Source organism: Somniosus microcephalus, chromosome 6 (assembly GCF_052327205.1).
Source record: "Somniosus microcephalus isolate GS21.2 chromosome 6, FLI_Smic_1.0, whole genome shotgun sequence".
NCBI classification, from domain to species: Eukaryota; Metazoa; Chordata; class Chondrichthyes; order Squaliformes; family Somniosidae; genus Somniosus; species Somniosus microcephalus.
Genome location: NC_140992.1, coordinates 259,794,826 through 259,866,914, shown reverse-complemented (window position 1 = coordinate 259,866,914; position 72,089 = coordinate 259,794,826). Strand labels below are relative to the sequence as shown.

General features: G+C 45.5%; 1 protein-coding gene across 1 annotated transcript; it reads left to right on the top strand.

The window, feature by feature from the left end:
• Positions 1-28,942: 28,942 nt before the first annotated feature.
• Positions 28,943-52,697, top strand: irf8 (interferon regulatory factor 8). The gene is made up of 9 exons (XM_085991801.1): positions 28,943-29,232; positions 29,446-29,632; positions 31,455-31,638; positions 33,246-33,331; positions 37,668-37,773; positions 40,193-40,246; positions 41,855-42,241; positions 47,310-47,428; positions 47,575-52,697. Exons 1-9 carry the CDS (start codon positions 29,225-29,227, stop codon positions 47,764-47,766), a joined length of 1,323 nt encoding a protein of 440 aa, XP_085847927.1. The 5' UTR covers positions 28,943-29,224; the 3' UTR covers positions 47,767-52,697.
• The last annotated feature ends 19,392 nt before the right edge of the window (positions 52,698-72,089 follow it).

Below are 72,089 nucleotides of genomic sequence, written 5' to 3'. Positions count from 1 at the left end.
AGTTCCAGGCTTTGAAACTTGCCTGGACCCTTAAAGAATTTAAAAAAATATATTTATACAGTGGTTCATTTACAAAAGTGGTCGATTTAATTCCCCACTCCCAGCCATTTACACCATTTCTCTGGTATTTCTGCCGTCCTCCTGCCAAAGTTACACCTGGATTCTGGGAAAACCCTGTGGAATTTCAGGGCCAGATATTCCTATTTTTGTCACAGTAACCCAATTAAGAAATAATTCAATTGAGCCTACTCCTAGTGCCCTCATGACTTGCATAATTTTATTTTGCAAAATTTTGAAATGATTTGTATATTACAAATAACTTTATATTGAAGAAAGAGAGCCAATTTTAAAAGATAATGTTGTATACTGTATCATGATTAGTGGTACCTCTGGCTTGTAATCTCTCTGTCCTTCACAACTTGCCTTACCTCTTTCTATTTTCACCAAACTACAACGACCAGTGTTCCTCTGAACCTCCTTCTCTTCTCTTAAGCTCAAACACCCTTCCCTACATGTCTTCCACCTCCCTTCTTCCTCATTGTGTTGAAACACTCACTGCACTGTCATCTCATTCTTTTCTAAAGCCTCCAAACTGTGGAACTTCTTACCTCCCTCAGTCGTCCTTTTCTGCTACAGTCTGCAGTCTCTTGAACTCCAAGCTTGCCATCATTAAACCATGGCACTTTACAGCCTTCCGGACTCAACATTGAGTTCAATAATTTCAGGTCACAACCTCTGCATACATTTTTTCAGATGTCAGCTGTTGATGATTCTGCTATTCCCAGTTACACCTCCTCCAGACCCATCTTTTGTTCCTTTATTTGTACCTTTACCATCTCCTTTTGCCTCGCACCAGCACTCTTTTAATCTCAAAAGCAAAATACTGCAGCTGCTGGAAATCTGAAATAAAAACAAAGGGTCATCGACCTGAAACGTTAACTCTGTTTCTCTCTCCACAGATGCTGCCTGACCTGCTGAGTATTTCCAGCATCCTTTTAATCTCTCCTGCCTTCCACCCTATCACCAACCTTCCCTTTCATTCTTTCCTCCCCTCCCTCCTTTCCCTGCCCCTGCACTTCCTTAAAACCTGTTATATCTATAACTTATTCCAGTTCTGACGAAAGGTCATCGACTTGAAACGTTAACTCGTTTTTCTCTCCCCACAGATGCTGCCTGGCCTGCTGAGTATTTCCAGCATTTTCTGCTTTTATTTCAGATTTCCAGCATCCACTGTTCTTTGCTTTTGTATTAAACCACGGCTTCTTGTTTCATCTCATCTTCTCCTATCATTTTAGACCTTAGTGTTTTCCTACACCACAGACCTTAGCTGTTCACTTAGGTTTCTCAATAAGAAAACTCCTAACACATAGCACAGTCCCACACAGTGACAACACAATGAGGAGAACCCTACAATGCAGTGCCAATAATTAAAGAAGTTTATGTAAAAACCATGAACAGGAAGGAAAACTCCTAAACATCACTTGCAGGAAGTAATTACTGTCATGTGATGGCAGGAGATTACTTTTATTATATACTGTTGCAGAATTCCTAAGATAAGAAAGTAGTCATGTAAACCACTAACCCAAGTTGACTAGAAGCAGTTTCACTTGCATGTCAAGGATGGACCCGAGCCAGAGATGCTGCAACAGATGAACTTCTTGAATATATTTACTCTCTCCATTTTTATACCAGTTATATTCGGCAATAAGTTGTCCATTATGTATAATTTATTGTTGTCAGAATCATATTTTTTTTTTTGCTGTGCGCATTTTTGCACCCAAGGTGAGTGAAAGTCAATAATTGAAGAATAGGAAATTCTATGGGTCTGAAATTTCAGGATCCTGATCAGCCACCAGACTTCTGTTGGCCACTATGCCCTGGAGTTGACCCCATCCAATTAACGGGGATAAGGTCATTTAACTGGTTGGGGCAGGTACGGGCGCAACAGAGGTGCGTGACCACCCTGACAGCCCTGTGGAATTTTGGAGCAGCAGTGCATTGGGGAAGTCAGAGGCCTTTATCGACTGAAATGGGCAGTGAAAAGTCTTAGTTCTTCGTCCAAAAATAAAACAAAGGCCTGCCTTCTAATGCTAATCAATCTTCAGGAACGTAGGAACAGGAGTAGGCCATTCAGCCCCTCGAACCTGTTCTGCCATTAAATGAGATCATGGCTCATCTGTGACCTAATTCCATATACCCTCCTTTGACCCATATCCCTCAATACCTTTTGGTTAACAAAAATCTATCAATCTCAGATTTAAAGTTATCAATTGATCCAGCATCAATTGCAGTTTGCGGAAGAGAGTTTCAAACTTCTACCACTCTTTGTGTGTAGAAGTGTTTCCTAACTTCACGCCTGAAAGGTCTGGCTCTAAGTTTTAGAATATGCCCACCTAGTCCTAGACTCCCCAACCAGTGGAAATAGTTTCTCTCTATCTACCCTATCTGTTCCCCTTAATATCTTGAAAACTTCGATCAGATCACCCCTTAACCTTCTAAATTCTAGGGAATACAACCCTAATTTGTGTAATCAAAGAATTGTTCAGAATTCCACCCACTATGCCTTCCTTAGACCCAAGGAAGCCATACCAGTTGAGTCTTATACTGTAATCAATATATTTGCTGGGAAGTATTTTGGGGGCCTTTGGATGGCCCAGAATGGAATCCCTGCCAGGTTTCTGCTGGCATGCCTCCCACTGTGCCCAAGGAGGTTATAATGTGCGGAATTCCCTGGAAACATGCTTAGCTGTCTGACCACAAAGCTGCCTGTAGACTTGGGGTGGGGGTATGGAGGTGGGGGGCTAGGCAGAAGACTCGCCTGTGTCCCCCCAACGGAATTTGGGATGCAATTTTCATGGGGCGGAGACCTGGCGGATTCGAGTTCCATACCAAGTTCCTGGCACCCCAGAAACAATCTTTCTGAGTTCTGCTTTCCTCACCCCAGGAGTTTGGCCCCTATGATTTTTACATACATTGTCAGCATGAAGTGATCCCAAGTCAGATATGAATGCTTTAGATGCAAAATAAAGGTCTCTATGGTGCTCCAGAGAGGGCAGCTGTCAACCTAGTGGTTCAGCCTGATTTGGGAACTAGGTCAAAAGACATTGTGAACACTCTTTCCTGCAGTCTCCACTTATGCGTTATTTGATATAATAGTGTGCAACCCAAAGGCCACAATTTAGTTCTCCTTTCCTAGATGAAGACTTCAAGGCCGTGATTTTGCCATCGGAGGCGGGTTCGCGTCGGGTTCGCTGCTCGGCGGGTTCCGGTCCTGGTCCTGGTCCCGCTGCCGGTTTCAGCTGCACTGCGATAAGGATTTTGACTTAACTGGGCTTAGTAAGCCCATCATGCGCGTTACCCGGCCCGATCAGTGGGTTCGGGTCCGCTGCTCGCCTCTGCTGACGTCTTCAATTCAGCTGCATCCTTTGTGTTTTATTCGCTTTCTGACACTTCTCAGTGTTACTGATAGCGAGATGACTGCTTCAAGAGTCAAGGCTTCTCCCAGATTTGATGAAGGCTCCCTCCATGCTCTTGTGGAGGGAGTGAGAGGGCACAAGGAGGTTCCGTTCCCCTCCAATGGACGGAGGAAGCCTCCTCCACAAACCAAGGCAGCCTGGCTGCAAATTGCTGAGGAGGTGAGCACCAGGTCTTTGTGCTCACACACCTGGGTTCAGTGCAGGAAAAGGTTCAATGATCTTCTCCGCTCAGCAAAAGTGAGTATAACATCAAACTTACCTTCAATCTGCTTCCCATCTCCTCTCATCACCAGCACTCTGCATTGTCAACCTACTCCTGCACATCCCAACTTACCTTTACATCTCTTGCACCCTTAACCATCCCTCTCTCTCTATGTACAGACTCACTCCACCACTCTACTATGCACCCCTCACACTCCCTATTACTGTTATGCAATGACAACAACTAACAACGCACAGGGAGGGCCCTTGGTATTGGCACCTCACTCCATCTTTGTCTCCCTCTAAGCATCAATGTTATGGATTCTCTACACTCACTCCAACATTCTCGCTCAAACTCCACTTGTCTCCCTCATTGCAGGAAAAGAGAGCCCACAATAAGAGGGAGAGGGGGAGGACAGGAGGAGGGCCACCTTCCATGGCGCATTTAACCAATGCTGAGGAGGCTGCTATCGAGATCGTCGGAGGTGCAGAGGAGCTGGAAGTGGGGGACGGAGAGACAGGTAGAGTAGAGCAAGCTGGTGACAGAATAGATTTGCAACCTTCTCATTTAGATTTCATGAGCGACTGATATGGCAGCTGATGTTCATACAGATTGAGTTCTGATCAGCTGCACAATGGGATGTGTCTGCTACATAAATATCACATGTCTGACTCATGCCTTTACTCCCCCACAGGACCATCGTGAGCCTCCCTTCCCACTGTCCAGGTGGAAGAGCCGGAAGCCTCCTCAGAGGAAGCTGCAACCTCTGAGGGCGCAGTGTCGGCAGAATTGAGAGCACGCAGCACCAGAGCAGAGACACACACCTTGGTGGGTCATTCATGAGATAGATTAGTGTTGTCACCTGGTGTATCACAGCTCACAAGTGAGCATCAGCAGATGGTGGAGACAGGGACAGCAGAGGAGAGTCCTTGTCGGAGGGCGCTGGATGCTCCTAGCTCTGCTCAGCTGCATGTGGACGCTGTGCCTCGGGGGCCATCCAGAAAGAGAGCGGTGCTGGAGCTTCAGGAACAAGTGCAGGAGTCTCTGACAACTTTTGCAGCCACTGTAACTGCGAGTGTGCAGAGAATGGAGGAGTCCATCTCAAACATGAGCAATACCGTGGTGCACGCAATGGTGAATGTAGGTGCCGCCATGGAAAGGATGGCAACCTCCATGGAGGACATAAATCACCAGGTGCAAATGAACGTGGTGACTCTTCTAAATAGATGGTCTGCTATGGAGGATAGATGGGCATCTACTGAGGAGAGGAACCAGAGGTACATGGACGTCCCCATTCTGAGGACTGGTCAGTACAGAGACAGGTCCTCATGGCGCCACTGATGTGCAGCAGGTTGCTCTCCAGCTACTTGCTAGCAGTGAAGTGCAGGTGACAACAAGGAAGTGTGGGCTCCTCTCCAAGCGCTCACACTCCCATGCCACTGTGGAGTCCTCGGTCAGAGCCCCAGATTCCTCACCCAACTAAGATGGCCGTCTCAGCCCCTGCACAGCCGCAGGAGGAGCAGACTGTTGCCGAGCCCTCCCAGGCTCCCAAACCCAGAGGACGCCCGCCAATGGCGTCTAAGCAGGCGCAGCATAGAAGTGAGCAAGGTGCCTCTACATCTGCTGAAACCACAGGGGAAGCACCACGTAGAAGCACGTGTAAGAGAAGGTTAACACACTAATAGTCACAAGGGTAGTTACTTGGGTGTTTGGATCTAATACAAAGTTACGATTCTCATCGTTATTTCAATTGTATTAAAGAAATGCCATGTCAAAGATTCAAAGAGTTGGCCTATGTGTGCTCAGACATAGAAGTTGCACAGTGAGGGGTCAGGACGTCTTTCATCTGTAATGATGATGGGGAGATTGATAGGAAAGCACAGTTTATTGTACAGATGCTGTATGGTGTGTTAAGAAGGTCAGGCAGACACACATTTCCATATGCCAGCCTCATGTGTTTGATGTGTAAACTTACGTGAATCTGGCATGGATTAGTGTATCCCGTGCCTCACGGCCAATTATGCGCTCGTGTGCTGGTGGAACTGGTGCATCCGCCTCCGCAATGTCTTCCTCATCTACCGCCTCCTCCTCTTCTGAGGAGGTTGTGTGCTGAGCCATTTGTTCCTTAGGCATGGGCAAGCCACATTGCTGTGCGATGTTGTGCAGGGCACAGCAGACCACGATGATTCTGGACTCCCTGGCTGATGCGTACTGAAGGGCTCCACCAGATCTGTCGAGGCATCTGAATCACATTTTGAGCAAGCCGATGGTTTGCTCTATGATGCTTCTGGTGGAAATGTGATTCACATTATAGCGCTCCTCAGCTTCGTTAGATGGCCTCCTCATCGGTGTCATTAGCCACTTTTTCAGGGGATAGTCCTTGTCTCCAAATAGCCATCCGGAAAATTGGGTTGGCGGATTGAACAGCTGAGGCACATTGGACTACCGCAGGATAAACGAGTCATGGCAACTGCCAGGGAACTTGGCGCAAACATGCATAATGTTCTTCCTGTGGTTACACACCAGCTGGACGTTAAGGGAGTGGAAGCCCTTGCGGTTCACAAATACAGCTGGGTTGTGATGGGGTGCCCTAATGGACAGATGTGTGCAGTCTACGATGCCCTGCACCCTTAGGAAGCCTGCCATATTTGCAAAGCCAACCGCACACACAGTAACACTTACAAGTGGATGTAATTGTATGGCTTGGCAAAGAGGGCATTGGTAACCTGCATGATGCACCTGTGTGCGGCCGACTGGGAGATGCCGCTTATGTCTGTTGATGATCCCTAGAAGGACTCTGAAGCAAAGAAATTGAATGCGGTGGTGACTTTGACAGCCACTGGTAAGGAGTGTCCACCTGCTCCTCTGGGCTGCAGGTGTTGGTGCAGCATTGTGCAGATGTCAACGAGTACCTCTCGCGAAAGTCTCAGCCTCCTTTGGCACTGCTGCTCACTCATGTTGAGGAAGCTCATCCTCTGCCTGTAAAACATAGAAACATAGAAGATAGGAGCAGGAGTAGGCCATTCGGCCCCTCGAGCCTGCTCCGCCATTCAATGAGATCATGGCTCATCATCCAAATTCAGTACCCTGTCCCTGCCTTCTCCCCATATCCCTTGATCCCTTTAGCCTTAAGAAATATATCCAACTCCTTCTTGAATATATTTAATGAATTGGCCTCTACTGCCTTCTGTGGTAGAGAATTCCACAGGTTCACCACTCTCTGGGTGAAGAAATTCCTCCTCATCTCTGTCCTAAATGGTTTACCCCCTATCCTTAGACTGTGACCCTTGGTTCTGGACTCCCTGACCATCGGGAACATCCTTCCTGCATCTAGTCTGTCCAGTCCTGTCAGAATTTTATAAGTTTCAATGAGATCACATCTCATTCTTCTAAACTCCAGCGAGTATAAGCCAAATCGACCCAATCTCTCCTCATATGTCATTCCTGCCATCCCAGGTATCAGCCTGGTGAATCTTCGCTGCACTCCCTCCATGGCAAGAACATCCTTCCTCAGATAAGGCAACTAAAACTGCACACAATACTCAAGATGTGGTCTCACCAAGGCCCTGTACAACTGCAGCAAGACATCCTTGTTCCTGTACTCAAACCCTCTCGCTACGAAGGCCAACATACCATTTGCCTTCTTAACCGCCTGCTGCACCTGCATGGTTACCTTCAGCGACTGGTGCACAAGGACACCCAGGTCTCGTTGCACTTCCCCTTCTCCCAATCTACTGCCATTCAGATAATAATCTGCCTTCCTGTTTTTGACACCAAAGTGGATAACCTCGCATTTATCCACGTTATATTGCATCTGCCATGCTTCTGCCCAATCACCCAACCTGTCCAAATCATACTGGAGTTTCTCGGCATCCTCCTCACAGCACACACGCCCACCCAGTTTTGTGTCATCTGCAAACTTGGAGATATTACATCTAGTTCCCTCGCCTAGATCATTAATATATATTGTGAATAGCTGGGGTCCAAGGACCGATCCCTGCGGTACCCCACTAGTCACTGCCTGCCACTCGGAAAAAGACCCGTTTATTCCAACTCTTTGCTTTCTGTCTGCCAACCAGTTCTCTATCCAAGTCAATACCTTGCCCTCAATCTCATGTGCCTTAACTTTACATGCTAATCTCTTATGCGGGACCTTATCAAAAGCCTTTTGAAAGTCCAAATACACCACATCCACTGGTTCTCCCTTATCTATTTTACCAGTTACATCCTCAAAAAATTCCAGTAGATTAGTCAAGCACGATTTACCTTTTGTAAATCCATGTTGACTTTGTCCGATCCTGTCACTGTTTTCCAAGTGCTCTGCTATTACATCTTTTATAATGGACTCTAGCATTTTCCCCACTACCGATGTCAGGCTTACTGGTCTGTAATTCCCCGTTTTCTCTCTACCACCTTTTTTTAATAGTGGGGTAACATTAGCTACCCTCCAATCCATGGTTACTGTTCCAGATTCCATCGAATGTTGGAAGATGATCAGCAATGCATCTACTATTTCTAGGGCCACTTCCTTAAGTACCCTAGGATGTAGATTATCAGGCCCTGGGGATTTATCGGCCTTCATCCCGTCAATTTCTCTAACACCATTTCCCTACAAATACTGATTTCTATCAGTTCCTCCCTTTCATTAGACCCTATGGCCTAGAAATTCACTAGCCTTAGCGCTGCTTTTGAGGCGCTAGAGGGACTTGCGCCAGAGTTATGGCCAGTTGAAAAATTCCCTGGGGCCCTAAAGCGGCGTTGCACCGGTAGCGCTGCGCCGGCACCGATGACGTCATCGGTGTGCGCAGCGTCCCGGTTGCCATGCCGACGGGCCCCAGCGCCGAAATTCAGTTGCGGCCGCCTCGCCCGTGGCAGCCGCAACTAAGACTCTGGCAACCGAGTCTTACACAAGTTAGCGCCGGCGCATTAAGGTCGCGCGGCGGCCGGCCGCTTTCCCGCCGGCCGCCTGCCCGCACCTCCCTCCCCGGACTCCTCCACCCCCCCCCCCCGCGGAACAGATGCGTCTGGCCTGCAAGCCCGGCACTTGTCCGAGGTGCCGGGCTCATTTTTGAAAAAATCAAACGGCCAGCGATCGGGTGAAGGCAGCGCCTCCTTAACGGGAGGAGGAGGCCTGCACTTCCCCAGCCTGCCGCACCGCATCGGGTGCCGCAGCACCGGATTAGCGCCGCAATTCGGCACTCAGCGCCCATTGGGAGGCACTCACGCCCGCCAGTAGCGCCGGCAGCCGTCTGGGCGCGGCGCTACTGAATTTTTGGCGCGTGCAATGGAATTAGCGCCGGCGCTAAATTTCCGGCGCTAAAGCCCTGGCGCGGCGTCAACTCAATTTCTAGGCCTATGTTCCCTGACATCTCTGGGAGGTTATTTGTGTCCTCCTTTGTGAAGACAGAACCAAAGTATGTCCACCTGAGCAGTCTCATCCAAAAGACGGCACTCTCCGACAGTGCAGCACTCCCTCAGCACTGCACTGGAGTGTCAGCCTAGCTTTATGTGCTACAAGTTCCTAGAGTGGGACTTGAACCCACAACCTTCTGACTCAGAGGCTACCAACTGAGCCACAGCTGACAATATTCATTGCTAACCTATGGAAATCAGAGTTCCAGATATGTGGCGCAGCCTCGAGGGGCCATATCGCCTACTCCTACTCCTAATTCTTATGCTCATGTTTAAACACATGACTAGGGAGCTGTGCTCACTGGCTTTAGACTGCTGTTGAAATTTCAAATGTTAAAGATAGCTTATTGGACAGTCAGCTCTTATCTGTTAATATACGATAGTATTTTATTCTTTTGTCCAGGTATGCAAAAAAGAAAGACTTGCATTTCTATAGTGTCTTTCGCGACCACCGGACATCTCAAAGCGCTTTACAACCAATGAAGTACTTTTGGAGTGTAGTCACTGTTGTAATATGGGAAACGCAGCAGCCAATTTGCGCACAGCAAGCTCCCACAAACAGCAATGTGATAATGACCAGATAATCTGTTTTTGTTCTGTGGATTGAGGGATAAATATTGGCCAGGACACTGGGGATAACTCCCCTGCTCTTCTTCGAAATAGTGCTTTGGGATCTTTTACGTCCACCTGAGAGGGCAGACGGGGCCCCGGTTTAAGGTCTCATCCGAAAAACGGCACCTCCGACAGTGCAGTGCTCCCTCAGCACTGCACTGGAGTGTCAGCCTAGCTTTGCAGGAAGTTACTTAAGAATTCATTGACTTGATTACAATAAATCCAACTGTTTTATAATGTGAGTTACTTATATATCTTACAAAAATTAACGCAAAGTTTTGGGTGCAAATTTCACTCCAAGACTTGAGCAAATAATTTAAACTGACACTCTGGTGCTGTACTGAGGGAATGCTGCATTGTTGGAGGTGCCAGCCTTTGGAGAAGACAACGATGACCACAACATAGAAATATAGAAAAATAGAAGCAGGATTAGGCCATTCGGCCCCTCGAGCCTCCTCCGCCATTCAATATGATCATGGCTGATCCTCTATCTCAATACCATATTCCCGCTCTCTCCCCATACCCCTTGATGCCTTTTGTGTCTAGAAATCTATCTATCTCCTTCTTAAATATATTCAGTGACTTGGCCTCCACAGCCTTCTGTGGTGGAGAATTCCACAGGTTCACCACCCTCTGAGTGAAGACATTTCTCCTCATCTCAGTCCTAAATGTCCTACCCCGTATCCTGAGACTGTGACCCCTTGTTCTAGACCCCCTCAGCCAGGGGAAACATCCTCCCTGCATCCAGTCTATTCTAGCCCTGTCAGAATTGTACACGTTTCAACGAGATTCCCCCTCATTCTTCTAAACTCTGATGAATACAGGCCCAGTCGGCCCAAATCTCTCCTCGCACGACAGACAAGTTGTGATGAAATATATGCCTTCATCAGCCCCTGTGTTTTACCTGCTTTGTATTGTGTGTATTGGCTACGCCCCTGTCTTTTGTCATATAAAGGTCTCAAGAGCTGTATGAGTCATTCTATCAGACGAACCCGATGTGGAAAGACCTGCAATGTTCTTAGTGATTAAAAGCCTTCAGTTGAATCCTTTAAACTCCTTGTCTTTGAGTTATTGATGGCACATCACAAGTACAACAACCTGCATTTATATAGAGCCATCAAAGTAGAAAAATGTTCCACGGTGCTTCACAAAGACATAATCAAAAAATGGACTTTAAACCAAGGTCCTACCTGCCCGTTCTGTTGGCTCAAGCGATTTAAGATCCTATGAAGCTATTTGAAGAAGAGCAGGAAGTTCTACCTGTGTTCTGACCAGCACCAAACTAACTGGTCATTCATCCCATTGCTGTTTGTGGAATCGTGCTGCACAACAAAATCACTGCTGCACAGTCACTTCACTTCAAAGTAATTCATTGTATGTGAAATACTTTTGAGAAGCGATAAAGTGCTGATCCGTTGGGCAAAGGTGGAATGGCTCATAACTCCTTCACTGGAGATTCCTTCAAGAAACTTGACAGCATTTTCATCTTCAGCTCCTGAGGGAGCCATAAGTGCTGTAAATAAAGGCAATCAATCCTCTTTGGCATCAATTCACTTTGGCTGGGCGGAGTGCAATTACTTCACCCCAACCAAAATTGAAAGCAGCACTTGGTACAGGGTGGAATCCTGGGAGATCTAGGTTCAGCCCCAAATTCTGGTCCCTGTCGGATGATCTGCCCGCTCTTTGTCCTGGCCCCGGATCAGAATCTCAGAGCTTCTGTCCCTCTCTCTCACCAAGTTTCTGTTTAATTTTTTTTTTACAGACTATAATATTCTTCAATTTTCCTCAGATAATGATTACACTCACTAGCCTAGAATTTTCTCAAAATGAGGGGCTGTTGCTCTTTTCAAAAAAAAAATTCCCATGAGTTAGGATACGAACAGCAGAGGTTTGGATGAACTCAAGTTTACGGGGGGTGGTAGGTGGGCCAGGAGCGTGTTGGAATAGTCGAGTCTGGAGGTTACAAAGACACGGAAGAGGGTTTCAGCAGCAGGTGGGCTGAAGCAGTGGGTGCATTCCCGCTAATGTGATTTGCACGCGATGTGAGGTGGACGGAACACCCAGCTGATTGAAGATTCCTGTAGTCTCCACTTTCCAAATCCCTCCCGTAGTTGGTAACAGTGCAAACAGCTGAGTGATGCTGCCCGTTGTCTCCATCAGGTGTTCGCACTATTAACTGTTAACAACTGCAGGAGGCAGTCAGAGAGTGGAGACGTCGGGCAGCTTTAATCAGCTGTTCATAAGAACATATGAACTAGGAGCAGGAGTCGGCCATTCGGCCCCTCGAGCCTGCTCCGCCATTCAATAAGATCATGGCTTCTACCTCAACTCCACTTTCCTGCACTATCCCCATATCCCTTGAGTCCCTCAATATCCCAAAATCTATCGATCTCTGTCTTGAATATACTCAACGACTGAGCCTCCACAGCCCCCTGGGGTAGAGAATTCCAAAGATTCACCACCCACTGAGTGAAGAAATTTCTCCTCATCTCAGTCCTAAATGGCCGACCTCTTATTCTGAGACTGTGGCCCCTGGTTCTAGACTCCCCAGCCAGGGGAAACATCCTCTCTTGTTTTCCTAATTGCTTGCTGTACCTTCATGTTAACTTTCAGTGATTCGTGTACAAGGACGCCCAGGTTCCTCTGAACACCAACATTTTCCAATCTCTCACCATTTAAAAAATACTCTGCTTTTCCATTTTTCCTACCAAAGTGGATAACTTCACAATTCTCCACATTACATTCCATTTGCCATGTTGTTGCCCACTCATTTAGCCTGTTTATATCCCCCTGAAGCCTCTTTGCATCCTCCTCACAACTTACATTCCCACCCAGCTTTGTATCATCAGCAAACTTGGATATATTACATTCTGTCCCCTCATTCAAATCATTGATATAGATTGTGAATAGCTGAGGCCCAAGCACTGATCCTTGCGGTACCCCACTAGTTACAGCCTGCCAACCTGAAAATGACCCGTTTATTCTTACTCTCTGTTTTCTGTCCGCACCGCGTGCATTGAGAGAAGCTTCCTGCCAGTTCTCGCTGTGACGACTGACAGCTCCAGGCTTCATGTAGTTACTTAAATGAAGGAAGTCCCTTGGCAGTTCCGTGAATCGTGATTAGGGATTCATAAATGGACATCTTCAATCAGCTACAGGAGGCAGTCGGAAAGTGGAGACTTTGGGCGGCTTCTATCAGGTAAGTACTGAACTGCACAAAATGGCCGATGCACTTAATATGGTTTAAGCGGAGCCTTTGTAATTGATGCCTATGGTGATGACAAATGGTTAGTGCTATTTGCCCGATATAGGCGACTGACCAGGCTAAGGGCAGATGGTATAAGTGGTGGGGACTGTATCACCTTTACCACTGCTTCTTGATTTACCTCCTATTGTCTTTTAATCGTGGCACAATAGATCTTGACCTTTCTCAGAGAATAAAAAGAAAGCAATCCATCTGCTGAGAGATAGCTGAATGAAAAGTAATTCACAGAAGTGAACTGCGAAGGGAAGTCCTGAGAGAAGAGATAAGGCCCTATATAAACGCAAGTTCATTCTCCCTTTCTTTCAGACAGTGTGCAATACGACATTTTACTTGACGTTTCCTTCCTGCGTATTACAACCCCCCGCTATTGTTTTTTATTTGCAGGAAATATAGACTTGCATGTTTTATGTGGCTACTGAACCAAATCAACACCCTAACTGATACCCATAGCAGAAACTGGATAACCCCACGTATCAAGGTGACACATAACTAGAGTGTTTTATCTTCAGTTTTTATTCTTTAAAAATTTAAGGGAATTTTCCTGTTTGCATTAAAAAAAAAATTGAAATGCAGGAGAAAATCACTTATAAAAAAAATCACATTTTCAGGCAAGAACAGGGAGAAGAGGTTCAATACTAAATAATTTAGGGGCATATTTTACTCTATTCATTAATTTTAGTAAAGCTGTAGATGTGAACATTAAGTGTTGTCCCCACTTATTGCTCATGTCTACTTTAATATATAGCCTTTATTCTCTTTTACTGGTCATATATCTTGTGTCAGTGATGTTACACACAAACATATAAAAAGGATCAGCAAAAACAATCAGCCCATTCATGCTTACTTTATCCTTCAGACAGTGCAACATTATACACCACCGTCACCAATCACTAGTAATGCTGAAGGTTAAAAAACACAGAGTAAAATCGGTTTCCAATTTTTGGAATAAGGAAATTCCTCCTCAACTCCCTAAAGCAGTCAAGTGAGCTCCAGGAGACCATGGATACTCATGATTCATTATTAGACATACTTAATTAACTTCTCACCCTCCAAACCTCTGATATGCGCCAATATCCTTAGGAACATATGGCAGGAATTTTCTCAAGGGTTCTCCCAATCGGCTGCCATAACTTCGGCAGAAGATTAGTGGCAACCCTGGATAGACGTGTAACAGGCACTTCCACCAATCCTCTTCCAAAGTTGCTCTACTATAAAGGACTGGCAAAGACAATTTTCACCCATTGGACTCCAACTGATCTCAGCAGCAATTGCTTTGAATTAGACTGAATTGGCGCGCAGAGTATATTTGGATGCAGCAACTATTGGATGCAGCTGAGACACAGAACTTGGAAGACAGAGGAGTTGAGGAGATATAAATCTGAGACCAGGACAAATGGAGAATGTTGTGTCGGAACCTTTCTACCTAGACACAATTTAGGACTCAGAACTCAGAGATTCAAACATGAAGTGCTTTATTGGAAGGAAAGGAAGTTCTGGAAAGTTCCGAACAAAGAGAGCTAAACTTAACAGAGAACACCCAACCATTTATCTCCTGTGACAGCGCCACCACAGGTGGGAGGAGAACACACAATAGAACACACAATACATAACATTTCCTCCCCTCTTAAATGGAAGGTCCACATTATTCCTCAACAGGTAAGTTACTTTCAATGCACTCAACGAACCTAGGGTAGAGGTAGACTGCCTCAACCCCTGACTTTACCCTGGGGTTTATTCTGCCCCAGTCTTGTGGGTAAGTCACTAAGCCTACAGATCCAAGCGTCTTGGAGGCCGCCGCTCTCTGACAGTATACCGGCGGTCATCGCTGGCTTCCACAGCAGTAGGCATTGACACAGGCCTGGATGGAGAAGGTGCCTGTGTCAGTCGAAAGTCAGGAGTTTGCACAGGTGGAACAGTCTCTTTGACTTCCTGTGTTGGAGAAGAGCACTGTGGCAAAGGATGCTGGTTTGCGGTATCATCCGGAAACAGTTCAGGCCAACCAGCCGTTGGAGCCTCTGTGGCTGTCTCTGCTCCTAGCAACAGTTGATCAGTGTGTCTTCTCCAGACGACGTCCTCAGCAGTCTCAACCGTGTAAGACACAGGGCCCGTCTGAGCAATCACCGTAGCAGGAACCCATTTCGGTCCAGTGTTGTAGTTTTGAGCTAGGACGTGCTCTCCAGGGTGAAACCGTCTCTCCTTGGCTCTTTTCTCTCTCTTTTCAACTTGAGCTTGTTGTTGACAATGGACAACCTGTTCTGCCCTTGGAGGTTTGAGTAAATCAAAACTTATCCGCAACTGCCTCTTCATCATGAGCAAAGCTCCAACTCTGATTTGCGATATTTGATGTCGTATGTGTGTCCTGACAAGGCGTGCTTCAAAGTTTGCACGAACCTTTCTGCCTGGCCGTTAGTAGAGGGATGATAGGGCACAGACCTGATGTGTTGGACACCATTCACATGCAGGAAGGTTGCAAACTCCTGTGATACAAATTGTGGACCGTTGTCACTTACGAGTTGTTCCGGTGAGCCATAACGGCTGAACATCTCACCAAGTTTCTCAATTGTTTTCTCTGCCATGGTAGACCTCATCACAGCGACCTCCGGCCACTTGCTATGAGCGTCCACAATCACCATAAACATCTTCTCTTCGAAAGGACCGGCGAAGCCCACATGTACTCGCTGCCACACTTCTGCAGGCCAATCCCAGGGGTGTAGGGTTGCCAGCTGTGGAACATTCCGGACCCTTTGACATGGGGAACATGTTTTGGCTTTCTCCTCAATATTCCCATCGAGACCTGGCCACCAGAAGTAGCTTCTTGCCATTTCCTTCATCCGAACCATCCCACTGTGGTCTGTATGAAGTTGTTGCAGTATAGGTTCCCTCAGAGGTGGCGGAATGATGACACGGTGTCCCCAAAGAAGACAACCTGCCTGGACGGAGAGCTCATTTCTTTTTGAAACGTAAGGTTTTAAACTAGGAGAATCTCCTATAGCTCTCCCTCGAATGACATCGTCCATTACCTCAGACAGGACTGGATCGTTGCGGGTGTACCTTCGCACCTGAACTGCAGTGGCAGGTGCTCCCTCCACTTGTCTAAAGTAGAAGATGTCTATCTGACGAGGCTCTGGGGGAGTAACAGGCAAGGGTAGCCTCGAGAGACCGTCTGCGTTGCCGTGCAACTCTGATTTGCGATATTTGATGTCGTATGTGTGTCCTGACAACAGTAAAGCCCACCTTTGCATCCTGCTTGCAGCGAGAGACGGAATTCCAGTGTGGGGCCCAAAGATTGAAGTCAATGGACGGTGGTCCGTCAGGAGTGTGAACCTTCTCCCAAACAGGTACTGATGAAACTTTCGAATTCCAAAAACGATTCCCAAGGCCTCGCGCTCGATCTGCGCATAGTTGCTCTCGGCCTTGTTCAAGGTGCGTGATGCGAAGGCGATAGGTTTCTCTTCACCCGAAGGCATGATGTGGGATATGACTGCTCCCACACCATATGGTGATGCATCACATGCTAGCTGCACGGGTAGCTTTGGGTCGAAGTGTGTCAGGACCTCCGATTTCAGCAATGCTTTCTTTGCTTGGGCGAAAGCTTTGTTGCACAGTTCAGTCCATTTCCATGTTTTGCCTTGACATAGCAACTGATGTAACGGCTTCAGCAATGTTGCTAAGTCTGGAATAAACTTCCCATAGTAGTTAAGTAGCCCCAGAAATGAACGTAACTGGCTCACATTCTGGGGTGCTGGGGCCTCCACGATCGCCTTGACCTTTGATGGCGCCTTATGCAGGCCAGTAGCGTCAATCACATGCCCCAGGTACTCAACTGAAGACTGAAAGAATTCACATTTGTCTTTACGAACTCTGAGTCCGTACTCTTTCAGTCGTTGTAGTGTCACATCCAAGTTCAGAAGATGATCCTCCTCATTTGTCCCAGAGACAAGGATGTCGCCCAGGTAGCACTGGACTCCTGGCAGTCCACTCAAAATCTGATCCATTGCCCTTTGGAATAGAGCAGGGGCCGACGTAATTCCAAGCGGAAGGCGGCAGTACCTGTATAGCCCCTTGTGTGTCACAATTGTCAGCAGCTCCTTTGATTTGTCATCGACATGCATTTGTAGATAAGCCTGGCATAAGTCTATTTTGCTGAACTTTTGCCCTCCGGCCAGGCCCGTTAAAAGATCATCAATGAGAGGAAGAGGGTACTGTTCCGCAGACAGCACCGGGTTACTAGTCACTTTAAAATCCCCGCAGATTCGAACAGATCCATCCTTTTTCAGGACAGGAACAATGGGTGTGGCCCATTTGCTCATGCTCACAGGCACCAGGACTCCATTCTCGACTAAGGCATCCAAGGTATCCTCAACTTTTGTCTAATTGCATAGGGTACAGGTCGGGCTTTGTGAAACTTCGGCTTGCTGTCAGGTTTAATGTCCAGTCTCACGCTGATCTTTTTCATGCTCCCAAGTTCCCCATTGAAGAGTTCTGCATGTGTGTTTAACACTGCAGTCAGACCTGACTCCCCTTTTGACATCATGCGGACTGCAGGCCAGTCCAGCGTGATTTTCTCTAGCCACGCACGTCCCAGTAGCGATGGGTAATTTCCCTTTACCACATATAGTGGCAGTTTTGCAGTCTGTCCGTTCAATTTAACTGTCACCTCAATGACGCCTCTCATGGCCACAGGTTCGCTGGTATACATCTTTAGGACAATGTTTGTTGGCTGAAGGGTAAGATGCTTTAGCATTTTGTTGTAGACAGTGTCTGAAACAAGGGACACAGCCGCGCCTGTGTCCACCTCCATCCGCACTGATTGTCCCTCCACCAGTGGTGACACCCAGTAGCCATTTGAATCACCTGCAACCATCAGTATGTGCACCTCTTCCTCCTCAGAGGTGTCGCTCCCCTCTGTTTTGCTTGTTCCATCATACTGCACTGAATGAACACTCTTTTTCCTCTTGTCCAAATACAGACATTTTGCTTCCATGCTTCCCAGCTCTGTCTGTTCTTTTTTTACCTCTACAGGCACGTTCAATGTGACCCTTTTTGCCACAATTTCGGCATTCCAGCTCCATACACCAGCAGTCATTAGCGTGATGGCCCATTTTCCCACAACGGTAACATGTGCCGTTCTGCGCACCTTTAGGCTCAGACGACACCTTGTGAACTCTCCCTGTTGAACTCAACTGGTGAGCCTCCTTTTCCGCCATCTCCATGGAGACACTAACTTCAATGGCCTTTTCAAGAGTAAGGTCGTCCTCAGTAAGAAGGTGCTTCTGTGTGGCTGCATTTTGCAGACCACACACAAGTCTGTCTCTAATGGTGTCATTCAGCACCTCCTTGAACTGGCAGTGTTCCGACAACCTTTTTAAAGCAGCAATAAACATCGTCACTGATTTCCCCTCTTCTTGATTCCGTTTGTGAAATCTAAATCTCTCAGCAATAACCAGAGGTTTTGGTGAAAAATGTGCTCCAAGAATTTCCACTAGTTGCTTATATGTTTTAGTTCCTGGCTTATCTAGCTGCACGAGGCTGCGAAGTAAATTGAATGTCTTCGGCCCGATTACACTCAAAAAGGTAGGCACGACCTTTTCATTTGCCACCGCATTCGCCAATACAAAATAGTCAAAACGTTCCGTATATGCGCTCCATTGCTCCACATTTTCATCAAAATCACCGATGTTTCCTAATATAGTAGCCATCTCACATTTCAAATTAAATTTTCTGTTTACTCACTGCACCCGTAACGTACGCAGATTCATCCGCTCCTTGTTGCCACTTGTTGTGTCGGTACCTTTCTACCTAGACACAATTTAGGACTCAGAACTCAGAGATTCAAACATGAAGTGCTTTATTGGAAGGAAAGCAAGTTCTGGAAAGTTCTGAACAAAGAGAGCTAAACTTAACCGAGAACACCCAACCATTTATCTCCTGTGACAGCGCCACCACAGGTGGGAGGAGAACACACAATAGAACACACAATACATAACAGAGAAAACCTGGGGCAAAGCGGGATGAAAATAGTGGGACCAGGTGTTCTAAAATTGGCAATAGTCCATCACACAGACAGCAGTTACATTGTAATATGGCTGACAATTATTACGGATATAACCTACCAGAGAGAAGATAAAGGAGGGAAATCCAGAAACCTTCTCTGTATGCAGCCCGTGTGCAAGACTAATAGTAGAATAATGTGATAGACGCTTGGATGAAAAAATCTATTTATTCTCAAATCAAAGTGTTTTTAGCAAGGAAATTGATTTAAACTGAAAATGAAGCACTCAAACAAAATTATAGAACCGTTAATGGCGATGAGCTCTAGGCAGCCTCTTTCATAGATATTCTCTTAATCAGCAGATCCTATCAAAACGTAATTGCTTAGCTCTTCAAACGACTCCTCTCTACAATGCTTACTTTGGCGGCCACACAGAAAGTATTATAATGGTGAGCAGAGAGGGTCATTTGCATGGTTTCTTTATTAGTGAGCGGGTTCCCTCTTTAAGCTGGTGGCTTAAGCATCTTGTTCCAATTTGAGTTCTCTCTCCCAGCGTAGATAAATGCAGGAGCTATAATCAAAGAGTACTGCATCAGAAGCTCTTATAGTAGGGGCTACTACCTATGATGAAATACATTGTAAAGTTTCAGTATGTGTTAACCTAGCCTTTTTACAATCCTAATTTATATCAGACTAATGTTTTCCTTTTTAGATTGCTGTAACATTAAATCCTGACACAGACAGAGGATATGTGTCTGAGATAGCCAGCAAGCTGGATAAAATCTCACAGTCATCACGTGAACTGGTGGTCTGTTGTCACAGCTCCACCAATGCAACTCTTGCAGGTCCTCAAGAGCACCTCAGGATGTCTATTGCTCCACCCTTTCCTCCCTCATTCCATCCGGGTCACAAATAGATACAGATATATGTAGGTCACCCATTTCTTCTTCTTGTCCAATACCTTACATTTATATCCTTATTAAGTTTCACCTTCCACTGTGCTGCTCACTTACACACTTTATCTAACTGATTGGGGGCTGACTTTTGTCTTCAGGCCTAAGGCAATTCTAAATGGTTTCGAAACAACAACAGAAAATGCTGGAAACGTTCACTGCCACTTCTCTTCTAGAAATGCCCGCCTTGAAGAAGTTCTGCTCTTCTCTTCGACGGGATTTCTGTTCGTCTTTTCAACCTTGTTTATCTTCATTGCTTTCTGCTCCCCTTCTCGTGTTTGATCAGGTATCTGCCAAGACGCGTTTCACAGCCACATCTCTTTCCTCAGCATTTCCAACGTCCGCAGTCTTTTGCTCTTGTGCTAAATGGCTTTGGACTGTTCCGAAAGGTGCAATGCAAATAACACTCAATTCTCCAGCATAAGCTTATTTGCATAACAGTTGACAGCACCAGGTGCAGAGTCAGATGGCTCTAGGAATGAAATGAATGGCGGGAGAGGAAAATTGGATGTGTCAATTTTGAAGGAATGAAGACAACAGGGCCTAGAAATTCGGTGGGGTTAGCGCCCAATTAGAGGCGTTAGAGGGTCCTGCGCCGGAATTATAGCTGGTAACGAAATTGCGTTGGGCCCTACCATCGGCGTTAGCCAGTAGCGCTGCGCCGGCACCGATGACGTCATCGGTGTGTGCAGCGTCCCGGTTGCCGTGGTAACCCGGCCCCAAGCCCAAATTCAGTTGCGGCCACCTCGCCCGTGGCAGCCGCAACCAACGATTGTTGAAAGGGATGTTACACACCTTTGTGCCGGCGCATAAAGGTGGAGCGGCGGCCGGCCGCTTTCCCGGCGGCCGCCTGCCCGCACCTCCCTCCCCGGACTCCTCCACCACCCCCCCGCGGCACTGATGTGTGTGGCCCGCGAGCCCGGCTCTTCCCCGAGGTGCCGGGCTCATTTGTCGGGCGAATCGACCGGCCAGCGGTCGGCTGCAGGCAGCTCCTCCTTAACAGAAGGAGGAGGCCTGCAGTACCCCAGCCTGCCGCACCGCCTCGGGTGCCGCAGCGGGGGATTAGCGCCTCAAAACTGCACTGAACACCCATAGTGAGGCGCAAAAACCCTCCATTAGCGCCCACCGCCGTCTGGGCCCGGGGCAACCGAATTTTCGTCGGGCGCAGCGGCATTAACGCCGGCGCAAAATTTCGGGCGCTAAAGCCCTGGCGGACCCACAACCAAATTTCTAGGCCCAGCTCTCTACTGGATAGGGTCGCCAACACTGATTTGACATGTTCCAGGAGGTTTCATCACATGACCACCCGCATCAGACCGCCCCGCCCTCGCACTCGCACCATTGGTCGCCAGACATGTCCTTCCTCGGGATGCACCACTTTTCCACGCCAATCAGAAAGCGACTCTTTGTTACGCGATTGGATGATTCTTGACTGTCAGTCAAACAGCCCTTTCTTACCCCATCTCCAATATTTTTATTAACTAATAAACGATAATGTTCACAGAAAAAGATTTTCTTTTAAAACACACACACAATTTTGTTTCATGCTCCTATGATTTTTCTCCCTGGGTTGCATGCAGCAGTGTCCAGGAGACTAATCTTTATTTGCTAGAGACTCTAGGACGATCCTGGAAGGTTGGGAACTCAACTGCTGGGAGGGTGTGATCCTGGAATGATCACCAGCATCTTCATGATAAACACAGAAAGGAATTCTGAAAATCATGCTGAAATATGATGGTGTTGCTTCTGCATAGCATCACTGTAATCACAATGATACATAACTGTTCTCTCTCCAAAACTAGAAATGGTTTAGCCAAACACCTTTTCATGGAAATGCTGCTCCTTGATAGTCAGACCTATAACTCAGCGGAATCTGCTATGAACCACTTTTTACAAGAGTAATAAAGAATGATAGGAACATTTCCTGCACAGAGATACTGTAGTCTATTTATACAAGAAATACTTTGCTATGCTATAGATGATAAATATACAATAAATTGTAGGTTGGAGTCTGATACAGACCTGAAACGCACATCATTCTATATAATATGTGCCATTGGAGACTGTAGGACTGATTTTATTCTATTTTTCATGAGGTCTGTTTTTGTCAGTTACAGGCATCATAGCACAGCGGAATTCAAGCTTTCTACCTGCTCATTTGCGTAAGTGTGTGCCAAGGAACCACATAGCAAGTTTAAATTCATGTTACTATTAATTTGTGTATAAGAACATAAGAACATGAGAAATAGGAGCAGGAGCAGGCCATTCGGCCCCTCGAGCCTGCTAAGCCATTCAATAAGATCATGGCTTCTACCTCAACTCCACTTTCCTGCACTATCCCCATATCCCTTGAGTCCCTCAATATCCAAAAATCTATCGCTCTCTGACTTAAATATGCTCAACGACTGAGACTCCACAACCCTTTGGGGTAGAGAATTCCAAAGATTCCCCACCCTCTGAGTGAAGAAATATCTCCTCATCTTAGTCCTAAATGGCCGACCTCTTATTCTGAGACTGTGACCCCTGGTTCTAGACTCCCCAGCTAGGGGAAACATCCTCCCTGCATCTACCCTGTCAAGCCCTGTAAGAATTTTGTATGTTTCAATGAGATCACCTCTCATTCTTCTAAACTCTAGAGAATAGTCTACTCAATCTCTCCTCATAGGACAATACCCCCATGCCAGGAATCAGTCTGGTGAACCTTCGTTGCACTCCCTCTATGGCAAGTATATCTTTCCTTAGGTAAGGAGACCAAAACTGTACACAATACTCCAGGTGTGGTCTCACCAGGGCCCTATGTAATTGCAGTAAGACGTCTTTACTCTTACACTCAAATCCTCTTGTAATAAAGGCCAACATACCATTTGCTTTCCTAATTGCTTGCTGTACCTACATGTTAACTTTCAGTGATTCGTGTACAAGGACACCCAGGTCCCTCTGAACACCAACATTTCCCAATCTCTCACCATTTAAAAAATACTTTGCTTTTCTATTTTTCCTACCAAAGTGGATAACTTCACATTTCTTCACATTATATTCCATTTGCCATGTTCTTGCCCACTCACTTAGCCTGTCTATATCCCCTTGAAACCTCTTTGCATCCTCCTCACAACTTAGATTCTCACTTAGCTTTGTATCATCAGCAAACTTGGTTATATTAAATTTTGTCCCCTCATCCAAATCATTGATGTAGATTGTGAATAGCTGAGGCCCAAGCACTGATCCTTGTGGTACCCCACTAGTTACAGCCTGCCAACCTGAAAATGACCCGTTTATTCCTACTCTCTGTTTTCTGTCCGTTAACCAATCCTCAATCCATGCTAGTATATTACCCCCAATCCCATGAACCGTAATGTTGTTTAATAATCTCTTGTGTGGCACCTTATCGAATGCCTTCTGAAAATCCAAATACACCACATCCACTGGTTCCCCCTTATCTATTCTGCTTGTTACAACCTCAAAAAACTCAAATAGATTTGTCAAACATGATTTCCCTTTCATAAATCCATGTTGACTTGGCCCAATCCTATTATTTTCTAAGTGCCCTGTTACCACGTCCTTAATAATAGATTCTAGCATTTTCCCTACTACTGTTGTCAAGCTAACTGGTCTGTAGTTCCCCGTTTTCTCTCATCCTCCTTTCTTAATTGGTGTGGTTAGATTTGCTATCTTCCAATCCGCGGGAACCATTCTAGGATCTATGCAATTTTGGAAGATGACAACCAATGCATCCACTATCTCTTTCACCACCTCTTTCAAACCCCTAGGATGTAGGCCATCAGGTCGTGGGGATTTATTGGCTTGCAGTCCCATGAATTTCTCCAGTACTATTTTTTTACTAATACCAATTTCTTTCAGTTCCTCATTCTTGCTAGACCCTTGGTTCTCCATTATTTCCAGGAAGTTTTTGCATCTTCTTCCGTGAAGACAGACACAAACAATTTGTTTAATTTCTCTTCCATTTCTTCATTCCTCATTATAATTTCTCCTGTCTCAACCTGTAAGGGACCCACATTTACTTTTGCTAATCTTTTCCTTTTTACATACCTATAGAAGCTTTTACAGTCTGTTTCTATGTCTCCTGCTAGTTTACTCTCATATTCTATTTCCCCTTTCTTTATCAATTTCTTGGTTCTCCTTTGCTGAATTCTAAAATCCTCCCACTCCTCAGGTTTACTACTTTTTTTTAAATTCATTTATGGGATTTGGGCATCGCTGGCAAGGCCAACATTTATTGCCCATCCCTAATTGCTCTTGAGAAGGTGGTGGTGAGCCACCTTCTTGAACCGCTGCAGTCTGTGTGGTGAAGATACTCCCACAGTACTGTTAGGTAGGGAGTTCCAGGATTTTGACCCAGCAACGATGAAGGATCAGCGATATACTTCTTAAGTCAGGATGACTTGGAGGGGAACTTGGAGGTGGTGGTGTTCCCATGCGCCTATGTTAATGTAAAATGCATTCTGCAGCATGCTTCAAGCATTAAAACATCTTGAGTGATAATTCTGGTTTAGTTATGTGTCACATGTCCAACTTTTTTACCATCCACATTAATACTGTCTTCTCCACAGCCACAAATCTTCTGTTATTGTAATTGATCGATCTATCTATCTATCTTTTTTCCATTTATATATTTGTACGGGGGTTGCCTGATGTTTGAACTCCATGTCCATAGGTCAAATTATGATAGTTGTGTTTCTTTAGGGTATATGCAGGAAACTAGATGGCATAATGGGGAATGAAGTGGAACAAGTGGATCCCATTGCAGTGAGGGTGCTTTTGAGGAATAGTGATTATAATATCATCAGGTTTAGAATAATTATGTAAGAGGACAAGGAACAACCAAGCATAAAAATATTTAACTGGAAGAGGGCTAATTTCAGTGAGTTAAAAGGGGAACTGGCCCAGGTGGATTGGAATCAAAAATTGGTAGGCAAAACAGTAATTGAACAACAGGAGGCCTTCAAAGAGGAGACAGTTCAGGTACAGAGTAGATACATTCCCGTAAGTAGGAAAGGAAGAGCATCCAAAGCTAGAGCTTTCTGGATGACTAAAGATATAGAGATTAAAATGAAACAGAAAAAGGAGACTTATGGCAAATGTAAGGTTGATAATACAGTCGAGAACCAAGCTGAATACAGAAAGTACAGAGGAGACCTAAAAATAAGAAGGGCAAAGAGAGGGTATGAGAATAGATTAGCGGCTAACATAAAAGGGAGCCCAAAAGTCTTTTATGATAAAAATATAAATAGTAAAAGTGTAGTCAAAGGAAGGGTGGGGTCGATTAGGGACCGAAAAGGAGATATTCTTGTGGAGACAGAGGGCCTGGCTGAGCTACTAAATGAGTATTTTGCATTTGCCTTCACTAAAGAAAAGGATGCTGCCAATGTAGCAGTATAGAAGGAGGCAGTCGCTATGTTGAATTGGATAAAAATAGATAAAGAGGAGGTACTTAAAAGGTTGCCAGTACTCAAAGTAGAAAAGTCACCCAGTCCGGAAGGGATGCATCCTAGGTTACTGAGGGGAGTAAGGGTGGACTGGAGGGAAGTATACAGTGGTGTTCCCCAGGCGGTATTAGGACCACTGCTCTTATTGATGTATATTAATGGCCTGGACTTGGATACACAGGACATAATTTTAAAGTCTGCAGATGACACGAAACTCAGAATTGTAGTAAACAATGAGAAGAATAGTAATAGACTTCAGGAGGAAATAGACAGAGTGGTGAAATGGGCAGACACATGGCAGATAAAATTTAATGCAGAGAAGTGTGCAGTGATACATTTTTGTAGGAAGAATGAGGAGAGGCAATATAAATGCAATGGTACAGTTTTAAAGGATGTGCAGGAACAGAGAGACCTGGGGTGTACGTATACAAATCATCGACGATGGCAGGACAAGCTGAGACGGCTGTTTAAAAAAAAAATTCATTCCTGGGATGTGGGCATCGCTGGCAAGGCCAGCATTTATTGCCCATCCCTAGTTGCCCTTGAGAAGGTGGTGGTGAGCCACCTTCTTGAACCGCTGCAGTCCATGTGGTGAAGGTGCTCCCACAGTGCTGTTAGGGAGGGAGTTCCAGGATTTTGACCCAGCGACGATGAAGGAACGGCGATATACTTCCAAGTCAGGATGGTGTATGACTTGGAGGGGAACTTGCAGGTGGTGGTGTTCCCATGCGCCGGCTGCCCTTGTCCTTCTAGGTGGTGGAAGTCGCAGGTTTGGGAGGTGCTGTTGAAGAAGCCTTGGTGAGTTGCTGCAGTGCATCTTGTCGATGGTACACACTGCAGCCACGGTGCACCGGTAGTGGAGAGATTGAATGTTTAAGGTGGTGGATGAGGTGCCAATCAGCGGGTTGCTTTGTCCTGGATGGTGTCGAGCTTATTGAGTGTTGTTGGAGCTGCACTCATCCAGGCAAGTGGAAAGTATTCCATCACACTCCTGACTTGTGCCTTGTAGATGGTGGAAAGGCTTTGGGGAGCCAGGAGGCGATACACTCGCTGCAGAATATCCAGCCTCTGACCTGCTTTTGTAGCTACAGTATTTATGTGGCTGGTCCAGTTACGTTTCTGGTCAATGGTGACCCCCAGGATGTTGATGTTGGGGGATTTGTTGATGGTAATGCCATTGAATGTCACGGGGCGGTGGTTAAATGCTCTCTTGTTGGAGATAGTCATTGCCTGGCACTTGTGTGGCGCACATGTTACTTGCCACTTATCAGCCCAAGCCTGAATGTCATCCAGGTCTTGCTGCGTGCGGGCATGGACTGCTTAAAAAAGCATATGGAATCCTTGGCTTTATTAATAGAGGCATAGAGTACAAAAGTAAGGAAGTTATGCTAAATCTTTATAAAACACTGGGAGCTGGTGTATTGTGTTCAACTCTGGGCACCGCACTTTAAGAAGGATGTCAAGGCCTTAGAGAGGGTGTAGAAGAGATTTATTAGAATGGTACCAGGGCTGAGGGACCTCAGTTACATGGAGAGACTAGAGTAGCTGGGGTTGTTCTCCTTAGAGCAGAGAAGTTTAAGGGGAGATTTAATAGAGGCGTGCAAAGTAATGAAGGGTTTTGATAGAGTAAATAAGGAGAAACTGTTTCCAGTGGCAGAAGGGCCGGTAACCAGAGGACACAGGTTTAAGGTGATTGGCAAAAGAACCAGAGGCGACATGAGGAATGTTTTCTTACACAGCAAGCTGTTATGATCTGGAACACACTGCCTGAAGCTGATTCAATGGTAACTTTTAAAAGGGGATTGGATATATACTTGAAGGGAAAAAAGTGACAGGTCTATGGTGAAAGAGCAGGGGCAGTGGGACCAATTGGATTGCTCTTTCAAAGAGCCGGCACAGGTGCAATGGGCTGAATGGCCTTCTTCTGTGCTGTATCATTCTATGATGATATTTTAAACTGAAAACTGTTCCTCAATCAGATCTGGACAGACCTCCTTGCAAAATAGGTAAAAGTCAACGGAAGTTGTTGGGCTTGCTTCAGTGCATGTGATATTGTTAAAACTATGGCTGCCTGCTGATTGTTTTCCATGAGCGGAGGATGACAACTCAGCCAGATTCATAGAATCACAGAATGGTTACAGCACAGAAGAAGGCCATTCGGCCCGTCGAGCCTGTGCCGGCTCTCTACAAGAGCACTTCAGCTAGTCCCACTCCCCTGCCCTTTCCCCGTAGCCCTGCAAATGTTTTCCCTTCAGGTACTTATCCAATTCCCTTTTGAAAGCCACAATTGAATCTGGCACCATCACCCTCTCAGGCAGTGCATTCCAGATCCTAACCACTCGCTGTGTAAAAAAGTTTTCCCTCATGTCGCCTTTGGCTCTTTTGCCAATCACCTTAAATCTGTGTCCTCTGGTTCTCGACCCTTCTGCCAATGGGAACAGTTTCTCTCTATCTACTCTGACTAGACCCATCATGATTTTGAAAATGATTCAGTCCACATAAGCACGCTTTTCAGCAGGGGTCAGGAGCGCGAACCCAAAGTGACTTTTTTTAATGTTAAGACTGTGGCAATCTTCATGTAGAACCAGAGCATATACAAGGAGATTAGCAAAATCTAAATACATTTAGGACAGATATTGGAATCACAGAAACCCCACAGTGCAGATAGAGGCCATTTCGGCCCATCAAGCCTGCACCGACACATATCCCACCCGATCCCCGTAACCCCTACACCAACACATATCCCAGTAACCCCACGTATTTAATCCCCCTAACACTAAGGGTCAATTTATCATAGCCAATCATCCTAACCCGCACATCTTTGGACTGTGGGAGGAAACCAGAGCACCCGGAGGAAACCCACGCAAACACGGGGAGAATGTGCAAACTCCACACAGTCACCCGAGGCCGGATTCGAACCCAGGCCCCTGGCGCTGTGAGGTAACAGTGCTAACCACTATGCCACCGTGCATCCATCAAACAAGGCAATGAAGGCAAAAACAATGGGGTTATTTAAAGTACAATTGGATACTATGATGGGAGAGTTGGTGCACTATAGGGATGGGCTGAATGGCCCTTGCTCATCACCTTATTTACAAAAGGACTGGTCTTAATGTCATTGCTTTTGGAGCATTGACCGCTGCTCAATACGTCAAAAAAAAAGCTCCCACAACGTCTTTGGAAGCTGTCCAATGCTTTCAATCAACCGCACAATCGGGGAAACATTTTATTGGGGATTCGTGAAACATGATGCAACTGTCTGTCGGAATTGAAAAAGAAAAACTCTCAAGACTCCCGATACTGTTACCACAATGGGACAGGAGGAGGCGTAAGGGTCCCGGGAAATTCCCCTATCAGATAGCATTGCACCCCCCCTCAGTAAACCCCCCTCTCACTCACATGCGCTATAACCGCTGCACTTAAATGTCTAACGAGTAACATAAAGTTCGGTTTGTTTCGTGAATTTCAAAGTCATAAAGTTTGAATAGTATCCTGACACCCCACAGCGAAAATATAAGACCCGGGAGAGCGTCACTGGAGCTATTGCAACCCATCTGATTTCTTGTAAAGGGTTGAACTTGAAGGAAATCCCACCCGCCTCCTCGCCTCATTGGCTCGGCAACCTGGACTTCTATAAGACGTTTGGTCAGTTTCAGCGTCAGTTACCGGAGGGACGCCAAGCAAAGCCACACCTTCCCCGAGAGTAAATAAACCCACCGTTCCAAGCCGAGATAAAACGGTGTTGCTGGCAAAGCATTTTTTGAACAGGCAATTAAAACGAGTCACGAAGGTAGGAGAGAAAACGACGCCAATATTGCATAGTTGGGAAATTGCCCTCAGTATCTGGCACAGAGCTGCTTGCGGAATCATGCAGGGGTGAGCAAACATTTTCAATGCAACTTCGAAATAAACTTTTTACAGACTTTTCAGATATGCTTGACTTGTTTTAAAATTAAAATTTTTGCTTTTAAATAATGTGAAGATGGACACTTCCTATTATCTAGACCTAGTTGTCGACTTTTGCTGTTATTTTGCTATCTTGAATTATATCGCCGATATTGATTGGGCTTAAAATGTTAACGATTGCAGGATCGGTATGGTCGATAAAAACAGCACCGGGATGCGCCGGCTCAAGCAGTGGTTAATCGACCAGATTGACAGCGACCAGTACCCGGGCTTGGTGTGGGATGATGAACAAAAAATCACCTTTCGGATTCCCTGGAAACACGCCGGAAAACAGGACTACAACCAGGAGGTGGACGCTTCGATCTTCAAAGTACGAGGATTTTGGAACAGTTTTTTGCGATAAAGCAAAGGCAGAGCCTGCTGCCCTCCCTTTTTAAAAAATGTATTGTACCTGCTTATAGTATTGGATCGCAGTACTTGGCTCCACTGTAGGGAAGGGTAATGTGTAAAGCATACTGGTTGGATCGGGGGGCAGATTAGAGGTGTGTTGCAGTGGTCCCAAGTTGTATGTGCGAGATTCGTCAAACTTCAAAGCCAAAGTTGAAACTCTTTTTATCTTTTTCTCTCTCTCTCTCTAAGCCGTCCCCAGGATAACGTTTTCGTTTGTGGAATATATCTACATATACTTTTTTAATCGCTTCATTTGCTTTGAGGCCGGGTTGTATCAGGGCACATTTGAGTTCACAGCCAAGCTGTTTTCAGATGTTTTTCGATGAATGAAAGATGGGCTGAGGTACAGAATTGTAGGGAAATAATTTGCATAATAAACTTTCAAAATGTAAATAGTAAGAGAATTTTTTTTCTGCAAGTTGAGAAATAACTAACCTTTACACATAATATTACATTACCGAGGGAGTATCTCACATTACTATTAATTAAATGTAATTTCTAAGTGGTACAGGAAATAATGGTAATTTTTGCTTGTACATCTGCTCTGTGCTGACCAACATATTCTGATGCAAGGTGTCTTATCATTTAAGTGGTTTATGTGGTTAAATTGTGAAAATATAGGAGATGCTTCAATTGCAGTTTAGGAATTTAGCTGCTGCAATGAAAGCTTTTTTTAAAAATGGTTAATATGAGTAAGAACCTGTATACATATATATTTAGCACTAGTGAAGCTCTATTAAGCCTTTAATGGAATAATCTCTGAAAATGTGCGTTTGGTTTGAGGTTTGAGCGAAGGAATTATTTGTACACGTCCAGCATGTTCCTAAATACAGTATCGTGTCTGAGGGACAGATCTGGCTTTAGATGTCTTATCTGCGTTCCTCAGACACCTCCCAACAGGACTGTGGCGGCGTTGGGAGATTTCTCCCAGCGATCAGTTCAAAAACCTCACTCCCTTCCAGTACAATGCTGAACATTATCAAATGGCAATGAGCCCAAAAGTATTAGTAGCTGAACAAAGGTCTTGGGACTAAAGTTCAAGTTGTAAATCTAGTTGCATTCAGGTAGTATCTCTGGGTCAAGGGCATCATAACCCTTTAACACTGAGCTTCTCTATGACTGGATTTTTTTTTTGCTCCTGTTAGTGTATTTACTTTTCAAATTTATTTAACTCATTGCAATTATCTGGTGAAAAAGTTTTAAAGTTGTGAAAAAATATCTATTTAAAAAAATGGATAGTATGCTGAGAGAATTTCTGTTATTTCTTGTACTGAAAGATTTAACTCCAAATGCTTGTGTAGCATCTGAGACATTTGAGATAACAAGTTCCCTTTGCCTCTGTGTGGTCAATTCTTCTGCTAGACTGCCATTTGGGACTATTGTAAAACTTAAGGGGAGCACTTGGACAGTTGATTTGTTTTTCAGCCCCGAAAACAATAAGGGCAATAACTTAAATGGTTGTAGTAACATGTCCTCCGAATGCAGGTGTGGATGAGAAGGCACCTTGTCATTTTATCCCCTAGTGTATAACACACCAGACTAAAACAGCTTAAAGCAAGCTTATATCTTTTCAGCTGTGTGCTGAAAAGCAAATCACACTGTGTGGAGTAGAAACCATTAGCTTCAGCAAAGACGTAGAGCACAGACGTGAAAGGTCACCACTTTAATAGCTTCAAGTGCATGAAAAGGTCATGCTGTACCAATGAGTTCATCTACTAAATCATGGTTTATTGTATTTATAGGCTTGGGCTGTCTTCAAAGGAAAATATAAAGAAGGTGAGAAGGCAGAGCCTGCCACATGGAAGACCAGACTTCGTTGTGCGCTCAACAAAAGTCCAGATTTTGAAGAAGTGACAGACCGTTCACAGCTCGACATCTCCGAACCATACAAGGTTTATCGGATCGTTCCTGAAGGACAGCAGAAATGTAAGTGTAAATCAGACAGCGGGTTGGGTACATTATATAAGATGCACTCTCACTGTATTCCGCAGTCTGATTCATTCATGTAGTCTTGTAAATTTGGATTAGAAGAAAAACCGTGACTGCTGGAGAACTGAAAGCATTCAGTGTCTGAAACAGAAAGCTAGATTAACATTTCACACAGGACCTAAAGCTCTGATGAACGGCTCCACCACAAAGTGTTACGTTTTCTTTCTCTTTCAGATACTGACTGACCTCCTGTGCATTTCTAGCGCTTTGTGTTTTCCTTTATCCTAGTTGACACTTTTATTTTAAGGTTTGGCTACTACAACATGGCGTGGGGGAGAAGTAAAAATAAAGTTGTTTAGAAGTCATTCTTATCCAAGATTATACAATATTTATAGGAGAGATATATAAATGGAGTTAACTTGATGCCTTCCCTGAATAAAAGATAATTGACATCTATCAAGCCCTATCTCTCCACTAGGGGATAAAGCTGTATATAAATCTTTTTAGCTCTACTGTAGCAGTCTGGGTATGACAAGTGAAAATAATTTGCTGCTGTTTTCATTTAGGTTGATCTTATTTTCAGTATGTTCATCGTATGAATATTTAACACGCTCGTCTAAAATTTCTCTTTGTTATTTTATTGGAGGCGTAACAGTGGAGAGAGGATTTAGGTATGAGTGCATTATGCGATCATACGATAACCTTATATAGCAAGGCATTGCTTGCAGCAAGTGTGCAGTTATTTAGGAAATCATAGTAAAATAGTAATGATTTCAGGAGGAGACTATTGGTCCATCCCGCCTCCCCATTCACCTTTCCACAAGATCAAGCTGATAAAATGATTTCAGCTGATTTGAAGGAAATGTTTAACTTTTGGTTCATGAAGTTCTGTTCTTTTGAATAATTGGAAAAAAAAAACCACAATAAATAATTTTGGATTAACTGCTCTTGCATAAAGGTATATGCAATAAAAATATCTTAATAAAATAAAAACAAATTAAGATGTGGTTACAAATTTAGGTACAATGTGTGGTCTTCCCCTTATACTGTTTTTTGTTGTTACGGGGTGGGCGGGGATAATTGGAGCCTCTTTGGGATCTCATTGGCTCCAAGGTGACAGAGCTGAGTCGATTCTCTGTAGCAGACTCCGTAATCTGATACCTGAACCAAGGAGGTCTGCGGTAATCCAGGGCACTGTTGACGATTGATCAGCCAGTCACTGATGGGACCTGGAAGGTACAGCTGTCACTGGGGGCTGGGATTCTTTCCACTTGGGTCCAGGTAACTTTGCAAGCCAACTACTGTACTTTGGCATCTATCAAGCCCTTTCTATCCACTAGGGGATAAAGCTGTATATAAATCTTGATAAAAGGCGTGGACAGATATGCAGAAAGAGATGATGCTTATTCCATTAAACTCGTCCTAAAAGCCCTTGGATAGGAAATAAGAAAATATTTTCATTAAGAAGTCCTTTTTGGTACTATTACTGCTGTTACCACTTCGAATCAATACTTCCATTGATTTAACATATTCTTACCACAGTGACTGAATCCTATGCCCTATTCATTCCCTCAACTAAATGGATTTTAAAAATTCTGAAACAGGTAAATTTGGCAACCAGTCCAATGAACAAGGTGATATCACTGATATGGATTGCAGCCCACCTGGCTCAGAGGAACTTATGAAGGAGGTAAGTGACTGCATTACTTTTACCCTTTTCTTCTATTTTAAGGCTTCAGTCAGATTGAAAGGCACTCGCTGAACTGGATAATGTGACTTAGTTCCTTGGCTGTTGGTCTGATTAAAATGCAATCCAAATGTATACAGTAATGTGAACAGTTCAACTGCTCCCTTTTTATTAGATCATTCTGTGTGTTGTTAAGAAAGAACTTTCACTTGTGTAGGCCCTTAGGATGTCCCAAGTCACTTCACTCTTCAATGAATAACTTCTTGAACCGCAGTCAGTATTGCTATGTGGGTAAATTTTGGAAGCCAATTTGCACCTAGTGAGGTTGCGTAAACAGCAAATGAGATGAATGATCAGTTAGGTTTGGTAGTGCTGATTGAGGGAAGAATGTTGGCCAACATACTGGGAGACCTCACTGTTCTTCAAAAGGGACTTGCCTGAACCACCAGAACAGGCAGATGATTTAATATTGTATCCGAAGGATGGATACGCTCTAAACTCGTACACCGGTATTGAACGGTTTTTTTCTGGCATAAGAAAAATGTTGTATGGTGGACGACGACAATAACAGAGATCTTTTATATAAAACATTTTAGTTTTCTGATCAAAAGGGTTTTATTCCTGTCCAATTTTCTCTCCTCGCCCCTTGAAGGTACTGACACATGCTAGGGTCCAATTCCCCAAACTATAGCTAATCTGCGGTTCCTCGTCCAAGTGGTCATTATTAGGCAGATTATTATTTGACTGGCAATAGATTGGGAGAAGGGGAAGTGCAAAGAGACCTGGGTGTTCTTGTGCACCAGTCGCTGAAGGTAAGCATGCAGGTGCAGCAGGCGGTTAAGAAGGCAAATGATATGTTGGTCTTCGTAGCAAGAGGGTTCGAGTACAGGAACAAGGATGTCTTGCTACAGTTGTACAGGGCCTTGGTGAGACCGCACCTTTGAGTATTGTGTGCAGTTTTGGTCGCCTTATCTGAGGAAGGACGTTCTTGCCATGGAAGGAGTGCAGCGAAGATTCACCAGACTGATACCTGGGATGGCAGGAATGACGTATGAGGAGAGATTGTGTCGATTGGGCTTCTACTCACTGGAGTTTAGAAGATTGCGAGGGGATCTCTTTGAAACCTATAAAATTCTGTCAGGCCTGGACAGACTAGATGCAGGAAGGATGTTTCTGATGGCCAGGGAGTCCAGAACCAGGGGTCATAGTCTAAGGATAAGGGGTAAGCCATTTAGGACTGAAATGAGGAGGAATTTCTCCACCCAGAGAGTGGTGAACCTGTGGAATTCTCTGCCACAGAGGGCGGTGGAGGCCAGTTCATTAAATATATTCAAGAAGGAGTTGGATATATTTCTTAAGGCTAAAGGGATCAAGGGATATGGGGAGAAGGCAGGGATAGGGTACTGAATTTGGATGATCAGCCATGATCTCATTGAATGGCGGAGCAGGCTCGAAGGGCCGAATGGCCTACTCCTGCTCCTATTTTCTATGTTTCTATTCCTCGTGTGATGATCGTGGGAGAGCATCACGACCAAGTCCGATCCCGTCCCTACCCTGACGACTTTCAACAAGAGTCACGGGACCAGGAAATCTGGCAGATTTTTTTTTTTCCTCCTCCTAGACCAGGAGCAATTGTGGCATCCCTACTGAAATCCCAGCTGCGAATAGCTAACCAGTACAGATCTGGAATCCAACCTGGGGCCATCCTAATTTTTCTGGCTTTGTTCAGTCTAGAACCATCAGCAATGAGCCACTGGGGCAACCCCGGTAAGACTTGTATATAAATAATGAAACCAATTAAAACTGAGTTAATTCTTGCGCTGCATCATTATGTAGAGCGATGGGAGTTTGCATTATGTGCAGCAACCAAGATTTGAAACACTGAAACTCATAGTAAATATAGACCATTCACAAGGCCCTTTGATAGTGCCTCTTGTTTCTGCTGAACTGTGTGAAGTCAGAGTTCCCACCATCATATTCACTGTGGCAGCAAATTTTAAGGGCACTGTTGTGAAAAAGCACTTGGAAAATTGTTTGTAGAAGGACAATAGTCGTGGCACCATGTGGGAATGACTTGACCATGGATTTCAACACTGAGAAAAAGATTTGCCAGAACTCTTCCCCTTTAACATGGCTGCTGCCACCCCTCCCACGTCCTGCTTCTATCCCTCGCTAACCATCAAACGGTTTTAATTAGACTTTTTTTTCCTAATCCCCGTTTTTGGTTTGGTTCAAATAAGGAACGAAGACAAAACTCCTCATGTGCCATCATGAAACTTGTGTGTTTCTGTTCTTTAATCTTTCCCTTTCTTGTGCCCCTCACTTGAGCTATGCCAAAGTGTAGATCCCATTGAAACCAGCTGAAGGGCAGCTAGGACAGAGGTGAAGGAGGCTGGCTGGCCAGCGATGACTATTATTTTGACAAAAACCAGCATGTGATTTTCCTCCTTGCTGGTGATGTGGCATTTAAATAGCGGTTGGTGAAGTGGCATTTAAATATAAATAAGGCATCGTCACCAAAAGGAGAGAGAAACTCCAAACAGCAAGAGCCTTTTCCCACTGTCACTCTATAATGTAAATAGGGAAGAAGGCTATAGTCTCAAAATTGCTAGGTCAGTGTCCTTGATTTGTGGTGCACTTGATTTTTCTGGCTGTCACATGCACGATCAGTTTTCTGATCGGCATGTTCATTCGAGCAGGACTATGCACTGGGAGTGGAGTCCCAATTCTGGACCTTAAGTCTAAGTTGCAAACATTTTATCAATTGTTGCTCGCAGTGTATATTATGATGTCAAGCTCAGATTATTTACACACCGTGCAGTGTAAGATTAATGTTTTAAAATCAGATTTGTTCATTTTTAATTTCAGACTGAGGTTTTCTGATTTATATTGTAAAAATATATTATACATAATAAAATGTTAAGGGAGTTTTGGATTGGGATTCCAAATGTATGTGTCAGCTTGGCTCAGATGGTAGCAGTCTCATTTAAGGGTTCCGGGTCCATTCAGGGATTTGAGTATATAATCTCGGCTGACACTGAGGGAGTGCACCATTGTTAGAATTGACGTCCTTTGGATGTGATGTTCAACTGAGGTCCTTTCTACCTGTTCAGATGGACACTAAAGATTCCATGACGATATTCGAAGAAGAGCATGGAGTTCTTCAATTAGTAATGTCCTGTCCAACATTATTCCCTCAACCACCACCACCAAAAAAGTGGATTGCAGGAAACTTTCTGGTATCCGGCACTGACGGGGCCGAGTTGGTGCTGTCCCATCAAAACTGCCGTATAAACCAGCGCTAATGTTAAAACATACGGAGCTTTTCAGCTCCTTGTGAATCAACAAACCCTGTTGCTTAGCAACAGCTTCAAAACAGTCGGCCGCAGCTTAAAAGCGTCTCTGTAGCTAAGCAACAGCTTCAGCTAGACCTTGCAGAGCCTGACTGGGGGAAAAAAAAAGCAACGAGAAGTAAAAAAACTTATAGGAAACTGCTCCTGAATTTTGCCGGTAGATAGAGCTTTCCGGACTTTTAACCTCCGGTTAAACGAAAGTTTCCTGTACCTGGTTACTCATCTCACAAAATGGCTGCTGTACTTGCCCATAAAGTAGTTAATTGTATCTGAAGCATTTCAAGCTGTGATAAGTAACTTTATAAGCGCAAGTCATTATTTTTCCTTTTTTCGAGTCAACCTCCCATGGCATTACACATGGAGTTAAAACCAAGTGCAGTCTTCAGGTGAAGCAGGGTTAGAGGGCAGGGGATAAATAAAAGAAAGATTTGCATTCATGTAGCACCTTTCACGACCATCGGACGTCCCAAAGCGCTTTACAGCCAATGAAGTACTTTTTGCAGTGCAGTCGCTGTTGTAATGTAGGAAACGCGGCAGCCAATTTGCGCACAGCAAGCTCCCACAAACAGTAATGTGATAATAACCGGATAATCTGTTTTTGTGATGTTGCTTGAGTGATTAAATATTGGCTAGGACACCGGGGAGAACTCCCCCGCTGCTCTTCTTCGAAATAGTGCCGTGGGATCTTTTACATCCACCTGAGAGAGCAGACGGTGCCTCGGTTTAACGTCTCATCCGAAAGACTAGATCAGAGTGTGTGGACGTAATACATTCTCCATTTCAAAGTCATACATTGTGTTCTTATTTTGATATAATACTTTGATTTGGTATCATTTATAGTTAAATATTAAAACTCAACATCAATTTGGGAATCAGGAGTAGAGTTGGTTGGAGCATAGTACAGGCTGTTGTGTGTACGGACCGATAAACTAGTAACCCATCAAGAAGTTTGGTATGATAATTATGTCTTTTTATATATTTTGCAGGTTACTGTGGATTATAATGGCATAATAAAGAGAAGTCATTCTCCACCACAGGAGCACTGTACAAGTCAACCACAGCAAGACTGGTGGGGACGACAAACCATTGAGGGTAAAACAAGACATTTCTTTTCCTTTTTATTATTGGACTAGCAAATTGTAATCAGATTTATTTTTTCTTGATTTTTGCTTTGCTTTTTTAAAAGGAATATCATAGGATATGGCCCATCAGTGGGATTCTGACCGACTGGTTAGTTGGTCAGAATCTAATTTCTATGGAATAAAATTGGGTGTAAGAAAAAAAAGTTCAAAAATCTTTTAACGGTCATCATAAAAGAGCAGGGAAATAACACGTACACCTCCAAGAAAAATCAACTACAAATCGTGGAGATTCTCTATGGAATCTTCCCCCCCCCCCCCCCGACCCCCTGGCCCCCGCATTTTAAACCAGTGATGGGAAATTCTATTTAATATCTGACAATAACTGGCTCTGAACCTTCCACTCATGGCTGCAGTAAACAATCCAGCAGATTCTAGACTAACATAGCAACCCAGAGCTGAGAACCCTGGGTGCAAGACCCAAGTGTAGGAGACCATCAGAGTTGGATGGAATTAGAAGGGAGAAGTCAAGAAGCAGTGGGTAGGAAATGGAAAGTTTTGGTATTAACAACCTGTGACCTTAAAATTACACTGTGGGATAATAGGTCATGAGTGCTTAGTGCCAGCTGTGGCTCAGTGGGTAGCACTCTCGTCTCTGAGTCAGGAGGTTGTGGGTTCAAGCCCCACTCCAGAGACTGGAGCGCAAATATCTAGGCTGACACTCCCAGTGCAGTGCTGAGGGAGTGCTGCACTGTCGGAGGTGCCGTCTTTCAGATGAGATGTTAAACCAAGGCCCTGTCTTCCCTCTCCATTGGACATAAAAGATCCCAAGGCACTATTTCGAAGAAGAGCAGGGGAGTTATCCCCGGTGTCCTGGCCAATATTTATCCCTCAATCAATATAACAAAAATAGATTATCTGGTCGTTATCATATTGCTATTTGTGGGAGCTTGCTGTGTGCAATTGGCTGCTGCATTTCCTACATTACAACAGTGACTTCACTTCAAAAGTACTTCATTGGCTGTAAAGCTCTTTGGGACGTCCAGTGGTCGTGAAAGGCGCTATATAAATGCAAGTCTGTCTTTCTTGGGGAGTTTGTTTAAAATTCCTTTCTCTGCTGTTGAAGAGGAGAAATTTTAAATATGTTAATACCTGCATTGAGATAACGCAGAGAGGGTTTGCAGATTCACTACCAGGCTCACCACTGCCTTCTCGAGGGCAATTAGAAACATAGAAACATAGAGATAGGAACAGGAGTAGGCCATTCGGCCCTTCGAGCCTGCTCCGCCATTCAATGAGATCATGGCTGATTAGGGATGGACAATAAATGCAGGCCTTGCTGGCGACGCCCACATCCTGTGAATGAAAAAAAAATGACCACCACAACAACGACGTGTATTTATATAGCGCCTTTAACATAGTAAAACGTCCCAAAGCGCTGCACAGGAGTATTTTAAGACAACAAATTTGGCACCGATCCACACAAGGATAAATTAGGGCAGGTGACCAAAAGCTTGGTCAAAGAGGTAGGTTTTAAGGAGCGCCTTAAAGGAGGGGAGAGAGAGGGGCGGAGAGGTTTAGGGAGGGAATTCCAGAGCTTGGGGCCTTGGCAGCTGAAGGCACGGCCGCCAAACACGCTAATGTTACACACTGTAATCCCACAGCGTAATTTCAGGGCCTGTAGATTGTATGAGATAAAGAAGAATGAGGAAAGTCGGAATGATACTCTGGTCTCATTTTGTTTACGTGATACTTATGGATGAGGAAGGCCGTTCAGCCCAATTTAGCTAATTCACCCAGAAGGTACCTGCAAACCCCCATCACCGCAGCCAACCGTTCCTTAAAAGATTCCGGGTTTTTTGCCTCTAATGCTTTACCCAGCAGTACATTGCATGTTGTATAATATAAAAGCCGCGAGATTGTAGTGATTTATATGGAGTATTTAGCTCAGAGTGTAAAACGGGTGATCGCGAGTCAGCAGTCCGTTTTACATCCCTCCTGATTTTTATTGCCAAGGGAAGTCAATGGAAATAAAAATCGGCTGCCGACTCGTTATCACCCGTCTTACATTACTGCACAAAGTAAAAATCTACCCCACTGTGTTTTATTCCGTTTTTTTGTTGTATATCTCAATATAAAATCTTTTGGATTGTTCGATGTTGCCTTACTGAGAACTCCCAACGCGACTAAAACAGATTAACTGGGCATTTATCTCATTGCTGTTTGTGGGACCTTGGCTGTGTGCAAATTGGCTCCTGTATGTGCCAAATAATAAGCGTGATTATACTTCAAATGTTATTAATAGGCTTTGCAGCATTTGGGACAACCTGCAGACATGAAAGGTGCTGTATAAATGCAAGTTCTTTCTATCTGTGTTCCTTCAGCCCGCATCAAAGTTAGTGTCCATAACCTTTTCATTTCCTTGGTTACAGATTCTTCAATGCTGTATTATGCCAATAACTGTGGAGCCATGCAACCCAATTCAGGTACCAAAAGCACGACCATTACTGTTCATACCTTTTGTCTTCGATTATTTATGCTTCGATTATTGATGTAGAGAGAAAACGGGGAATTACAGACCGGTAAGCCTGACATTGGTAGTGGGGAAAATGCTAGAGTCCATTATGAAAGATGTAATAGCAGAGCACTTGGAAAACAATGACAGGATCGGACAAAGTCAACATGGATTTACAAAAGGTAAATCGTGCTTGACTAATCTACTGGAATTTTTTGAGGATGTAACTGGTAAAATAGATAAGGGCGAACCAGTGGATGTGGAATATTTGGACTTTCAGAAGGCTTTCGATAAGGTCCACATAAGAGATTAGCGTGTAAAGATAAGGCACGTGGGATTGGGGGCAAGGTATTGACTTGGATAGAGAACTGGTTGGCAGATAAAAAGCAAAGAGTTGGAATAAACGGGTCTTTTTCCGAGTGGCAGGCAGTGACTAGTGGGGTGCCGCAGGGATCGGTCCTTGGACCCCAGCTATTCACAATATATATTAATGATCTAGACAAGGGAACTAGATGTAATATCTCCAAATTTGCAGATGACGCAAAGCTGGGTGGACGTGTGTGCTGTGAGGAGGATGCCAAGAAACTACAAGATGATTTGGACAGGTTGGGTTATTGGGCAGAAGCATGGCAGATGCAATATAATGTGGATATATGTGAGGTTATCCATTTTGGTGTCAAAAACAGGAAGGCAGATTATTATCTGAATGGCAATAGATTGGGAGAAGGGGAAGTGCAACGAGACCTGGGTGTCCTTGTGCACCAGTCGCTGAAGGTAAGCATGCAGGTGCAGCAGGCGGTTAAGGCAAATGGTATGTTGGCCTTCCTAGCGAGAGGGTTTGAGTACAGGAACAAGGATATCTTGCTGCAGTTGTACAGGGCCTTGGTGAGACCACATCTTGAGTATTGTGTGCAGTTTTGGTCACCTTATCTGAGGAAGGATGTTCTTGCCATGGAAGGAGTTCAGCGAAGATTCACCAGGCTGATACCTGGGATGGCAGGAATGACGTATGAGGAGAGATTGGGTCGATTGGGCTTGTACTCGCTGGAGTTTAGAAGAATGAGAGGGGATCTCATTGAAACTTATAAAATTCTGGCAGGACTGGACAGACTGGATGCAGGAAGGATGTTCCCGATGGCCGGGGAATCCAGAACCAGGGGTCACAGTCTAAGGATAAGGGGTAGGCCATTTAGGACAGAAATGATGAGGAATTTCTTCACCCAGAGAGTGGTGAACCTGTGGAATTCTCTACCACAGAAGGCAGTAGAGGCCAATTCATTAAATATATTCAAGAAGGAGTTGGGTATATTTCTTAAGGCTAAAGGGATCAAGGGATATGGGGAGAAAGCAGGGACAGGGTACTGAATTTGGATGATCAGCCATGATCTCATTAAATGGCGCAGGCTCGAGGGGCCGAATGGCCTACTCCTGCTCCTATCTTCTATGTTTCAATGTTTCTATATTATTATTATGCACTAGTATTCCACAACAGGGGTTAATCAAATCTGCTTTGTTGTCCTCCGAACTCATGTATTTTGAATCTATAATCGCCCTTTTTGAAAATGTCTTCTTGCTCTAGGGTTCTGCCAGATGATTGTCACGTTTTACTACGGAGGCCTTCCAATGTCCCGTGTTCCCATACGGCGGTCCGATGGCTGTAGAATCACCGTACGTCACGCTCCCATCACCAATGAGGCGGTGTTTGGGCCGGAAAGCATGGAGCAGGTTCTGTTCCCACCCACCAACAAGATTCTAAACCCTCGGCAACAACAAGTCACAAATAAACTCTTGACTCACCTTGAGCGTGGGGTGCTGCTACTGAGCAACAACGAGGGCATCTACATCAAAAGGCTCTGCCAAGGCAGGGTTTTCTGGAGCGGCCCCTGTGCGCCTTTTGCCGACAGGCCGAACAAGCTGGAGAGAGATGCGATAGTGAAGCTTTTTGACACAAAGCAGTATTTGCAAGGTTTGTATTACACCTGTTGTTGCAACAACAACCAGTTGCATTTATATAGCACCTTTTTAACGTAGTAAAACAGGCGCTTCACAGGAGCGTTTTCAAACAAAATTTGACACCGAGCCACGTGAGATATTAGGACAGGCGACCAAACGCTTGGCCAAAGTGGTCTGTTTTTTAAGAAGTGTCTCAAAGGAGGTGAGAGAGGTTTAGGGAGGAAATTCCAGCAATTAGGGCTTCGGCAGCTGAAGGCACGGCTGCCAATGGTGGAACGATTAAAATCGGGGTTGCACAAGAGGCCAGTATTGGACGAGCGCAGAAATCTTGGGGGGTTGTAGAGCTGGGGGACATTACAGAGATAGGGAGGGGCGAGGCCATCCAGGGATTTTAAAACAAGGATGAGAATTTTAAAATTGAGGCGTGTCCAGACCGGAAGCCAATGTAGGTCAGCGAGCACAGGGGATGATGGGTGAATGGCTCCTCATCATTGGGGAGTGATTAGCTATGGGGCAGGTATTGGGAGATAACTTTTACTCTGGCCAGACACTGTTCTTGCCACCGAGATAACGTATTTGCAAGTGCATCGTCCTGATTAGACTGTCTTCAGGGATCGCACAAAAAGCTAATTATGTGTGAGAGCTGTTGTCTTTTTTTTCCTCCTACCCCCTTCTCTTAAAGGGACTGATCTGTGCTGGGGCATGGTGCCATAGGCTGCCCACTGGTACCTTGACCAAGTGCCCGTTCTGCAGGTACGAGCCGAGAGAGTAAGCATTGGTGGCAATGCTCTCGTTAAGCTGTGCAGCCGCTGTCTCGAGGTCCCACGCAGGCTGGCTCACCGGCTTTTAAATGGAAAAACCGCGCATGCACGGAAATTTGAATGGGCCGTGCAGCCTGTTAAAGGGGCTGTGCACCCCAAAAAAAAATTAGAGGGAACATTGATTGACGGGCTATTTGACAGTGGATGTCTTCACCGCTAGAGCCAATCATGTTCTCAGCCAACATTCACACCCACACATCTTCCAGCGCAGTGGGAGACATTAACAACATGGGGTATAAATTTTGATTATCCAAGTTCACGCTTCTCACTTTTTGTATGCCATTCCTGTGTGCACTGTTTCTCGGCATGGGCTAACCTGCTTTTAAAAGGGTTAAGCTCACGTAAAAATAGCGCACAGGACTGTCGTAGGAGATCGTTAAGCATTTGTATGTGAATTTCGTGATTGGAATTTCTCCCTTTTGTGTTATACCCTGGAGTCGGTGGGAGACCTGTGTTCTCAAGATAGGGACGCTGCAATAGCAACCGATGAATGTTTCAGATAAATGGGTCAACGCCTTTACTTAAATTCTCTGCTATTTTAACAAAGGTATGCTGCTACTGCACAGTGGGTTCACCCCAAAGGTATTTTATTTAGTTTCTCGATTAGAGAGGGAACCATCGATGTTGGATCTGAGGGAGTCGATGAGTCGGAGTGATATAATGAAGGTGCTACTGCGTTCTCGGATGGTAATTGTTCAGTTCTTGTGACGCATGCATTGTTTGCCACATTTATAGTCTGTACCAGTTACAGTACGCGCTCATTAAAATGAACGGGAATAAGAGATCCTTAGCTGATCAGAGCTGTCATTCGAACAATGTTCTTTCTGATTGGGAGTTAATAGATTGGGGGTGAGGGTTAAAATCACTTCAGAAATAAAGCATGTGATGTGGGCATTTGGGTAGTTTTTATATTTTTTTTAAATGGCCTAGATTTTCCACTCGGTTGTTACGTCAGAGTGGGAGTTCTGCCCCCCCACGAGGATGTACCACTGACTTGGTCGAATTTCCGGGGTCAGGGTAATTCGGATCATTTTGGAGGGCTGCCTGCCCCTCCTTCTGGGAGCCTGCCGGGAGTGATTACCTGACCATGGTAAAGGATAGCAAACTGAGGAAAAACCTTGACAATGTACAGACTTAGTGAACATAGCCTGGCGATCGAAAAAGGTAGACACAGGGAGACCCGACTACCAAGAGAGGACAGGATATGCTCTCACTGCAGTCAGGGAGTGGTGGAGACAGAGATGCACTTCCTCACAGCTTGTAGAAAATATCAGGGCATAAGGGAGAATTTCTACCCAAAATTCACAAATATGCCCGGAATTCAGAAATTTGAATGACGACCAAAAACTCCCATACCTACTAGGGGAAGAGAGAAATTGTGTAACACTAGCGGCACACTATGTTACAGCTTGCCATAAACAGAGGGACAACCACTAAATATAAGAAAAGAGTATATATAAATTATATGAAAGTATATTTATACACTCAGGGATATATCTGTTTATACACTGTATGGATAGATCTGTATTTTTGTGTACAAACATGAATGTTTTTCGATGCTTTGGCAACATAAGATGTAACTTGTCATGCCAATAAAGCGATTTGAATTGAATTGAATTGAGTGGCTGTGACAGGCCTGGGCACCTGTCACCTGTAACTGGGTGCAAAAGGCAAAAAAAAATTTCGCTCTTTTTTTTGTTGAAAAACCGCCTTGGCCTCCGCAGTCGATTTGTCCTGCGGTTGGTCGTGTAGACTGTTTGACCTTTTTAAAAATTTAAATGGACCCTTCTGCCACCCGTAGCAGTGCTGGATGCCAAGAGGACACAGCCTGCTCTTTGTACTCCGTGTTGCTAAGGCACAAATGGTGCGGAATTCCATCCTGTGATGTACTCCTGCCATTTGTGTGTAATTATAATATGCCGACTCCTCTTTGGAAAAGGGTACATATACACAATGCCACTTCTGCTGGAAGTGGCAGGGGCAAGTGGGGAGATGGCACAGCAACTCTTTCTGCCTCATTCTGCTGCTGTAACTCCAGTCTAGGCTCGTATTTGTAAAAAACTATATCCTGAATCTTTTATGTCAGACAATAACTTGTATTTTTCTACCCCCACTATCAGAAATTAATTGTTTCACCTTTTTGTGAACAGGCTGCTCGCTTGACCTGCGGACTTGACTCATTCTGACATGTTGCCCGTCATTTAAGAGAAGGGGGAAAATAGGCATCCGCCATCTGTATATTGTACAGATTTGGAGTTGGGAGATGCATTTAAAGGCACTCCTCACCTTTTGCTGGGCATGCAGGTGCATGAACAGCACTGACCTTAAACCCCTGTGTGGGACACCATATATCTAGGGTGTCCATGCCTTGCAATTCATTATATGCAGATTCCCCTGAGGATGAAATCTCACTTTCAGAAGCATCAATAAACATTAGTATGGCCGAGAGAAAGGGGCCTTGCAGATGAATCTTTTAACTGATTGGGGAAAAAAAGTGCCAATAAAATAATTGAAAACAAATATTGGTAGTTTTGGGCACCCAGTATAGCAAGGATATAAAAGCAATGGAAAAACTGCAGTGTAGATTCGCCAAGATAACCGGTTATGGCTATGAAGAAAGTCTCAAAAAAAATTAGGGCTCTTTCAGTCGAGCCGAGAAGCTCGAAAGGTGAACTCATAGAGATCTTCAGGATTACTAAAGAGAATGGGATTGGGCACATGGAGAAAAACACTGGCAAAGTTTTAATGGACTGAATGGCGTGTTTCTGTGATTGTGTATTTAGGAAGAATTTCATTATTGGTTATTTCAAGTACCATTATTTCTTTGCATACTGCTCTCTAGCACCAAGTGCAGTGTTGATTTGTTTATTATTAGCTGAAAAGTGCCATATATATATATATATATATATATATATATATATATATAAAATGTTCTCCCCTTTCTCGAGGTGTCTCCAGTCTATGCACCTGGGCACAGAGGGTGAACAGCTAGTCTCTGCCAGTGTTGCTCTTGAGGCTGCCATGAGAATGGCCTTGGATGACTCGCTGTCTGATGGGTTTTTTTCTCCCCTTCCTCTGGAAGTGCCTGGCCACACTTTGCCTTTCCCAAGGCCAAGATTGGGAAGTTTCTATGTGAGGAATTAGCCGGGAGGAGATAAATAATGTCCTAGTATTTCATGGGCACAGAGTGTTGGGTTACCATGGTGCTGCCCAACTGGATCAGTGATAACTGGATGAAGATATGCATTTCAGGCCTAGCTGGTCCAGCAGGAGTGTATTGGGTTCCCAAGGATTGTCACGATTGTGATCCAAATTGGAATTCAATTCCCCCTCGCTGACTAAATTAATTTCAGGAGCCAAATTCAGTGCTTAAAGCAAAAGAACTTCACAATCCATATTTTCTTTATCAATGGCCACCTATTGAGGTCCAGTCAACCTAAGCCTTAGTTGGGATAAGCCAAATGATTCACATCAAATAAAACGACCAGGATAATGACCAGTACAGAAGTCCATAGAAGACAAACCGTTAGCACTAGAAATGACTGATGTGCTATTCTATAAAGCCTTAAAATGTACCTGGACTAAGGGCAACTACTTTTGTCTGGGCAGTTGGACAAAAAGCTAAAGAATTGTTACATACATACATACATAGAAGATAGGAGCAGGAGTTGGCCATTCGGCCCCTCGAGCCTGTTCCGCCATTCAATGCGATCATGGCTGATCATCCAAATTCTGTACCCTGTCCCTGCTTTCTCCCCATATCCCTTTAGCCTTCAGAAATATATCCAACTCCTTCTTGAATATATTTAATGAATTGGCCTCCACTGCCTTCTGTGGTAGAGAATTCCACAGGTTCACCACTCTCTGGGTGAAGAAATTCCTCCTCATTTCTGTCCTAAATGGCTTACCCCTTATCCTTAGACTGTGACCTCTGGTTCTGGACTCCCCGACCATCGGGAACATCCTTCCTGCATCTAGTCTGTCTAGTCCTGTTAGAATTTTATAAGCTTCAATGAGATCCCCTCTCATCTAAACTCCAGAGAGTATAAGCCCAATCTTACCCGAGGAGGATTTCCTCGTTCGGGGATCTTAAGTGTACACTGGAATTGTGTGCATTTAGGAAGGATGGAAAATCCTTTCGTAAGTGAATGTAAATCCAACTGATTGCGCAAAAGAGTTGAAAAGCGATTGAGGCTTAAAGTTGAAGTATGGCAGTGACAATGGTGTATATGGTCTTAAAATATTCTACTTCTCTTACAGCTTTGCAACTTTACACAGAGAACCCCCAGTGTGGCTTCCCGGAAAACAAAGTGATTATATGCTTTGGAGAGGAGTTTCCTGACATGAAGCCAATCAACAAAAAATTAATTATAGTGGAGGTAAAGAAATTAATAGCACGGGGGGTGAGGGGCTGATGAGACTTCTGAGCCATGATCTTAAAACATGTTTAACAATGTATTTGGTTTTTGCAAAATAAAAATCATTTTTTCTCCCCCACCCCCCCCCCCCCCCTTTCATTTTACAGATTGAGCAGGTGAAAATAAACCAGATTTTGCAATCCATACTCCAGTCAAAGAATTACCAGAACAACATCCATCTTCAGAAGATTTCCAATGAAACAGCGGAGGACAAATTGTCTGGGATTCTTCACGAACTTTGTGTGAACAATTATAGCTACCCAAGACCTGCCTTCAGCGAAAACCAGCAAATAAGCTGAAAACAGTAGTTTAAAAAAAAAAAAAAATCTCCCTGCTTCAGTGACCTGAAGACTCTCCTGTGTAAGTTGGTCGCGTTTAACAGAAAAGTGCTCTTTGCTGGTCGTCCGTAGCGTTGCTAAGGGACTCCGAATCTCTAATCATTTTCGTTGGGTGAATGCCGCTTTGCACTGCAATTAATATTTTTTTTGTATAAATATTGCATTTTGTAAAATAATCATATATTTTATACAAGTTTATTGTTTACTGTGAAAGCCAATTTGTGATCCATAGGAGTTTATAGAAAACGGCACTGAACATATACGATACTGTTCATTACTGTCATGACACTTACTATGTAAGAAATATTTATTATATACAGAATAATGGATATCTAAGAGGGAGTTGCATAGATTTATTTTAATGGATTCAAAAAATTGCCATAAATCTAGTTTTATAAATTGCACCTGTGTATAAGTTGCCCCACCATTTTATTGTGACCATTTTGGTTTTATAAAAAAGCCCGAGAGGCTGTGTAAGCTGCATCCTTAAACCTGTAAGAAGGTGAAGCTTATATTTCAGGTTGTACACCTTGTAATATTCGGCAGTGGCTACTGACCTTAGTTATAATAGCTGAAATACAGCTTGAGTTGCGAACAAACTGGCAGATTTCCGTAGAGATATTTGACTTGAAAAGAAAGGCTTGCATTTATATAGCACCTTTCATGATATTCCGAAGTGCTTTATAGCCAATGAAGTACTTTTGAAGTGTAGTCACTGTTGTAATGTACGAAATGCAGCAGCCAATTGCACACAGCAAGCTCCCACAAACAGCAATGTTTTAATGACCAGATAATCTATTTTAGTGATTGTGGTTGAGGGATAAATATTAACCTGAACACTGGTGAAAACACCCTTGCTCTTCTTCGAAATAGTGCCATGGGTTCTTTTACTTCCAGCTGAGAGGGCAGACGGGACCTCGGTTTGACGTCTTATCTGAGAGACGGCACCGCAGACAGTGCAGCACTCCCTCAGCACTGGAGTGAGCTGTCGCTCTAGATTTTTGAGCTCAAGTCTCGAGTGGGACTGTGAACCCACAACCTTCTGATTTTAGAGGTGAGAGTGCTACCAACTGAGCCATGGCTGACAGCTGACTTATGAGGCCAACTACCGCTCTGACCACCTCTGCACAAAGCAGGTATCAAAACTGGTATCTTCCTTAGTATCGGACTGGTTGGTGTAATCACCCACTGAGCATATCCTATTTAACCAAACAGTATAAACTTGTCTGTTCTGTTTTACCTGCCAAAACCATCACTACGGACTTAATTTAATTTGCTAATGAGCCCGTGAAGGCTGCAGTAAAATAAGAAGGTACGTTAGCTGCTGAAATCAAGGAGCTAAAAAAATCTTTGGGCAAAGGAATTATTGGCAGTTCAGACAGTAGCTGTTAGGAACTCCACCCCTAATTCTGCATTGGAGTCTTTATCTTCCCGCCACGCCCCCCCACACAATTCATGTGCTGTTACTAGACCCCATTGTACATCACCTCACGGCAAACCTGTCATTTAAATTCTGTAAAGCCTTTTCCTCAGTCCCTAAACTGGCTGATGCTGGCTACTCTGAAACTCTATGGGATTAAAATATTATGGTAATTAACACGCTGACATTAATTGGATATCGGTTTCATCGCTGATGGGTATTGTTGATGCATTAAGTTAATTTTCACTCCGATTCAAAGAATTAAATTGAAGATGCCATGAAAATAACGGTGTATATTTTCTGACCAGTGCTGTCCCTGTATATGAACACTAAATGCACTTGGACTATATTCCTTTGTGCGTGTTTTTAACATGCGTGTTAATGCTTCTGCTTAAAAAGACGTACGCATTTAGTATGGACGGATTAAACACAGAATTTACAGCACAGAAACGGGCCGTTCAGTCCAACAGGTCTGTGCTGGTGTTTATGGTCCACACGAGCCTCCTCCCACCTTACTTCATCTCACCCTATCCACATATCCTTCTATTCCTTTCTCCCTCATATAATTATCTAGCTTCCCCTTAAATGCATCAATGTTAATTCACCTCAACCACTCCATGTGGTAGCGAGTTCCACATTCTCACCACTCTCGTGAGTGAAGACGTTTCTCTTGAATTCCTTATTGGATTTATTAGTGTTTATCTTATATTTATGGCCCTAAACAGTACAGGAATGGTGTCAGAAATTATACCCCAACCCTTAAACCGTCAGATAAAAGCGCCAAATAACCAGATCCCCAATTCGGTTAAGCTAATGGCCCTTAAAATCAAAAGTACAAACCACATTAACTTCTGGTGAAAAAGGATTAAAGAAAAGGTGTAGTCACGTATCTGTGGTTTGGCGAGTCATCAAACCTGGCAAACCAAAATCCAATTTAAATATTGCTGAAGGTTCACAGTAATGCTTGCACTAGTCTAAGGTTTCTTTGATAATCGGAACAATAATGATATATGAGACACATTTTGAGAATCATTGCTTGGAACATTGTAAAGGAGATAGAACATTGAACATTAGTTGCAATTGAAGAGACCAATATACAGCCACAAAGAGACTAGAGTTCTACGTGGCTTGTTTATAGTTACCCACTCTAGTTTTGTGTATGTACGTGGGAAAAGAGATGAGCAGTTTGTGTTCTTGTGTCCTGGCTCCCAATGCATGGTCTTTGCGTAGTTGGTGTTAAGTGGCCCGAGTCCAAGACTAGCAGCTTGGAACATCCATTGTTATTGGGTCTTCTGATCAACCAGGGACCAGTAAATGCACGGCTCTGGCAGCAACAGTGCACAAGATGCAGTTGTCATGACATTAGTACTTCGCCAGTGTGCAGTGGCTGAACTGTCATGGCCAGCCACAGTGTTGAATAGTGAGACCCCCACAGTACAGCCAGTTTACAGGAAGGATGGGTGCGCCATCCATAGCTAAATGCAGATTGAGCAGCTCAGTTAAACCAAGACCCATGCTGCAAAATCAAAGCAGCTACCATGTGATCGAATCACCCAATGTGTTCTCAGGTTATATGCATGGAGTGTTTTAAAACTACCTGTCGTTTTGTTGTTGAATATGCTGAAATGTGGCTTCAGTCCAACACTGACTAGCCAGGTCCAATGATTGTATTGCACTGGTATCATAAGGCTGCCACTCATCCTCCCTAAAAAGTACCTAGACTTCAGCAGTACTTACTCAGTAATAATGACTGTTGCATATTGACATCATGAAGGTGCAGCTTATCTGCCCTTCCCTCCCAAAAAGTACCTAGACTTCTTCATTGTTTATCATTAGGAATGACTGTAGTATACTGAAATGGTTATAATGCTGCTCCTCTCTCTAATTGCATCCACCTAAAGTTTTTCAGCACTGATTTCCCCCAGAAGGACTTCATATTTTACACTCGCTTCTTTAAGCTGCTCCTTTTTCTTTCTCCATCTCCAACATTTTCCAATCTCAAAACAAAAAATGTAGCCTCTGAATTGGACAAAGCGTGTAACAGGAGGCTCTCCCACCCACCCACCCCCCCAGTGGGTTAAGAAGTGAATGGTGACCCATTCAGGAAGTCCCAGGTTTGATCCGCAGTCTGTGCTGAGTTAATTGATCTCGGTGGCAATGTCAGCACTAAACTTGACCTTCTCACCCCTGATTTTAAGGGAAAATTGGCCAGGTCCATGGTCCTGATCATGATCCAGCGACCCCCTGCTGGAATTGCACGTGCATAGACACTGGGCGAGAGAGGGATCCAGCTTGGCTGTGATCCCCTCCCCAAGTCAAGTAGTCTGCTAACACTTCTCTGCCAACGTTCAAATGTGAATATCGCCCACTTACGCAAGTTACAAGGTACCTTTGCCAGGATCTAACAAGGAAAGGGAGGGGAGAAAACTAGCGCGAACGTAGAAACAAAAAAAATGTAGCAAAACTCCATTTTTCCATTTGTGTGTTTGTACAAAGCAATCCGCATTCAGCTTCTGCGGTAAATATTTAAACAATAATTATATGTGACCTTTAACTCCCTCCTAGCTATTGATTTTGTTTCATAATATGCACAAATGTGAATTTATTTTTACAAAAAAATTTCTTGGGCCTGATTTTGCAGAAATAATATTAAAATGATCCTGTACGTTGCAAAGTGCAAGTTTATGTGCCAATTGCACTCTGTGTTTGTCCGTCTCCAACAAGAGCACGTGTAAAATTTTATTTAAATAGAGCAGAGGAAACGTGTAACTACCTTGGCACCCATTTCCCAGGTGGAGGGCCCAGATTGTAAGTTGTCTGTACCTCCGATTATTTAAAGGGGGCTTGCAGATTGCTGTTCTCTTTGACCCTTGCCCTGATGGGGTAGAATTTGGTTGGTAAATGTGTTTTAAAATAAATTTTGTGCAGATCAACCTTTTTGTTGGTGTCAGGGAGTCTTCTGTGTTTATGTATTTAACATTTGTAACAGATCGTTCAGCAGACTGGGTGTGCGAATTGGCTCCAATTTCCTTATGTCTGCCCCTTCACCTTGTTGCTGTGATAAAATTGTCTACCAGTGGGTCGTAGGGCCAAATTTTCTTTTAACTGCTGCACCTTGGCTGGAAGTTGTTCTGAACAGACCCAAATTCGACTGGGCTTGATGTGGGAGGGATTGTGTGGGGAGGGGTAGAATTGGGCCCTGGCAACTCCCTGGCTTCAGAGAGCTTGCATACCATTGCAAACCAACAGCAAAGTATGCTTGTTTTAAACATTTGTGAATCAAATGCATCACAACCGACCACACGATTGATACTGGGATATGACAAGTTCTTTTTTTTCTATTTGTTGCAGTGAGATACGGAATTATTTACTACCTTTGTATATTATGAATTTCCAATGAGCGTAACAAAAATATATTTTTATTTTTTCCGTAAATAGAATGCTGTAAATAAAGATTGTCATTTTCAAACTATACCTCCATTCCTTGGGTTCTTTTACTTTGCGAATGATAAGGCTGCCTATAAATCACCAGCTTAAAGTAATTGCTATTTGATAGATGGTCATTCTCACACACATTTGATCGTTGCATTTTTTAAGTGTGCAGTTTTATTTGTGTACACACAATAGAGAACAAGAGATTACCAGAAGCCTTGACAAAGTAGATAGTCAAATTGTATCTCAAAGCATCTTTTCAATCAAATTCACAATGCGCATGTTTTAATAACAGACTGAGGGGAAAAAAATCAAAATGGCTGAACACATTTATGCCCATTTTTATGAAGGAAAGGCTATTGGCTGACGATACATTCATAACACTAATCCCCAGATTTACTGCCACGCTGAGTACTTACTGTTTATAGTACTGTACTTCTAGAGTTACTCTGCCCTTTGAACACTTATTATGCATAGTAAATAACAACAGAAAATGCTGGAAAAACTCAGGTCAGGCAACATCCGTGGAGAGAAATTTGAGTTGACGTTTCGGGTCGAACCCTTGTTCAAAACTGGAAAGAAAAGAAAATAGATCGAAGGCAGGGCTGCGATCGGACAAAAGAATTAAAAGAAACAAGCAGTAAAAGAGACAATAAAAGGTATTCGAAGCTAGACGAGATGGCAATAGGCTGAGATTAGGTGTGAAGTGTACTGGCAGGGCAAGAGATAGCTGCCAGGTGTGAGAGAAACAAAAGGAAAGGGGGGGGGGAAAGGAGTGGAAAAATTACAAGAAAAAATGTAATAGGGGCCGAGGTTATGATCTGAAATTGTTGAACTCGATATTGAGCGCAGAAGGCTGCAGAGTGCCTAATCGGAATTTTTCCACTCCTTTCCCCCCCCCCCCCCCTTTCCTTTTGTTTCTCTCTCACACCTGGCAGCTATCTCTTGCCCTGCCAGTACACTTCGCACCTAATCTCAGCCTATTATCATCTCGTCTAGCTTCGAATACCTTTTATTGTCTCTTTTACTTCTTTTGTTTCTTTTAATTCTTTTGTCCGATTGCAGCCCTGCCTTTGATCTATTTTCTTTTCTTTCCAGTTTTGAAGAAGGGTTTGACCCGAAACGTCAACTCAAATTTCTCTCCACGGATGTTGCCTGACCTGCTGAGTTTTTCCAACATTTTCTGTTGTTATTTCGGATTTCCAACATCTGCAGTATTTTGCTATAGTATTATGCATAGTACTTGCTCTTGATAGTAATTACTCCTAGAATTACTTGCCCTCTGAGTGCTTACTATTCATACCCTTAATTACCCCATTTGATTACTTACTGTTCATACTATTTTTACTGCCAGAATGATCTCCCCTCTGAGTAATTACTGCTCATAGTATTTATCGATAGAATTAGCTCTTCCTCCCCCACCCGAGTAATTACTGTTCATAGGTTACCCCTAGAGTTACCCTCGTCAGTCCACACATTAATGTAACTATCTAGCTGGGGTCCTTACTCTCTAGCCTGATGAACAGTACATGGCAATGAGTTGATTGAGTGGATTACCCCCTCCATCAGGTGAGCTGGAGGCCTCTGTAACTAGGACATTTGTCTTGTGAATTATGTCTAATATCTGTATGAAACTGACAGTCTGTTAAAAGACGGTTTTTACTTAAGAAACATAAAAGTAGATTGCACATGTAGGTGCACCCATTAAAAAAAATTTAAAAAAAATTCATTAGGATTCATTTAAAAAAAAAAACTGAAGTCAATGAAAGTTTATTCACGGGTTGCTTGAGGAGAAATTGAAAACTCTCAGGAAGGCTTCTTAAGATTCCTGATAACATAAAAGGGTCATTTATGAGCAAAACAGTAAAGTCTGGTAGTTGATATTGGCTTGCTTTAGACTTTGGACATTGTAATATACTATGTTTGTAGTGTATGTGCCTTTAAGTCAGAACTACTTTTACAGCTCCTGTATACTGTAGTACCGGCAGCGACCACACCGGTATATAAGCTTTGCGCATGCCTCTGTACCCCCAGTCTAGAAACTACCCTCCTCCAGTAAAGACCTGTTATTTGTTAATGTACAGCATCCGTGTGATTATTTATCCACTGAACCACGGATCCAACAGTGGCGACGGGTGTCGATTCGAATCTACCTGCAACATTAAAAAAAAAATAGTCGAGGCCAGGAACACGGGCGTCGACCACGAGCAACCGCCCAGCAGTCAGGCAGAGATCCAACTTCGCAGGGGAGGCTGTGGAGAGCGGGGCTTGGTTCCCCAGCCACAATGAGCAGTAAGAGACCGACGACAGGTCCAGCGCAGACCCTTCCCGAGCAGCGGCGGCTGGAGCCGACCGACGGCGGAGAGAAAGCTGAGCTGCGTCGACGGGGTAAGACAGAGGGTGAAGAGCGCAGGGCGCAGCCGGGGGTTGAACACCGAGCGGCGTCGAGAAAAATAAAACAAACCGGAGAGAGAGAGGGTAAGAAACAGCCGGGTTCTAGACTGAGCGGCGTCGAAAAATATAAAAAGAAGAATGCGCAGAGCACAGCCAGTGCTCACGGGCTGAACAGGGTCCGCGGGGCGAAGAAAGGGGAGACGCCATTGAGCCGCGGAGAAGAAGGAAGAGCGCGGGAGGCGCCATTGAGCCGCGGAGAAGGAAGAGCGCGGGAGACGCCATTGAGCCGCGGAGAAGAAGGAAGAGCGCGGGAGGCGCCATTTTTAGAAGCCGCAGCGGAGAAGAAGGGCGAGCGCGGGAAGGATGGAAAGCGCGGGAGACGCCATTTTGTACCAGCGGAGAAGAAGGGGAAGCGCGGGAGGCACCATTTGTGATAGTTAACGCACACCCAAGGATGCTGAAGAGTGGCAGTATCTCTACGTTCGACAATGAAGTCGAAGATTGGGCAACATATGTGGAACGTATTGAGGTGTACTGCAGGGCGAATGAAGTGCCAGATGCTAATAAAGCACTGGTTCTGTTAAATTCCATGGGTGCAAAAACTTATGGGTTACTGCGAAATCTAGTAACCCCAGAGAAGCCGGTAAACAAGAATTTTGAAAGCATAGTAGAAATCCTACAGGACCACTTAAACCCCACACTGCTGCTGATAGCAGAACGATTTAAGTTCCATAAAAGGAACCAACACAAAGATGAAAGCAATGCTGAGTACCTAACGGAACTGCGCAAGCTATCGAAACACTGCCAGTTTGGAGCGGGACTAGCAGACACGTTAAGGGACAAGTTTGTGTGTGGGCTACAAAGTGAAGGAACCCAGAAACAGCTTCTATCAGAAAAGGACCTTACGCTGGACAAAGCTTTCAGTATGGCAGTATCACACGAAGCAGCCGCAAGGGGCGCTGCAGAGATACAACGGAGACCGCAAGAATATGGCACCAATGAAATGTCCTATGGAACAGGGAAGTGCTATCGCTGCGGCAGAACAACACATGACCAGAAAGATTGTTGGTTCAAGGACCAAGTGTGCAGACAGTGTGGGAAAGCAGGACACATAGCAAGAGTCTGCAAGTCTGGGAAGAAAACCAACAGTAAGAAATCTCCACAGGAGAAGTACAAAAAGGTACACCAGGTGATCGACAGTGGCTCAGACGAACAGAAAAGTGACACAGACTCCGGGAGCAAGGAGCTGGGTTGTCTGAAACTACATAAGGTAACCGAAATGGAGGATCACCAGACTATCTGGGTTACACTCAAGATAGACAGAGTCCAAGTGGAAATGGAATTGGACACAGGGTCAGCTCTAACAGTCATAAATCAAAGAGACTACAAGCGGCTATTTTCACACATACCCTTGAAAGCTACAGAGATTGTCTTGAAGACGTATACGGGGCAAAAAGTCTACCCCAAAGGAAAAATAAGGGTGAAAGTGACATATAAAGGCCAGGAAATACCTAAAATGGATATATATGTATTGCCAAATGGAGGACCACCACTGCTAGGACGTGAATGGATCTGGAAGATACAATTAGATTGGCATTCCATACGGGTACTGAAGGTTGAGGCCAAAAAGGATGACGACGTCACACCTGGACGACTGTCAAAAATGCTAACTGACGCAAAAGAAGTGTTCCAGGAGGGACTAGGAACACTAAAAGGAATAACAGCAACGATTAAAATAGAGGAAAATGCAAGCCCAAAGTTTCTGAAGGCCAGGCCAGTGCCTTATGCGATCAGACCAGCTGTTGAAGCAGAGCTGGAAGGGTTGGAACGTTCAGGAGTACTGTCCAAAGTGGACTGGAGCGAGTGGGCTACACCCATCATTCCTGTAATGAAGAGGTCGTTGAGTAATACACCTGGGGAACCAAAGAAGGTCCGCATCTGTGGGGATTTTAAGGTGACAGTGAATCCAGTCCTTCACACGGTGCAATATCTGCTTCCACGAATTGAGGATATTTTCGCCTCGCTATCTGGAGGTAAACGCTTTGCCAAAATTGATCTAGCCCAGGCGTACTTGCAAATGGAGGTAGAAGAAGCTTCGAAACATTACCTTACGATCAACACTCATAAAGGTCTCTATCAATAAAACCGGCTGGTGTTTGGAGTAGCCTTGGCTCCGGCTATCTGGCAAAGGGCGATGGATCAGGTCCTGCAAGGGATTCCAGGGACCCAGTGTTATTTGGACGATATCTTGGTCACGGGCGAAAATGACGGTGGTCACCTCGCCAACTTGGAGAAGGTGCTCATCAGATTAAAGGAGTATGGGCTACGAGCTAATCGCCACAAGTGCGAGTTTTTCCAGAAACAGATCTCGTATTGTGGCCACGTCATCGATGAAGAGGGGTTACATAAGTCCCCTGACAAGATTGAGGCAGTAGTCAAGGCTCCAGCACCGGAAAATGTGTCACAACTGAGGTCGTTCCGCGGGCTGGTAAACTACTACCACAAGTTCTTACCAAATTTGTCTACAGTAGTACACCCGCTGAACACCCTACTGCAAACAGGGGTGCCATGGAAGTGGGATGACGAACGTAGACGAGCTTTCCAGAAGTGTAAAGAATTGATCACGTCAAAAGAGGTGTTGGCCCATTTCAACCCAGCACTACCAATTCGTTTGGCATGTGATGCATCACCCTACGGTATTGGAGCGGTGCTGTCGCACAAATTCCCAGACGGGTTGGAGAGGCCAGTAGCCTTTGTGTCTCGGTCACTAACCTCAGCCGAGCGCAACTACGCCCAGATTGACAGGGAGGCCCTCAGCCTAGTATGGGGAGTAAAAAAAATTCAACCAATATCTGCATGGGCAGAAGTTCACCTTGCTGACTGACCACCAACCACTTGTCTCCATCTTTAATCCTAAGAAGGGCGTTCCAGTGATGACTGCACAGCGGTTACAAAGATGGTCCCTGTTTCTAGGGGCGAATCAATATGAAATAGAATATAAAGGCACGAAACAGCATGGGAATGCTGATGGGCTATCGCGCCTGCCACTGCCTACTGTGGAGGAAGCACCAGCAGTGGACCCTATCGAGATACTTTATTCGTCAATAATTGAACGATTGCCAGTAACAAACGTGGATATAGAGAAGGAGACCCGCAATGATCCGACGCTGTCACGGGTATATGAATTGACGGTGAGGGGATGGCCAACACATGGCGACTCACTGTTGCCAGCATTCTCATCCAGAAGAGAACAGCTGTCAGTATGCCAGGAAACAGTGATGTGTGGATCCAGAGTGGTGATTCCACCCAAGTTAAGGGAGAGAGTGCTAAATGAGCTACATGAAGGTCATCTGGGGGGAGTGAAAATAAAAAGCTTTGCTAGGGCTTATGTGTGGTGGCCGGGAATCGATCAACAAATCGAAGACCTAACTAAGAGCTGCTTAGGATGCCAGAAGGTCCAAAATGCACCACCACATGCCCCTCTACACCCATGGGAGTGGCCCCCCTCTCCATGGCAATGGGTGCATATTGATTTCGCTGGTCCATTCAAGGACTCAATGTTCTTAATAGCAGCGGATGCTCATTCAAAGTGGCCTGAGGTGATAAAAATGTCTTCAACCACTACAGAGAAAATGATTGCAGTCCTACGGACCATATTTGCCAGAAACGGTTTGCCAGAGCAGATTTGCTCTGATAATGGACCACAGTTTGTGTCCGACGAGTTCCAAAAATTCATGAAAAGGAATGGGGTAAGGCATTACACATCCGCCCCGTATCATCCAGCCACAAATGGATTGGCTGAGAGGTTCGTACAAACCTTTAAGAAGGCGATAAAGGCCATGTGCGACGATGAAATTCCACTACAGCATAAGATGGACAATTTCTTATTAGCCTACTGAAACGCGACACATGCAGTTACCAACCAGACCCCGGCCATGATGTTCTTTAACCGAAGGTTGAGATCTCGTCTGGACTTGCTCAGACCAAATGTGCGAAGAAATGTTGAGGAGAAACAATTCCAGCACATCAATGAGAAGCCGACAAGGAGCTTCAATGTAGGGCAACCAGTCTTGGCCCGGGACTATCGAACAGAGAAGTGGCAACCCGGAACGATATTTACAAGGCAGGGGCCATTAATGTACACAGTGGATGTCGGGGAGAACATTGTGAGACGCCACGTCGATCAGATCTTAGCGTCACAGGAACGCGTCAACCCCATGTCTCAAGTACCTGGGGATGAACCCGACATACCGGTGGCATCTACTTCAGACCCAGTAGCAGTGGAACCCGATGAACTACCCGATGAAAAGGGGTCAGAATCGCCTCTGCACCAAGAACAAGAACCTCTGGAAAGGCGCTATCCCGAAAGGGTCAGGAAGCCGCCCCAAAGACTGAATCTATAAATGGACTTTTGTTGTTTAATGTACATGTTGAAATGTTAATTGTTATTTGAATATTAGGGGTATTACTAATCTAAAAGGGGAGGAATTGTAGTGTATGTGCCTTTAAGTCAGAACTACTTTTACAGCTCCTGTATACTGTAGTACTGGCAGTGACCACACCAGTATATAAGCTTTGCGCATGCCTCTCTACCCCCAGTCTAGAAACTACCCTCCTCCAGTAAAGACCTGTTATTTGTTAATGTACAGCATCCGTGTGATTATTTATCCACTGAACCACGGATCCAACAATGCTCACCCACATCATCCTGGCATAGACCATGCCCAATTATTTGGTCCTGGTTGAGCACAAGTAACACTCTAGCAGACGATGATTCTGAGTACTATGGCTTTTAAAAGTGCCCTCGCCCAGTACAAAGTGTACACAGAGGTCACAGTTATGAAAGAGGCCAAAAGCTTTTTTTAAAAATATTCTAAACAGATGGGTGCATTCATGCCTGTGTCACCATTAGCAACTTAAAGTCCGTTGCCTTGTTTATGAACTTGGATTCCTGTTTTGCAAATCAGGAATGTACCCAATAGTAGCTTGTTGCTTAATTTATTATGAAGGGTTGAACCTTTAGATTACTGGAAGTTCCAGGAAAATTACTGTCTTCATTTCATGCACTCTGGTAGTGATACAGGTCCTGGAACTGCAATACTAAAGCTACCTAAATCTCTCCTTTCCCATTGTCTCTCAGTTTTAATTTTTCCAACTATACTTTTTGTCCTACCTATTCCATCTTTCCTATACTCAATGGCCTAGAAATTGAGTTTTGGCGCAGCCAGGGCTTTAGCGCCGGAAGTAAGTGCCGGAGCTAAGTCGCGCTGGTCGGGCCCAAAATTCACCAATTCTGCGCCCAAACGGCTGCCGGCGCTGCTGAGAGCTGTTTGCGTCTGAAAACTGGCGCTACGCGCTGAATATCGGCGCTATTCCAGCGCTGCGGCGCCCGCTGCGGTGCGGCAGGTTCGGGAAGTGCAGGCCTCCTCCTTCCCTTAAGGAGGAGCTGCCTGCACCCGGCCGCGGCCCGCGAAAATCTTTTTAAAAATGAGCCCGGCACCTCGGACAAGTGCCGGGCTTGCTTCTGTTCCGGGGGGGGGGGGGGGAAGTCCGGGGAGGGAGCTGCGGCCAGGCGGCCGGCGGGAAAGCGGCCGGCCGCCGCGGTGCCTTTAATGCGCCGGCGCAAAGTCATGTAAGACTCTGTTGCCAGAGTCTTAGTTGCGGCTGCCACGGGCGAGGCGGCCGCAACTGAATTTCGGCGCTGGGGCCCGTCGGCATGGCAACCGGGACGCTGCGCACACCGATGACGTCATCGGTGCCGGCGCAGCGCTACCGGTCTACCGCGGCGGAAGGGCCCCAGGCAATTTCGGCGCCGGCGCCAATTGCAGCGCTAGGCCCTCTAGCGCCGCAAAATCGGCGCTAAGGGCACTGAATTTCTAGGCCAATTTCTCTAAAGGCCTGATATTCTGATGCAAGGTCATCGACCTGAAACGTTAACTTGGTTTCTCTCTCCACAGATGCTGCCTGACCACCTGTGTATTTCCAGCATTTTCTGTTTTTATGCCTGATATTAAAATCCTTTTCACGTCTTATTTCCTGGGCCTCCTGAATCCCACTGTCCGTTTTGGCGGTGGAGCAAAGTTCAAAATTGGGCTCCTGCTTAACATGTTTTCAATTGTTAAAACAGGGGAGCGCTGCTGGTGGGCAAACACACTTCATCATTGCAAGTACACTTCGAGAGGGAGAGGGGGAGAATGTGTAAGAGAGGGGGGAGAATGTGAGAGAGGGAGAATGAGAGAGAGAGCGAGGGGGAGAATGTGTGTGAGAGAGAGAGAGAGAGAGGGGGATGAGAATGAGAGAGAGAGAGAGAGAGAGGGGGAGAACGTGAGAGAGGGGAGAATGAGAGAGAGAGCGAGGGAGAGAATGTGAGGGAGAGAGGTGGAGAATGAGAGAGGGAGAGAGGGGGAGAATGTGAGAGAGGGGAGAATGAGAGAGTGAGAGAGGGGAGAGTGAGAGAGGGGAGAATGAGAGAGAGCGAGGGGGAGAATGAGAGAGGGAGAATGTGAGAGAGGGGGAGAATGAGAGAGGGGAGAATGAGAGAGAGGGGAGAATGAGAGAGAGCGAGGGGGAGAATGTGAGAGAGAGGGGAGAATGAGAGAGGGAGAATGAGAGAGAGGGGGAGAATGAGAGAGAGGGGGAGAATGAGAGAGAGGGGAGAATGAGAGAGAGGGGGAGAATGAGAGAGAGGGGGAGAATGAGAGAGAGGGGAGAATGAGAGAGAGGGGGAGAATGAGAGAGGGGGGAGAATGAGAGAGAGGGGAGAATGAGAGAGAGGGGGAGAATGAGAGAGAGGGGGAGAATGAGAGAGAGGGGGAGAATGAGAGAGAGGGGGAGAATGAGAGAGAGGGGGAGAATGAGAGAGAGGGGGAGAATGAGAGAGAGGGGAGAATGAGAGAGAGGGGGAGAATGAGAGAGAGCGAGGGGGAGAATGAGAGAGAGTGAGGGGAGAATGAGAGAGAGAGGGGGAGAATGAGAGAGAGAGAGGGGAGAATGAGAGAGAGGGGAGAATGAGAGAGTGAGAGAGAGCGAGGGGGAGAATGTGAGAGGGGGAGAATGAGAGAGAGAGGGGGGAGAATGAGAGAGAGAGAGAGAGAGAGGGGGAAAATGAGAGAGAGGGGGAGAATGAGAGGGGAGAATGAGAGAGAGTGAGGGGGAGAATGAGAGAGAGAGAGAGGGAGAATGAGAGAGAGAGAGGGAGAATGAGAGAGAGAGGGGGGAGAATGAGAGAGAGAGAGAGAGGGGGAGAATGAGAGAGAGAGAGAGAGGGGGAGAATGAGAGAGAGAGAGGGAGAATGAGAGAGAGAGAGGGAGAATGAGAGAGAGCGGGGGAGAGGGGGAGAAAGAGAGAGAGAGAGAGAGAGAGGGGGAGAAAGAGAGAGAGAGGGGGAGAGAGAGAGAGAGAGAGAGAGGGGGAGAATGTGAGAGAGAGAGGGGGAGAATGTGAGAGAGAGAGAGAGAGAGGGGGGAGAATGTGAGAGAGAGAGAGAGAGAGAGGGGGAGAATGTGAGAGAGAGAGAGAGAGGGGGGAGAATGTGAGAGAGAGAGAGAGAGGGGGGAGAATGTGAGAGAGAGAGAGAGAGGGGGGAGAATGTGAGAGAGAGAGAGAGGGGGGAGAATGTGAGAGAGGGGGAGAATGTGAGAGAGAGAGGGGGAGAATGTGAGAGAGGGGGAGAATGTGAGAGAGAGAGAGAATGAGAGAGAGGGGGAGAATGTGAGAGAGAGAGAGAGAGGGGGGAGAATGTGAGAGAGGGGGAGAATGTGAGAGAGGGGGAGAATGTGAGAGAGGGGGAGAATGTGAGAGAGAGAGAGAGAGGGGGAGAATGTGAGAGAGAGAGAGAATGAGAGAGAGAGAGGGGGAGAATGTGAGAAAGGGGGAGAATGTGAGAGAGAGAGAGAATGAGAGAGAGGGGGAGAATGTGAGAGAGAGAGAGAGAGGGGGGAGAATGTGAGAGAGAGAGAATGAGAGAGAGAGAGGGGGAGAGAGAGAGAGGGGGAGAATGTGAGAGAGAGAGAGAATAAGAGAGAGAGAGGGGGAGAATGTGAGAGAGGGGGAGAATGTGAGAGAGGGAGAATGTGAGAGAGGGGGAGAATGTGAGAGGGGGAGAATGTGAGAGGGGGAGAATGTGAGAGAGGGGGAGAATGTGAGAGAGAGAGAGAGAGGGGGAGAATGTGAGAGAGAGAGAGGGGGGAGAATGTGAGAGAGAGAGGGGGGAGAATGTGAGAGAGAGAGAGAGAATGAGAGAGAGAGGGGGAGAATGTGAGAGAGAGAGAGAGAGGGGGGAGAATGTGAGAGGGGGAGAATGTGAGAGAGAGGGGGGAGAGAATGTGAGAGAGGGGGGAGAGGGGGAGAAAGAGAGAGAGAGAGAGAGGGGAGAATGTGTGAGAGAGAGGGGGGAGACGGGGAGAAAGAGAGAGAGAGAGAGGGGGGAGAATGTGAGAGAGAGAATGAGAGAGAGAGAGGGGGAGAATGTGAGAGAGGGGGAGAATGTGAGAGAGGGGGAGAATGAGAGAGAGGGGGAGAATGTGTGAGAGAGAGAGAGAGGGGGGAGAATGTGAGAGAGAGAGAGAGGGGGGAGAATGTGAGAGAGAGAGAGAGAGGGGGGAGAATGTGAGAGAGAGAGAGAGAGGAGAATGTGAGAGAGAGGGGGAGAATGTGAGAGAGAGAAAATGTGAGAGGGGGAGAATGTGAGAGAGAGAGAGAATGTGAGAGGGGGAGAATGTGAGAGGGGGAGAATGTGAGAGAGGGGGAGAATGTGAGAGAGAGAGAGAGAGAGAGGGGGGAGAATGTGAGAGAGAGAGAGAATGAGAGAGAGAGAGGGGGAGAATGTGAGAGAGAGAGAGAGGGGGAGAATGTGAGAGGGGGAGAATGTGAGAGAGAGGGGGGAGAGAATGTGAGAGAGGGGGGAGAGGGGGAGAAAGAGAGAGAGAGAGAGAGAGGGGGGAGAATGTGTGAGAGAGAGGGGGGAGAAAGAGAGAGAGGGGGAGAGAGGGAGAAAGAGAGAGAGAGAGGGGGGAGAATGTGTGAGAGAGAGAGGGGGAGAAAGAGAGAGAGGGGGGAGAGGGGGAGAAAGGGAGGGGGAGAATGTGTGAGAGAGAGAGGGGGGAGAATGTGAGAGGGGGAGAATGAGAGAGAGAGAGAGAGAGGGGGAGAATGAGAGAGAGAGAGAGAGAGAGGGGGAGAATGAGAGAGAGAGAGAGAGAGGGGGAGAATGAGAGAGAGAGAGAGAGAGGGGGAGAATGTGAGAGAGGGAGAAAGAGAGAGGGGGAGAATGTGTGTGAGAGAGAGAGAGGGGGGAGAATGAGAGAGAGAGAGAGAGGGGGAGAATGTGTGAGAGAGAGGGGGAGAATGTGTGAGAGAGGGGGAGAATGTGAGAGAGAGAGGGAGAATGAGAGAGAGAGAGGGGGAGAATGAGAGAGAGAGAGAGAGAGGGAGAATGAGAGAGAGAGGGAGACAATGAGAGAGAGGGGGAGAATGTGAGAGAGGGAGAATGAAAAAGAGTATGAGAGAGAATAAGAGTGAAAGGGAGAATGAGAGAGTGTGAAGAGTGAGAGAATAAGAGAGAGAATCAGAGTGAGAGAGTGAGAGAATAAGGGAAAGTGCGCACCTGGCTGAGTAAACTTCTCCATGGTATATTAAAAGAGCGCCGAGAGCGGGAGCAGCGGTATAAGAGCACCGAGAGCGGGAGCAGCGGTATTAAGAGCGCCGAGAACGGGAGCAGCGGTATAAGAGCGGTGAGAGCGGGAGCAGCGGCAGAAAGAGTGCAGAGAGCGGAAGCACTGGCACAAAGAGCGCCGAGTGCAGGAGCAGCGGCAGAAAGAGCGCCGAGAGCGGGAGCAGCGGCACAAAGAGCGCCGAGAGCGGGAGCAGCGGCACAAAGAGCGCCGAGAGCGGGAGCAGCGGCACAAAGAGCGCCGAGAGCGGGAGCAGCGGCACAAAGAGCGCCGAGAGCGGGAGCAGCGGCACAAAGAGCGCCGAGAGCGGGAGCAGCGGCACAAAGAGCGCCGAGAGCGGGAGCAGCGGCACAAAGAGCGCCGAGAGCGGCAGCAGCGGCAGAAAGAGTGCCAAGAGTGGGAGCAGCGGCACAAAGCGCGCCGAGAGCGGGAGCAGCGGCACAAAGAGCGCCGAGAGCGGGAGCAGCGGCACAAAGAGCGCCGAGAGCGGGAGCAGCGGCAGAAAGAGTGCCAAGAGTGGGAGCAGCACCTGAAGGAGTGGACCTGGTGGGAGCACAGCGAGAGCGAAGCAGTTAGAAGGAGCAGTCCCGAGCGGCAGCAACTCAACAGAGACAGTTTTTGAAAAAGTGACGTTAGAGTAAAAAAGTGACGTCGGCGCAAGGGAAGGAGCTGATTGGTGAGTAGCTGCTGAGTGTATTTTGTTTTTAAGTTTATAAGTTTATTTCTGCTAAGTTAGTTAATAGCCTATTAAATAAAGGGAAAGAGCTGGTTGGCGAGATGCTGGGGAATGTTTTTTGTTAAGTTTTAAGTTTATTTCTGCTGAGCTAGTTCTTAGTCTATTAAATAGAGGCATGGCAGGGCAGCTCAGTCCCGTGGAGTGCACATCCTGTGCCATGTGAGAAGTCCTGGATGCTTTGCATAGCCTGGATGACCACATGTGCGGGAAGTGTCACCAACTACAGCAACTCAAGCACCGGATTTTGCAGCTTGAGCGGTGGCTGGAGTCACTGCGGTGCATCCGCGAGGCTGAGAGTTACGTGGATTGAACGTTTTTAGAGGTGGTCACCCCGCAGTTTAAGAGTATGCAGGCAGAGAGGGAATGGGTGACCGCCAGACAGAAGAGGAGGACAAGGCAGGTAGTGCAGGAGCCCCAGAGTGCATCGTGCTCTCCAACCAGTATTCTGTTCTGAGTACTGGTGAGGGCGATGGTTCCTCTGGGGAGTGCAGCTAGAGTCAAGTCCATGGCACCACGGGTGGCTCAGCTGCACAGGGAAGGAGGAAAAAGAGTGGGAAAGCAATAGTGGTAGGGGATTCAATAGTTAGGGGAGCAGACAGGCGTTTCTGCAGCCATAGACGTGACTCCAAGATGGTATGTTGCCTTCCTGGTGCCAGGGTCAAGGATGTCACTGAGCAGCTGCAGGACACTCTGAGGGGGGCGGGTGAACAGCCAGAGGTCGTTGTCCATATCGGTACCAACGACATAGGCAGAAAGAGGGATGAGGTCCTGCTGACAGAGTTTAGGGAGCTAGGAGAGAAATTAAAAATCAGGACCTCGTAGGTAGTAATCTCTGGATTACTCCCAGTGCCATGTGCTAGTGAGTACAGGAATAGAAGGATAGAACAGATGAATGTGTGGCTGGAGAGATGGTGCAGGAGGGAGGGCTTTAGATTCCTGAGGCATTGAGATCGTTTCTGGGGAAGGTGGGACCTGTACAAGCCGGACTGGTTACACCTCAACAGAGCCGGGACCAATATTCTCGCGGGGAGGTTTGCTAGTGCTGTTGGGGAGGGTTTAAACTAGCTTGGCAGCGGGATGGGCACCAGCATATAGGAGTAGAAAAGAGGAATAAGGTGCATAAAAGAGTGATTGTGATGGATAGTACTAGAGAAGATAGTACTAGAGGTGGTAGTAGTACCATATTAGATGGGAGCAGAGTAAGAAAGACTGAAAAATTCAAAAATTGGTTTAGAATGCATGTACGTAAACGCACAAAGTGTGGTGAATAAGGTTGGTGAGCTACAAGCACAATTAGCAGTGTGGCAATATGATGTTGTGGCAATACCGGAAAGGTGGCTTAAAAACAGTGAGGACTGGGCATTTAATATTCAAGGGTACAAGGTGTTCAGAAAAGATAGGGAAGGATAAAAGGGAGGTGAGGTGGCAGTGCTGATTAAGGAAGACATTGTTGTGTTGGAAAGGGAGGATGTTCTTGAGGGGACAAGGACAGAATCCATTTGGTTAGAGTTGAGGAGCAAAAAGGGTGTGATCATGCTATTGGGGGTATTCTATAGGCCTCCAAATAGTGAGAGGGTGGTAGAGGAGCAAATCTGCAGGGAAATCGCAGAGATATGCAAGAGCTATAGCGTGGTGATATTGGGGGACTTTGATTACCCAAATATCGATTAGGATAATGCTAGGGTAAAGGGAAAGGAGGGGGAGGAATTTCTGAAATGTGTTCAGGAGAATTTCCTTGAACCAATATGTTCTTGGCCCAACTAGGAAGGAGGCATTGCTGGATCTGGTGCTGGGGAATGAGGTGGGCCAGGTCGACCAAGTGTCTGTGGGAGAACACTTGGGTACGAGTGATTATCGTATTATAAGATTTAGATTAGCAATGGAGAGGAGCAAGGAACAATCTAGAGTGGAACTTCTAAACTGGAATAGGGCGAACTTCAATGAGATGCGAAAGGATCTAGCCAGGGTAAAATGGAACCAAAGACTGACAGGAAAATCTGTAATGGAACAATGGGTGATCTTTAAGGAGGAGATGTTCCAAGTATAGGCTAGGTACATTCCAACAAGAGGGAAGGGTAAGGGAACCAAAGCAAGGGCTCCTTGGATGACGAGAGAGATAGAGAAGATGATGAAACAAAAAAAGAGGGTGTATGATGCATGTCAGGTGAATTCTTCAAGGGAGAACCAGACTAAATACAATAAGTTGAGAGGGGATGTGAAGATGAAAATAAGATTGGCAAAGAGAGAATATGAGAGTAGAATGGCGGTTAACATAAAAGGGAACCCAAAAATCTTCTACCGGCATGTAAACAGTAAGCGGGTAGTCAGAGGTGGGGTGGGGCCTATTAGAGATGAAGAAGGTGATATATACTTAGAGGCGCAGGGCAAGGCTAGAATACTCAATGAGTACTTTGTATCGGTATTTACTAAGGAGGTGGATGCTGACAAAATATTGGTAGAAGTGGAAAAGGTAGAAGCAATGGAAGGGGTGAAAATTGATAGACAGGATATACTAAAAAGGCTGGGTATGCTTAGAGTGGACAAGTCGCCTGGTCCAGATGGCTTGCATCCCAGGTTGCTAAGGGAATTGGGGGAGGAGATGGCAGAAGGGCTTGCCATAATTTTTCAATCTTCCCTAGATGTGGGGGAGATGCCCGAGGATTGGAAAGTGGCAAATGTGACACCAATTGTTCAAGAAAGGGTGTAAGGACAATCCTAGTAACTGCAGGCCGGTTAGTTTAACATCAGTGGTGGGTAAAGTTTTAGAAACAATAATCAAGGAAAAAATTAACGGGCACTTGGAGAGGTTTAAGCTAATTAAGGAGAGCCAATACGGATTTGTAAAAGGCAGATCGTGTTTGACTAATCTAATTGAATTTTTTGATAAAGTAACAGAGAGGATTGATGAAGGGAATGCAATGGATGTTGTCTACATGGATTTTCGGAAGGCGTTTGACAAAGTTTGATAAAAGGTTGGTTAACAAAATTGAGGCTCATGGAATAGATGGGTCAGTGGCAGCTTGGATAAGGTTTAAGGACAGAAAACAGAGAGTTGTGGTAAATGGCTGTTTTTCAGACTGGAGGATGGTAGACAGTAGTGTTCCCCAAGGGTCAGTGCTGGGGCCACTGCTTTTTTTGATGTATATAAATGACCTGGATATTGGAATGCAGAGTAGAATTTCTAAATTTGCTGATGACACCAAACTTAGGGGTATGGCAAACAGTGATGATGATTCCAATCGACTGCAATAGGATATAGAAAGGTTAGCAGAATGGGTAGACAAGTGGCAGATGGAATTTAATACAGAGAAGTGTGAGGTGATGCATTTTGGCAGAAGGAACAGGGAGAGGCAATATACACTTAATGGCACAGTTTTAAAGAGTGTGCAGGGACAGAGGGACCTGGGAGTTAACGTGCATAGGTCCCTCAAGGTGGCGGGACATATTGAGAGAGTGGTTAGTAAAGCCATATGGGATCTTGGGCTTCATAAATAGAGGCATTGAGTACAAAAGTTATGCTGAACTTTATAAAGTGCTGGTTAGGCCACAACTGGAGTATTGCATCCAGTTCTGGTCACCACAATTTAGGAAGGATGTGGAGGCCCTTGAGAGGGTGCAGAGGAGATTTACCAGAATGGTTCCGGGGATGGGGGATCTTAGCTACAAGGACAGGTTGGAGAAGCTGGATTTGTTTTCATTAGAGCAAAGGAGGTTGCGGGGTGACTTGATAGAGGTGTACAAGATTATGACAGGTTTGGATAGGCTAGACGGGGAAAGACTGTTCCCGCTAGTTAATGGTACAAGGACTAGGGGACACAGCTTTAAGGATTTGGGCAAGAGATACAGGGGGGATGTGAGGAAAAACCTTTTTACGCTGCGAGTGGTGAGGACCTGGAATTCGCTGCCGACGAGCGTGGTGGAAGCGAAGACACAATGTTTTCAAGGGGAGACTGGATAGGCACTTGAGGGAAATAAACTTGCAGGGCTACGGGGATAGAGCGGGGGAATGGGACTGACTGGATTGCTCTACAGAGAGCCGGCACAGACTCGATGGGCCGAATGGCCTCCTTCTGTGCCTCTATGACTAAGGGTTTTTCTTTCTCTTAGAAAAGAATTCTTGAATTTTTTTATGATTGATTTTTGACAGGTATAGGAAGGTGTAGGGGGGGGATTGCTGTATGTTTGATTGCAATGCCAGAGTAGGCCTTGATCTGTCTTTCTCACCTGGCCTGTTCGAACACGTTGTGCACCAACTAAAGAGCCTTTAGCTGAAACTATAAACAGGCATTCCCTCAATGCTCCTCTGAGCTGGCTGCTGGGCAATCTAGGATGTCAGTGGTACATTACGTGAGCTGAAAACGTACAAAACTCTAAGGCCGGTTGTGAAAGAGCTCACTCTGGATCCGATCTGGTCTTGCTTCCTGTGGGGAAGCAACCAAGCTCTGCTTGGTGAATCCCCGCAGTATGATCAGACCTCAGTGACTGGGGGGGGGGCGGCAGGGGCGGTGGTGGTCATGGGTGTGTGCCCACATCCCACAAATACGCTGTTCCTCCCTGCCATCTCTCGTCCAGTGGGCAAAAGGTATTCAATATGAAAAGGTTCTTGATGCTGCTTAGATTAAACAGGTGGGGTAGGGGGTGGTGTGGGGGGGGGAGTTGAATATCGTAAGAGCTGCTGCCACTCCACTGTAACTTCAATGGGAACCCTTTTACGTGTGCAAGCGGGGTTTCTGTCAAAGTTACACTGGTGGAGCGGGGGAAGCTCTGAGGAAATTCACACCCCTAGATTTTTTTCAATAACCTCTTTGATCATGTTCCAACCGGATCCAGTTTTCTTTAATTTTCCTTTAGTCTTAGTCAAATAGAAGGCGTTGTTTAACGAGTCAGACTGATACTTCAGGAAGCTTAAAAGCCAGGCTGCTGAATAAACTCCAGAGGGTTAGGAAAACAAAGCTGGCACATTTGGCTTAATTTTAAGCTTTAAGACTTTCATCGCGTTGGCGTGAAAGTTGTCCTGACCGGCTCTTCACAATTTCATTTTTATTTGGAAGAGAAAATGCAAATCGGGAACTAAAAAAAACGCAAAATGCTGGAAATACACAGCGGGACCATTAGCATCTGAGTGTGAAAAGACATTCACCTGGAATTGCCGCAGGAGTGCTGCCGTAACCTCGCCGGAAGCGCGACGTAAACCCCGGAGAAACAGTGGCGGCAGTCGTTTCCGCAGGGTTTCCACTGACCTTCTGCCAAAGGAAAATTTTGCAGGGCTATGGGGGACGAGCAGGGGAGTGAGACTAATTGGGCAGGTCTTTCAAAGAGCAAGCACAGGCATGATGGGCCAAATGACCTCCTTCTGTGCTGTATGATTCTACGATTCTAGTCCCAAGTACAACTACACTTGGATATCATGCTGTATTATGGTACTAATAAAGCTCTCCCTCGTCTCTATATTAATGGCCCAGAACTTCGGGTCTCCACGGGTGAGTACGCACGGGGTACTCCCCCGTAGGCCCAATGGAAGTGCCGGTTTCCTGCATGCACTGCGCATGTGCGGGAAACCGGCACTTCCGTTCCCCTGAACGAAGGGGTTCAGAGTTCGAATGCGTGCGCGGGAGAGGCTGCGCGTGCACATCGAACTTAGTTTTTTTTTTCAGGTTTTCCCGGAGGGTAAGTCTGCAGAAGTTAGATATATTAAAAAGCAGGCATAAGGCCTGCTTTTTACAAGGTAAGTGGTGAATTAATTAAAATTAAAACATTTTTTCCACAGGTTTATTATTTTTAAATACTTTAAAGCAAGGTAAGTTTATTTTTAGCCCTGTTAGAAAATTTCAAAAAAATTTCAAAAATTTAAATTATTGTTTAAAATAGTTATTTCATGTAATTTATAGTTTATTTTAAAAATGTGATTTAAAAAAAAAATTATTTGAAGATTTAGTGATGTTTTGGGGCCCGTAGTATTTCTAAGTTTTGACAGCTCTTCCTTTCAAACTTATGAATGGGCATTTCCCTGCTCCGATTGGCTCCCCATGGCCCACGTGATCCCAGGGGACGCTTCGAACTAACTGCGCCCCTGGGATACGCAAGCACTGCGCACCGGCAGTTGGAGGAGGCCCGGGATCGGAATTCCACGGGGGCCCACAGCTCAACGGCCGGCGCGCTAGGTAAGTGCAGGTCGGGGGCTTACACCTGCGGGAAGCCCCCGACCCGAATTTCTGGGCCAATGTGCCTCCACCTTTGTGCCTCAGCAGCCCATGTAGTGCGATATATATAACAATATATAAATTGTTTCCTTGTAAACTGTGGCCACGCTCACTCATCTCTGCATTCATAAAGTGATGTCAGGCGGGACTATGAGAGGAGCACTTTGGTGTCCATACTTGAGAAAGGACATACTTGCTCTCGAGTCAGTACAAAGAAGGTTCACTCGGTTAATCCCGGGGATGAGGGGATGGACATATGAGGAGAGGTTGAGTAGATTGGGACTCTACTCATTGGAGTTCAGAAGAATGAGAGGCGATCTTATTGAAACATATAAGATTGTGAAGGGGTTGGATCGGGTGGATGCAGGGAAGATGTTCCCGATGATGGGTGAAACTAGAACTAGGGGGCATAGTCTTAGAATAAGGGGCT

Bases quoted from the DNA above. Each gene is read 5' to 3' on its own strand.
- irf8 (XM_085991801.1), top strand. The intron at 37,774-40,192 runs GTAAAACAAGAC...CCTTGGTTACAG, and splicing joins GGGACGACAAACCATTGAGG to ATTCTTCAATGCTGTATTAT. The intron at 47,429-47,574 runs GTAAAGAAATTA...TTCATTTTACAG, and splicing joins AAAAATTAATTATAGTGGAG to ATTGAGCAGGTGAAAATAAA.